This window comes from Helianthus annuus, chromosome 12, assembly GCF_002127325.2.
Source record: "Helianthus annuus cultivar XRQ/B chromosome 12, HanXRQr2.0-SUNRISE, whole genome shotgun sequence".
NCBI classification, from domain to species: domain Eukaryota; kingdom Viridiplantae; phylum Streptophyta; class Magnoliopsida; order Asterales; family Asteraceae; genus Helianthus; species Helianthus annuus.
The window spans coordinates 137,680,220-137,752,308 of NC_035444.2; the positions used below are offsets into that span (position 1 = coordinate 137,680,220).

At 36.8% G+C, this 72,089-nt stretch overlaps 4 protein-coding genes across 4 annotated transcripts; 1 reads left to right on the plus strand and 3 right to left on the minus strand.

Moving 5' to 3' along the window:
* Positions 1–21,180: 21,180 nt before the first annotated feature.
* Positions 21,181–22,246, minus strand: LOC110897036 (uncharacterized protein At2g34160). The gene is made up of 5 exons (XM_022143974.2): positions 22,142–22,246; positions 21,873–21,921; positions 21,691–21,753; positions 21,538–21,602; positions 21,181–21,430 (listed from the first exon to the last, which is right to left on the minus strand). The coding sequence occupies exons 1-5, from the start codon at positions 22,244–22,246 to the stop codon at positions 21,320–21,322; spliced, it is 393 nt and encodes a 130-aa protein (XP_021999666.1). The 3' UTR covers positions 21,181–21,319.
* Positions 22,247–28,563: 6,317 nt separating this feature from the next.
* LOC110895717 lies at positions 28,564–37,507 on the minus strand. The gene is made up of 13 exons (XM_022143040.2): positions 37,142–37,507; positions 36,973–37,050; positions 36,761–36,897; positions 36,018–36,093; positions 34,637–34,704; positions 33,904–34,138; positions 32,713–32,808; positions 32,499–32,605; positions 32,370–32,423; positions 32,024–32,107; positions 29,457–29,620; positions 29,231–29,371; positions 28,564–28,812 (listed from the first exon to the last, which is right to left on the minus strand). The coding sequence occupies exons 1-12, from the start codon at positions 37,449–37,451 to the stop codon at positions 29,233–29,235; spliced, it is 1,548 nt and encodes a 515-aa protein (XP_021998732.1). The 5' UTR covers positions 37,452–37,507; the 3' UTR covers positions 28,564–28,812; positions 29,231–29,232.
* Positions 37,508–58,396: 20,889 nt separating this feature from the next.
* Positions 58,397–62,695, plus strand: LOC110893364. The gene is made up of 4 exons (XM_035981371.1): positions 58,397–58,605; positions 58,710–59,022; positions 59,126–59,203; positions 62,660–62,695. The coding sequence occupies exons 1-4, from the start codon at positions 58,397–58,399 to the stop codon at positions 62,693–62,695; spliced, it is 636 nt and encodes a 211-aa protein (XP_035837264.1).
* Positions 62,696–62,797: 102 nt separating this feature from the next.
* On the minus strand, positions 62,798–65,135 carry LOC110895718 (iron-sulfur assembly protein IscA, chloroplastic). Its single transcript, XM_022143041.2, has 3 exons — positions 64,929–65,135; positions 63,778–63,987; positions 62,798–63,048 (listed from the first exon to the last, which is right to left on the minus strand). Exons 1-3 carry the CDS (start codon positions 65,071–65,073, stop codon positions 62,906–62,908), a joined length of 498 nt encoding a protein of 165 aa, XP_021998733.1. The 5' UTR covers positions 65,074–65,135; the 3' UTR covers positions 62,798–62,905.
* Positions 65,136–72,089: the final 6,954 nt, after the last annotated feature.

The window sequence follows — 72,089 nt, forward strand, 5'->3', positions numbered from 1 at the left end:
CATGACGAATGAGATTGTAAATAAAGTAAAAATAGAACCTATCTAAACCTTGGATTCCCGACACTCTAGGACAAGTTGAAAAACTTCTCTTCTACCTATTCCATTTGGGAGTGTAAGCCACATTAAAAGAGTTTTGCTTGAGGACAAGCAAAAGTTCAAGTGTGGGGGTATTTGATGTGTGTAAAATGCAACATATAAAACACATCATTTAAGGCATAAAACTAACCCTTTTTAAGTACTAATGTTGGAAAAAGAGTGTTTTTGTCTTCCTTTTGTATTTTCAGGATGAAATGAGCTCAAAATCACAAAAGAAGCAAAAAGACCACTAATTCTACCATAAATACAAGAAAAGGAACAAAAGTGAACTGCCCGGACCCTCAACGGCACCTCCCAAGACAAAGAGAAGAGAAACAGAGCCTGAACACGCCCCGTGTCCAGTGAACACGGGGGCGTGCCCAGGAAGCAGCAGAAAAGACAAACCAGTAGAAGCTTCCATTGCTCACCACGGGGCCGTGGCCAGCGGGCACGGGGGCGTGTTGAAAGTACAGCAGGCGCATTAATTGTAATTCGCAATTACAATTAATGAAGAGAGAGAATGTCAGACGGGCACGGGGCCGTGTTCAGCGAACACGGGGCCGTGTCCAGCGTTCTGTTCAGCCTATAAATAGAGGAGCTTGGCTTCATTCTCTCTCATCCCTTGGCACACCACCTCTCTCACACTTCATCCACCACCCACCACCACCATAACACCATCATCCACCACCATCATCCATTGTCCATCATAGAGTGTGTGAGTCGTCTCGGGATCCAAGATTGATCGTAAGAGTTCTTGACAATCAAGGCCATGTTTGCCTAAGTCTCTTACATCACTTGGTGAAGACAAGTGTTTAGTATAATACTTTTTATTTTTAATCTTTTGCACTTTTTATTTGGTTTTGTATTAATGACTTTAATAACTAGTTACTTATGTTGAAGGTGATCTTTCCTTATCGTTTGTCCGTGGTGTCTTGGCATTATTTTACTGTCTATATAAAATAAAAGATTTTCACCATTCATATCTCCACGGTCTATATGGAGGTATGTTGGCTACCTGGTCGGGGGTTAAGGGAACGGTTTGGTAAAGGTCTTGCCCTTGTTCAGCGTTTAGAGGTCCTGCTTGGGACCTGGGTCAAATTTAGTAGGATCTCCTTCAATACCCATAGGTATTGGATGGCGGGGATCCAAACTCTTTGACCCCCTCATAAGCTAACTACTATTAATACTATAACCCGGCTATTTAGGACTGTATCCCTGCTGACTCAGACTACTTAGCCGAGGGTAACGTCACCGCCAAAAGCGGGGCCTACCATAATTTGCATTAATAACTTAATTCATTATCTTTCAATAATCCAACCCTTTAGGATTGTATCCTTGCTGACTCAAACTACTGGGTTGAGGGTAACGTCACCTCCGAAAAAGGGGCCTACTACAATAACTAAGATAATCTCTTAAACAAGTGCAAAAGTGCGAAAATAATCAAAGGTTATACTAATACACTTGTCGGATCCAAGTGATTCATCTTGTCTATCTGTTTTTATTTTATTTTATTTTTCAGCATTTAGTTAGTTTTTATTTTTCTTAGTTTAAAACATTTTTCTAACTTTTTGATTTGATTAGACGTTGAGGATAAACCGGTATTAAAAGCTCTTGTGTCCTTGGACGACCTCGGTATCTTACCAACACTATACTACGTCCACGATGGGTGCACTTGCCCATATGTGTGTTTAGTGTTAGTAAATATCGTGTTTTATAAATTTAAAACTTGGCTAAAAGTGTAAAAAGGGCTTAAATATATATCTAAAATTATATTACACTACACGCACATCAATATCCATAGTTGGGATTGTTAAAATCCAATATTCCTTTAAAATTTGTATGCACTATTTATAAATTTTTCTTGTATGGTTACTTTTTTTATCACGGCGCTGTCAGTTGTAAATAATTTATAAAAACTTGAACTTTTTTAGAACTTGGTTTCTTAACTTAATACTATAGACAAGACAAAACAAAAAAAAATTAAAAGAAAGTTTTGAAAAAAGATTTGGGGTGTTTCAGTGGTTCCAAGTAGAGTTTTGTGTAAGGCTTGTGTTTAGGATAAACAATTTTCTAGTTATTAAGTCCCCCCCCCCCCACACTTAAATTACACATTACCCTCAATGTGTCCAAAATAGGTTAGATTGATTAAATGTGTAAAAGTATGTTATAAAAACAACAATTTTTTTTCATAAAACAGACATTGGGCACGAGGGCGTGTCTTTGAGGTACGGCCCCGTGTAAAAGTGCCAGTATCAGAAAACTTACAGAAGCTGGGCATGGAGGCGTATCAAAGGGACATGGCCCCGTGTAGCAAGTCCAGAAATAAAAAGTTACAGTGTCAGGGAGGCACGTGGGCATGTCAAAGGGACATGACCCCGTGTGAAGCTTCTGTTTCTTTTTGAAAACAGTTGTTAAGGTGTCTGGCCTCCTATTTTAGGTCTATGAAGTCGTATGCTTGGTGGATTCAAGCATCCCAAGGTACATGTATACTTATTCATACCACAACAACACAACACAACACAACATAACGATAAAACATAAAATCCTACATTACCAAAGTTTAACCATTATCATCCACCATCAACCACATAAAAAGAAAATAAAAAGTACGAGAAAGTAAATTGTTCAACGTGTCACAGCCCGCACACAACCATCATCATCATAGAAAAAGAGAAAAGGTTTAACCTTTTTCGCCACCACCACCTCCATTGCCGAAGCCTTCTTATCTGACTCCATATCCTCGCCCTCATCCTCCTCGTCATCCTAGTACATCATATGCTCTTGTATGTAAGAGATGTCGCCTCGCATGGTGTTTTGCTTCTTTCCATGCCTCCGATGCAGGTGCTGGAGCTTTGACCGAGACTGAAAGAGTTCTGGCTCACCTGAAGCGTTTCCTGCATAATGTTATACAAATTGTGCATGTTAGGGAAATCGATTCCTCCTTGTGCGGAGGATCCGGGGGCAAACCCATAAGAAGAACGTGAGGAAGGTTCGAGTCATCCTCAATAGCGAGGACTTGGTCTGGGTCGTTCGGGATCCAAATTTTGCCCTTGTTATCTTTGAAGCGTATCAGACCATTGTTGCAGTTGCCGATGAGGTTAAGGATTCGGCAGAGGCTGACACGGCCCGGGTCACACCAACACCCTTGTTGAAGTGGCGTGAGATGTGTGTGGTGTACTTCTCAATTGCCTTATCCAAAGGTGTGACCATGGTGGGGCATAGCAAACTCAACTCCTCATAACGGTCTGTATATGCACGATGCTCCCCACTATCTTGCTTAAGATCGTGGAATTCATTCTCAAGTGCCCTTTGTTCGTTGCGTGGGCAGAGTTCCTTCATCATGAAAGCTCTAAGCTCTTCCCACGTTTAAGCCAATGCCATGCACTTCTATCTCTCATAACTCTGTTCCACCACGTGGGTGCTCTCTTTTGCAAAACACTCGAAGCAAACTCTACTCTACGCTCGTTAGGACCCTGAACATGGCGGAAAGTTCTCTCAATGCTCTCAAACGATTTTAGGAGCTCAGTAGCCCCCTCAGACCCATTAAAGTTGAGTGGTTTAGCCGAATTGAATTGTTTAAAGTTACACAGAGTAGGTGCATTGTTGTTGTTGTTGTTGTTATTATTGTAGGCTTGATTCAGTTGGGTCACAAGGTTTAGGAGTATAGCAGCCATCTACTGAGCGATCATTGTCGCCATTTCGGCATCCTGAGTAGTGTTGTGACAAGGAGGCATTCTAAAAGAGAAGGAAAATATGAGAAAAATGTGTGAGGTTGATAAAGGATAGTCAAAAGAAATGTTTAAATATATCGACATAACATATGGATCATGATCATTTGTTCGTTACTTAAAATAAACAAACGACATAGTGACTAATCAAAGTAAATGGGTGTTTATAATTTATCGCGAAGACATGCTTTAGCCAATAAGTGGACACTCACCCCAAGAGTTCCCAGGTAAGAGTGACTGGTCTGATTAAGTGGATTTGTACAAACACTCTAGCCTTAGATAGAAAACTCAGGGTACAGTCATCCACCCTTCCAGATTACACGTGTTCACATTACTAAAACCCAAACTTTGATGAGGTTTTGATAACATCAAAGGCTTAAAGCCTTAAAACAAATCATCTAAGGATAGATGATTTCTTGTAAAAGTTTTGGATTGAATTTGTGACTTTTGTATTGTTTTGTAATCACCTAAGGATAAGTGATGATATTGTATTAAGAATCTAAACGCAAGAAAACTTGCGTTCGGGTCCTAGGAAGGTTATAATCTAGGTCAAAAGCATTACTAATAACCTAATTCCTTATAACCATAGCTCTAATACCAATCTCTACAACACCCCGACCGCGTAAAACAACAAATCGTGACGGAAACGTCGAGGAGACACGTTACAGAAATTGTTTCAAACACATGGTACATAAATGGTTTTATTTAATTAATAATTTACATTGTCTTGAAAGGTAAAACATAAACAAAGTACAACAATTATCTTTATGTTTTAAACTAACTAAGGCCTAAGTCCGTCCTATGTGTACCTTGCTTTAGCAAATTAAACATTAGCACCTGAAACATATGTGAAAATAAAGTCAGCATGGAAAGCCAGTGAGTACATAGGTTTTGAAGTAAAGACTCATAGCTTTGAGTGTTAAAAGAAAATGTTTAAATGTTTTCAAAAGTAGCCATGAATCTATGACAAAAAGTGTTTCTTTTATAAAATCATAAGAAAAATCATTTGATTTAAAAAAAGCAATACAAGGTTAACTTAATAACCAAATATGTCTTTGAAATAACCAAATAAAATGTCTTGTCTTGAAACCATGTATATTATGTATGTAAACCATGTATAATGTTTTGAAACCAAGTACTATGTATACTAGGTAATTAAACCATGTATAACGTTTTGAAAACATGAAACTAGTGATAAGCACATATGAATCACCCCAAAACATTTGAAAAACATAAAAGAGGGGACTATGTACTGACTTGAATTGCATATATGTCTTGTTCAAAGATTAAGCAAAGGTCAATGGTTCAAGAGTTTCCTAATATGTCAGATAACTATGTGTTAGTGTATAATGAGACTTTAATCGGAGGATTGGACAGAATGAAGTCTACAAACCAAACGAGAGTTGGGCCTCGTATAATAAGGTTTAATAAGCATTACATTCTGATTAGAAAGGATTCCTAAGTGCTTTGACCCGTTACGACTCGTTAAAGTGGTTTACGTTACTTTAACGAGTTATAAGCGTAATTATGGGTTCGGATGGTTAAATAAGTCCTATGACGAGTCTAATATGTCAAAACAAGTTTAGTTATGTTGCAACATCAGTTTAGATGACAAAACAATGGTCTTATATGCTTAAAATCATTTTATGTGCCTAAAGGGCATTTTCGGCAATTTAAAAGTACATATATACGACTCGTTATATAACCAACCAAACTATATGACCATAAGGTATAACCTCATAGGGTTATTCCTTATATTACTATGGTCATAAAAATGCGCTTGGTCGAATCTTAAGATTAACCAAAGGGGTCAGATTCGAAAGTCAAAGCAGTAGTCAAACCGCTCGACTTACGACTAAGAAATAAGCACTAAACTAGAAATGACAAGTTAGACATGTTAGGAAGATGTCTAATAATGTTATACTGATTTGGTGTCAAAACTTTAAGTTTTAATACCCGAAAACAGTTTCGTCGTAAAATGCACTTTTGTGCATTTTTGACTTTTAATTCGTAAAAATTTGACTCGTCATTTCGCCTACTAAACATGGTAATCAGAAGGTGCAATCGCAAGGGATTAATACCTTCGTGATTACAATCACGTTGCAAAGTTCAATTTGAACTTTAACTTGACCAAAATGGTCAGAACCGAAAGTTAAACAGAAAGTCAAACTGTTTGACTTTTGGCTCATAAATAGCCAAAATAATGAAAGAACTAGAGAGAGTACTTACTTGTGTTGAAGAACACTTTCAGAACTCTGTTAGGAAGCTTCCAATCAGCTGGAAACAAGCTCCAAGATAGAGAGAAAGAAATTTTGATAGATGCAAGTTGGAATGAGGAATGAACATGGCTATTTATAGTGAATTTGAGCTCACCAAATCAAGCCAAGTGTCTCTCTAGGTGTTATAGACTGATGAGTGTCACCCTAGGTGTCCAAAGGTGAAGAAGAGTGGCAAAAATCGTGACTTGGGGGCCAAGGAAGTGAGCAGGTTGCTACCATGTGGTTTCTGCTGTGCTGAGTGTCCCATACGGACCGTAAGGGATAAGGTCTTACGGTCCGAAAGACCCTTTGCTGGCAGAAGTTTTGTATTTTGGCAATTTCAGCCCCTAGACTTGTAGTATCGCGTTTTGTCATTTTTAACCCCTTTTAACCAAGTATTTAGGTTATATAAAGGTGTTAAGGCATGTGTGACTTGGATTTTTGTCCGGAAATGTTACAAACATCGTCTCGCTTGATCATTCGATTACGTATTTCATAAATAAAATATAACATTTTATTGAATACGAAAATGATCGGAATTGTACAATGATTGAAAATGTGCAAATGTCATACTGCACCTAAATACCTAGCACCAAAGACAATCCTAACTATTTATCTCCTTTCGATCTCAAGAATAGGTAGAACACTAAACTCCTCTAAATTATCAAACAAAGTTCCTATGGGATACGTGCACCATAAACCATAAACTAGTTACGAACATAAAGTAGGTAACCTAACATGTATTTATACATGAAAGACATTCACAAATACTCACGAGGAACAATTATAAGTTAATATATTAGAATAAAGTATGCACACACATCTAGTAAAAAATAATTAGGTCTCTTACGTTAATATTAATCCATTAATAAATAACCAAAACCGAGAAATTACCAATTAACACAAAAATCATCACAAACCCGGGTAGATAAACTAATTAGCCAAGAATCATAGTCAAGAACAATAATAAACAAGTCTGAAATAACAAATAATCATGTTCATACGTTTGAAAAACACAAAGTAATTAAAACTAAACAATAACTATTTGTGAACCCGACCTGATTCTCAATCCTTTCTTGACCGACCCCTGGAAGTTTCTTTCTGTGTCCGCACCTCCTATTGCGTATCCGTTGTTTTCAAATGGTATTGTATTTGCACTTAACACAATTTCCAAGTGATCTGGGCTTCCGTGGACATCATTGGGCCGGCCTTTATGGTCTTCTAATCAGCCCAGAAATCACAAAATAAATGGCGGACAATAAAAGATTGGTTGGTCAATGCTTTTAGTTTCAGTCAACTCTGCACCCAGAACAATATCCACTCCTAGATTTTTTAGTTTAAGACTATGGGGTATGGGGCGAGGTTGGGGCGTGGGTTGGGTACAAACGCTCAAGTCACCATCCCGGGTAGGCTTGGGTTTCAGCGTGGCCCGTTTGGTGTGGGATTCAGCCCGGGCGTTGGGCGGGGCTACCCACATGACATGGCGGAACCTTATTGGCCAAGAGCACTAGCCATGGCGGAACCTCATTATGATGTGGTTTGGCCATGCCACCCCAGCCACGTCCCACCATACCCCTTTGAAATTGGCTTTTGGTCTTGGGTGCCCATACTCCACGTGTCGTACCATGCCCCAAACCCACGCCCCACCATACCCCACGGTCTAAAATGATCAAAACCAATAATTATGATTTTTATTATAACTAGTTATAAAAACTGTCGCCGCGCTGCGGCGAACTTCTTTTGTTATTTAGTCTGTGTTTATATGTGTTTGAAATCACTATGAACGCGTTGCACACGGAACCGCTGACAAAAATAAAAAGAAAATACAGAAAAAAATACTAAAATAACCAAAAGAAAATCAACTAAAAAAATTGTATGGTAATGATGTTGTTCGGTAGAAACCCGTAGTCAGAGATGAGCAAATAGTAATGGGTACCGAATTTCCTGAACCGAAAGATCCTAAGTACCAGTTCGGTACTGACGTTTGGCGTTCCTGGTACCGGTTCGCTACCGGTTTTTACCTTCATATACCGATACCGTAACCGGGGTATCAATTGGCACCGAGCTCATCCCTACCCCTATCCCTACCCCTGAAACAAAAAAAAAAAAGTTGTAGGATACCGTTGTTGTTCGTACGGTACATGTGATCAGGGATGACCAAATGGTACTGGGTAGTAGTACCAAACTTCTCGAACTAAAAGACTATCATACTCAATCCAGTAACGACTTTTGGCGTTTTATGTACCAGGCTGGTGTTGGTTTTTACCTTCATGTACCGATCACGAACCGGTATTTTCGATACAAGTACCGGTTAACACCAAATTTAGCAAACTTAAAAAGTAAAGAAAATAATAATTTTATAATATCAAAATAATAAAACTATAAAAAAAACTATATCTAATAGTTTATTATATTAAATATTTTAAATACACTGTTCATTCCATCTTATTTTTAATATATAGAGAAATCAACCTATTCTAAAGTATTAATAATCATGAACTATTTAAATGAATTCATTTTAGATCTCAAGTTCAGTAAAAATACTTAATTTTAGCTCATTATCTCTTAAAACCTTTAAAATTTTGAAATGAACCAGAAACGAGTAGAATTTAATACAAATCAACTTTAAAACTACTCAAAAGTAAAGGAACATTTACATAAAAATATGTATAATTTAGACGACAACAAATATCCCCACCCTTAAACCTTTTTCGTCTCTAAAAAAGCTTTGCAATGGAATCATAACTAGGATACATGGTTTCAAAAAGTTTAGGTTAATTTTTTTTAAAAGATATAATACACGTATAACCACAATTACCAGTATTGTTATTCAACTAAACCCAACCGCCAACTCATCAAGCCCATTTCATGCTATTAAACTGTGAGTAATTGTGCTGTAATTGTATATTGTGTTAGCAAATGTACAAGAGGTCTCTATATATAGAGAGACACTAAAAACAGAAAGCTAAGACTAAGCCTAATATCAAGCCTAAGAATATTCTGGAGCAAATGACTAGCCTAGAAATAAGCCTTAACATAAGCTTGCCTAATTACAATAAAATCTGTTTAATATTCCCCCTCAAGCTAAGGCCGGGGATCTGAGTAGCAAAAACCATTGGGATGATAGAGGCTTGGTAAATACATCTGCAATTTGATCATCTGTTTTAATAAACTGAACAAGGAGCTTTCTTTGAGCGACTTTTTCTCTAACAAAATGAAAATCGATTTCCACATGTTTTGTGCGTGCATGAAACACCGGATTGGCAGAGAGATAGGTGGCTCCGAAATTGTCACACCATAAAATAGGAGCAGAAGTTGTGGTAACATGAAGTTCTTTTAGGAGTGCCTCAAGCCATGTTAACTCAGCAACGGTGTCAGCTATGGCTTTTTATTCGGCCTCGGTTGATGACCGAGAGACGGTTGGTTGTTTGCGAGCACGCCATGAAACAAGATTAGAGCCAAGGTAGATTGCATACCCCCCGGTCGATTGACGGTCATCAATAGAGCCAGCCCAATCGGCATCAGAAAAGGCTGTTAGTGACTGTTGTTGAGCGTCTGCATAGGCGTGAATGATTGCAGCTGACTTTTGTTGAATCAGTAAACCAAAATGAGAGGTCCTGTTAAGATACCGTAGAATTCGTTTAACTGCTGACCAATGATTTTCCGTTAGAGAGTGCATGAACTGACACACTTTATTGACTGCAAAAGTGATATCCGGTCTTGAAAGAGTTAAATATTGTAGAGCTCCAACGGTTTATCTAAATTTGACTGGATTATCAAATTGAGGATTATCGCCAAGAGACAAGATGGAGTTAGGAGCCATCGGGGAGTCAGCGGGTTTAGACTGAAAGAGACCAGCCTGCTCGATAATGTCATGCACATATTTTTGTTGAGAGAGGAGTAAATCGTTACCTTTGGGAATCACTTCAATTCCTAAAAAATATGACAACCGCCCCATGTCTTGGAGCGCAAAAGTGGTGCTTAATCGTTTAATGGTATTGTTAATGAGCTGTGGATTGTTGCCGGTTAGGATAATGTCGTCGACATAGACGAGCATGTACACTAATATACCATGGTGGGAGTAAATAAACAACGACGGATCCGTTTTGGATCCGTGAAACCCAAGTTGTAACAAAGCTCCCGAAAGACGATTAAACCATGCCCTTGGAGCCTGTTTGAGTCCATATAAGGACTTGTGAAGAAGGCATAAATGATTTGGCTTTTGTGGGTCAATGAAGCCTGGTGGTTGTCTTAAGTAAACTGTTTCCTTGAGATCACCGTGTAAGAATGCATTTTGCACATCGAGTTGGCGAAGCGGCCATTGGCGTGTGACGGCCAAGGACAGAACTACACAAACAGTTGTGGATTTTACCACCGGACTAAATGTTTCATGATAATCAATTCCCGGCTGTTGGCTAAACCCTTTTGCGACTAGACGCGCTTTGTAGCATTTTATATTTCCTTTTTCATCTTGTTTCAACCTGTACACCCACTTACAATCAACAACATTAGCATTAGGAACATGTGGTACTAAGGTCCAGGTGTCGTTTCTCATCAAGGCTTTGAATTCATCTGTCATTGCATTGCGCCATAGTGGACATTTGTTGGCAATAGCAAAAGAGGAGGGTTCGAGTGAGGAGAAATCTGTTGAGATGTGAAAGGCGGAGGCATTGTAGGGAGTTCGTTTTTTGGATTTTGTCGGAGGTTGGCTGGTCGGGTTCGGGATTGAGATTCGGCTGTGGTTGAAGATGTTGCGGGCTGATTGTTGGCTGCGGCTGATGAGTGGCAGCAGGTGAAGTTTGGGTGCGACGAGTGTAGGTGTATTGGAGAGGAGGCTGATTATTGGTAGTTGTTTCAGCGGGTTGGGCTGGTGGAGTGGACTGATGTGTGTCTTGGGCCGTAGGGGAGGTTTGGGCAGGTTGAACGTTTGTATTTGTGACTGGGGTAGGTGTTGGGTTTGTGACAGCCTCAGGTGGTGGAGAGGCTGCTGGGGTCGTGTTGTTTGGCTCTTGGTCTGCCGGATTTAGGCTGCCTTGTGAGGTAGGTTTATTTCGAACAGGGGATGGAAAGGAGAAGAAGTATGGGTCAGGAGATGGTGTGGGAGGTGTAGGTGAGGAAGGTTGTAGAAGAGGAAAGTGTGCTTCGTTAAACCGTAAGTGTCGGGCAATATAAATACGGTTAGTGACGGGATCGAGGCATTGATACCCGTGATGAGCGGAGCTATACCCTAAAAAATGCAGGGTAAAGAGCGGAGATCCATTTTGTGTGGATTATATGGTCGAAGATGAGGGAAGCATTGACACCCAAAAACACGTAGGAATGAGAAATCGGGTTTGCGGTTAAAGAGGTGTTCAAAAGGAGAGATGTTTGAGGAAGTGCGGGAGGGCATACGGTTTATGAGATATGTTGCGATCTCAAAGGCAAGGTTCCAAAAATGCTTTGGAACACCGGATTGGGCCAAGAGAGTGAGACCGGTTTCGACGACATGTCGGTTCCGTCTTTCAACAAAACCATTTTGTTCGCTTGTATGGGGACAAGAATGACGGTGCAAATTCCAAGAGTTGTGAAAAAAGAAGATAAACTTCTGAATTCTCCAACCCTATCGGTTTGAACGGACTTGATTTTTGATTGGAATTGTCTTTCAGCCATTGTATGGAATTGTTTAAAAATGTGTGAGACATCAGATTTGTGTTGAATGGGAAATAACCACATGTAACGAGTATAATGATCAACACACAATAAAAAGTAACGATGACCATAAAAGGAATTAATGGGTGCAGGACCCCAAACATCACAAAAGATTAAATCTAAAGCATGTGTACTTCTATGGGGTGAACTAGTTAAATGTGTTTTTGTAGATTTCCCCATTGGACAAGAATTACAATAAGAAAGAACTGAATTATTAATAACTGGAAGGTCATTGTTGGAGATCATAGACTTTAACAGTTGCGTGTGAGGGTGGCCAAGTCTTTGATGCCAAGTTGTGGGAGATGCACGAACGGTGGAAAAAGCAACATTTGAAACCGGTAGAAGCTTCGGCAGATTGAAGGAGTAGAGCCCGTTTTTACTTGGACCCATGAGGAGGATAGTACGGGTAAGCGTGTCCTTCACACAAAAAAAAGTTAGAATGAAATTCAAAGAATACGTTATTGTCCTGACAAAAACGTTGTACCGAAAGAAGATTACGTTTGATTTGTGGAACATGAAGAATATTTTTAAGAGAGAGGGTTTTATTTGGTGAATTAAATGTGGTTAAAGCAATATGAAAAATGGGTAAACTTTTACCGTTACCAACAATTAAAGTGTCCTTACCGTAGTAAGGTTCAGATTCATCAAAGCCATGGAGATCGGGCGCCACATGGCTACTTGCACCAGGGTCCGGCAGCCATGAAGAAGATGCTTGTGAGCGATGATCAGCAAAACTGGCTTGTGGAGGCTGTTTGTTTGAACGAGTTGTTGCGGGGTCACGGTTCGGGCATTGTGACGGGATGTGCCCAATACCACACCTATTGCAAGACCCATAAACCATATTTTGGTTTGATGCCTAAGGAAATCTGGGATTTGTAGGAGGCAGTTGGCGGTTGTTGTGACCATGGTTGATGTGACGTCCCCGACCAGTCGATGGTAGGAAGTATTATTGGGTGTGTTGCGGGTGGTGTTAAAAGCTTGATTCTGTGTGGGATGCTTTGGACAATGAGTCCCAATTGTGTTAGCAATTGTTGAAGAGATTGAAGAGTGTCGGGTGGGATTTGTAGGCTGTTTGGTTCACGATTGGTAGTGGCAGTGAAGGCTTGGGTGGAGGGTATGGTGGGGGCTGCTTTTTATCATATATTCATGATCAGAAATTAGACCTGAAAGTTCTAGGAAGGTAACAGCAGGTTCCCGAGAGACGAGAGTGGATTTGAGGGAATTGTATTCTTCCCGAAGGCCTGAAATAGTTAACATAACAATATCTTTATCTTTCATGGGCTCACCGATGTTGGCTAAGGCGTCCGAATATTCTTATGCTTGTGTAAGGTATTCAGCCGATGTCTCATCCGGCTTCATTTCGATTTTGAGTAATTGGGTTTTGAGAGTGTATTCTCGGGAGGATGTGTGAGGCGCATAGGCACGTTCCAAGGCAAGCCATAGGAGACGCGAGGTATCACCTTGCACATGTTTGAAGGAGGATTCAGAAATTGTAGAAAGAAGGAGCATTCGGATGTGAGCATCATTGGAAATCCATGCTCGATATTCGGGATTTTCAGCATCTGAAACGGTTTTAGCGGGACAAGAGAGGGAGCCATCGATGTAACTAAATAGATCATTTGTGATTAAGAAGGGTGTGATCATGGTTTTCCAGAATCCGTAATTGTTGGCGGTGAGTTTGAAACCAAATTTGTGAGAATTATGGTTTGTTTTAGTTTCAGTGGTAAAGGCGGTTATAGCCATGGTGGATAGGCAAGAAGAACAGTGGCCGGAGGACAGAAAAAAAAAAAGAATGGGTGGCGGAAATATGACTGTGAAGGTATTATGATCGAATAGGTTGTGATCCCATATTAAACTGTGAGTAATTGTGCTGAAATTGTATATTGTGTTAGCAAATGTACAAGAGGTCTCTATATATAGAGAGACACTAAAAACAGAAAGCTAAGACTAAGCCTAATATCAAGCCTAAGAATATTCTGGAGCAAATGACTAGCCTAGAAATAAGCCTTAACATAAGCTTGCCTAATTACAATAAAATCTGTTTAATACATGCCAACATTATGTTCAAGTTAACAATCTATCTAAGGGTCTCACACTCAAAATCCACAAATCTACCTTATCCTATATCAAGTTTATAAGGAAAAGATTAAAAAATCTACCACTTTATATAAATAAACCCTTACGTATTTAAAATTAAATTTTTGATGGAATAGTGGATGATGATTTTGAGCTTTATCATTATTTTCTTATGATCAACTCAGAGGGCATTATCACCAAGTCACTATCCCGACGGGAAACACCATGAGCCTCACATTTTTCTTTATTTTGCTCCATCAACAGATATATAGAATTTTCTCAGGCGCCACAAGATCCGGATTTATTCTCATAAAAAGGATAATGTGTGCCATTTAATTTAAAATTCTTATGGGTTATTTACTTATGGTTGTTCATTTTATACTATCAAAAGTTTTAGTGTTTCTATATCTCCTAAGATGAGAACCTACGGGACTTCATGATTTATGATAATGTATATTAATAGCAATTACAGGAACCCTCTAAGTTGGCTGGGCCTACCAGTACATCCTAGAAAATACGTCTTCTACCTACATTTATCTCATACATATAATATTTTGAAAACCAAAAATCCCTATTTTTTATCATTTTCCATTTATTGCAAAAAGTTTCAGGAACATTTTTTTATTTTTTCAGTTTTTTTGGATTTTTTAAATTTTATAATTTTTTTGTACTTTTCAATTTTTTGACTCAAAAGACTCACTATATAGACTAAACGACAGTTTCTCATCCCCACACTTAAACTCTACATTTGCCTCAATGTAAGAATAGAAACCGACTCAAAATAAAAAAAAAAAATCTGAATACAAAAATAAAAGGGCAAATTGGAAAGGACTTAGCTAGTTAAATAATGTGTAAGCTTCAAAATTTCTAGTCCAATCCAGCTCAATCATATAGCATTCCATTCGCGATCGACTCTGCCTCTGACGGGTAAACCGGGAATTGACTTGACATCCGCTGAACAGCTTCGAAATCACCTAAATGGAGATTGAGTATGCGTGGTACAATTCAAACCTACACAAACAAAGCAAAACAAAAACCCAGCATAATACCTACTCTAAAACAAAAACCAACTCAAACACTATAACTGTATACAAACTCTATGATACCTCCCCACACTTGAACTCAATCAGGATGCTTCTCCTTTATCCAACCCCTATCGAACCCGTTTAATTTTAATTGATCATAATTGTTTTTGTTAAAAAAAACAATGATGAAACTACAAAATATCTTCAGACATGCAAACGGGTTGGGCTACCAAAATTTAAATTTACCTGGTCCAAACCTGATACGTGAGATATAGTGAGGATGATGGTTGTCTCTGCACTTCAATGTTCCATTATGCTTCCTTTTGTACCATCTATGCACCCTCAGACTATGTTGATCCAAGCATCTCCGTGCCTTCTCCCGTGTTCTTGTTGGTGTGTGTGGCAATCCCACTGCTAACTTCTCTATGGGCCGGCTATCCAACTCTTCTACCACTTTCTCTTCTGCTACGTTTGGTAACTGTTTGATCTCCATGGTTGGCTTCTTTTCAAGTAATGTCTATAGATATGCTAGATCACCAACCGTTCCAAATTCTTCATCTACAAAAATTGGTAAACCAACCAACTAATTACCAAACTCATCCTCCCAAGATGGTATATGCATCTCTCTCTCATTTTCCATCTTGTCAAGTGGCTCATCCACGTCTTCCCTCATCATCATTCCAAGGGTCGTCATCAATGGGCGCTCAGGACAGTAATACCATGGCGTGGAATACCAATTAGGTTTCACGTCCTGTTGAACCGGAGATGGGACTGATACGTCCATTGTCGTCTCCAGTCCTATATTAGAAAACTCTAGATTATTGGGAAGCTCCTCTCCAAACTCGTTTATATCTACCTCTTCTTCTCCCCCATAGCTCTCAAAGCCATTATCACCATCATAGTAATCATCCCATGTAAATCATATTTTAATTTGATTTTTCTTCTGATTCACGTAAACCGGACAATCTTCAAACCAGTTCGATCCACCGAAGTCCTGACACCTTGGATATACGTGTTCATTCATGCCTTCCCTCAACATCTGACCTAATGTCTTGAACATTTGCTCAAGAATAGCAAGCATTTTGGGAAGCCTCGAATCTCCTTGGTCCTGTGCTGTTGTCATTATCTGAGCAAAGACTTGACGTGATTCCATGAACACCCGAACATAGGGAGGGTACTCACTATCATAACGTGCCACATAGAGAGTAGCAAAAACAACACAAAGTAGAGAAAGGAAAGAAAAAAAACTAACTAAAAAAATATTTACAAAAATAAAGACTTGACACACTACTACTAGACACAAACTCTTAGAATTAAACCCTAAGACTCAAATTACAAATAAGACCAAATAAACAAATAAGATCAGTCAAAGCTAATAACGCAATCGCCTATGTGACCCCGGCAACGGCGCCAAAAACTTGATGTGCTAAAAGTGGTCTATAAAAACTAACCTAACCTAGACATTCTAGTTTTAATCTTAATAAACTAAGACTCTCTAAATGCTAGACCACTAACAGGCATGTGTACCTATCGTACGTAGTAAAGCCTAATGAAGTCCGAGTATCAAATCCCCGAGACACTAGCAACGCTAAACTAGACTCTGACTCAACTAAATACTTAACTGGTTTATTTGGTTTTCATTTGGTTTTGGGGTTTCAACTAAATAAACTAAAGGAATTAACTAAGATAACTAAACTACGAATACGATGCTGAAGACTACTAGGGTGAAATCATGGATGAGGAAGTACTACCCAGGTTTGGAATCCTATTCGTGACTCTCGGTTTTCTCTTGGCAATGGTAAATATGATGGAACCAGGTTCTAAGGATGTGACACTCTAAGACTAAAGATAAGTTGAATCTCCTTCCGGTCTCATCAACTTCACATAAGAATCATAAAGATCAAGTAAAGCTCACTGGTATGGTTTGATCACCTCCCGGTCTCTCCAACAATACTAAAGTACCCAAAAACCAGATATCCTCTCGGTCTCACTAATCACAATACACCATAGAGTGTACGGGTTAACCTAAGTATACCTGACGAGACATAGGAAGACAACCAATACTAGGCAACTTAGATAGATCTCCTCTCGGTCTCACTGCACCTAAATACCTAGCACCAAAGACAATCCAAACTATTTATCTCCTTTCGGTCTCAAGAAAAGGTAGAACGCTAAACTCCTCCAAATTATCAAACAAAGTTCTTATGGGATATGTGCACCATAATCCATAAACTAGTTACAAACACAAAGTAAGTAACCTAACATGCATCTATACATGAAAGACATTCACAAAATCAAACGAGGATAAATTATAGGATAATAAATTAGAATAAAGTATGCACACACATCTAGCCGAAAATAATTAGGTTTCTTACTTTAATATTAATCCATTAATAAATCTCCAAAACCGAGAAATTACCAATTAACACGAATAATCATCACAAACCCGGGTAGATAAACTAATTAGCCAAGAATCATAGTCAAGAACAATAATAAACAAGTCTGAAATAACAAATAATCATGTTCATATGTTTGAAAAACATAAACTAATTAAAACTGAACACTAACTATTTGTGAACCCGACCCGATTTTTGATCCGTTTTTGATCTCGATCCAAACAGCTTCAATCCTTTCTTGACCAACCCCTGAAAGTTTCTCTGTGTCCACATCTCCTGTTGTGTCTCCTTTTTTTCAAATGGTATTGTACTTGCACTTAACACAATTTCCACGAGATCTGGACTTCCGTGGACATCATTGGGCCGACCTTTATGGTCTTCTAATCAGCCCAAAATCACAAAATAAATGGCGGTCAATAATTTGGTTGGGTAATGCTTTTTGTTTCGGTCAACTCCGCACCCAAAACAATATCCATTCCTAGATTATTTATATATTTATTTATATACTATTATTTTATAACATTTATATGCATCTTTGGTTGTCATTTGTGCTTAAGTAGTTGTACCTTAATCAAATAATATTTTCATTACCTTACTATGTATGTATATTTGGTTGTAATTTATGCTTAAGTAGTTGTACCTTAATCAAATAATAGTTTCATTACCTTACCAAATTTAATTTGTTTTGTATGCATGTATGGTTATAACCTAATCAAATAATGGTTTCATTATGTTACCATATTCAATCGGTTTGATCCGTTCAAAGTTGTGTTGTTTTATTTGTAAATTATTATTATTTATAATAATCTAATTAATTTAGCCAAAATCTTGTATAAATATAATTTGCAACATATTGATGCAATGGTTGTTGTAATGTATGCATTATGGTTTGTATAGTGGTAATGATATATATTTATATATAGATTACGATGAAGCTGTCAAACGGGAAAAAATAGACGCGGGTTCATCGTAACGCACGAGTCCTAGATTAACTTAGTTATTTTATTCTATGTTTTACATTTTGGTTTAATTTCTTCGCATTAACACGTCGCAACTTCAGTGCATCGGTAGTCGCTGGCGATAATATGGCATTAGTGCTCGCCCCCGCCGCAATGCGGGAGGTGCTTAATACTAGTTTAATTTAAAATGATCAAAACCAATAATTATGATTTTTATTATAATCAACCTATTCTAAAGTCTTAATAATCATGAACTATTTAAATGAATTCTTTTTAGGTCTCAAGTTCAGTAAAAAAATTTAATTTTAGCTCATTATCTCTTAAATACTTTAAACTTTTGAAATGAACCAGAGAAACGAGTAGAGTTTAATACAAATCAACTTTAAAACTACTCAAAAGTGATGGAATACTTATATAAAAATATGTATAATTTAGACCACCCTTTGCGCCTAGGGTTCTAATGTAACTCACCCTTTGCACCTTGAGCCTTTTAACTACATAGTGTTTTTTTTTTTCTTACTTTGGTTTGCATTGTGTACATAAAGGGTTTCTAATGTAACATTAAGATCTTGGTTGTGCTCTTAGTCATTATGTCCCTTGCAGGTACGAAGAGGCATTTTTCCAAAAAAGTAGACCGCCTAAATTTCCTGAAAACAGGTTTTGTTAACATTAAACTTGTCTATCGTGTAGGGAATGTGGTCATCAAGAAACATTTGGGTAGTGTTTGGTGTGAGGGAATGAGAGGTGGAATGGAATGGATGATTACGAGGGAATGAAGAAAATGATGTTTGGTTGGTCAATAGAATGGAATCACCAATTCCAAAAGGCATTCCATTCCCTCAAAATCATTCCTTCCACCCCCCATGTTTTTTTTCCATTCCATCCCCTCTTGCACCATTCATCAACAACACCACAACCCACCACCTTCGCCAAAACCCACCTCCACCACCACCCACCACCGAGGCCATCGCCGCCACCCGCCACCACCTCACCCCGACAGCCACCGCCGCCGCCGCCACCCACTCGCCACCGTTATCACCCACAACCGTGACCAACCGCCAACGCCACTCGCCGCCACCGCCCACCACCATCGTCGACGCCACCACCACCATGACCACCAACCGCCGCCGCCGCCACCCACCGCCACCTCTGCTGCTACCCACCACCAACAACCACCTTGCCGCCACCACCACTCGTCGTCACCGTCGCACCACCACTCACCGCCACCATCACCATCCATCGCCGCCGCACCACCGCCACCTATAACCACCCACAATTACTACCACTGACCACCACCACTCACCACTTATTTTATTACTTCGTTTTTCTTGCCTACCGTACAATACACAATAATAATTCATTGCATTCACACATGGTAACCAAACAAGACATGGAATGGTAATGGTCCATTGCATTCCATCGTTCATTCCATTACCTCGTCCATTCCATTCCGTCGTCCATTCCATTACCTCATACCAAACAGACCCTTGGAGACTCTTATCTTTGGAGACATTTGATTTTGTAAGTTCCTTTTTTCACTACATCATACAGGAAACCATTTAACTGAAATCCAGTTATCCACCCGTGTGATAAAAAAAATACACGGTGGATTGCGTTGACTTAAAATCGTTGGTCAAACACGTAGTATCAAAGCATCAGCCGAAGAACATAGGTCAAAAGAGAACTTATCAAATGGTAAATATATAATATAATCAACAATTCTCTATCAAAATCTGAGGTTTGAATGTGAAAAGAAAGTTTGACATTGATGATTACGAACTGTTAAGGACAGACTTAGTTGTGCATTCAGACTCGCGATCTCTAGCCAACCTCCTCATCTGAGACATTCAGGTGATGTGATTAAACTTTGTTATGTTGAAGGTGAATATGTTTATGGACAACCTTTAAACTAGAAAACTTGATGCCTAGGTCTCTTTGTTCTTTTAAATTTTGGCATGAAATACTCAAATTGATTCAAGTTATGACATAAAACACATTGTTTAACAAAATTGTAATAGCAAATGGGTCAAATGGCGAACCCATCACCAAGCCCGACTTATCTAGTTAAACTTATTCATGTGTCCAACCCAAAACTGAATTGAATCGATTTAAACCCAAATCACCTGTACATTTCGTGTTATGTTTTTGTGTTGTGTAAAACTACCTGCATATATATATGCAGAACTGGTATTCCTCTTATACTTGAATACTTTGATGCTAATTCACTTTTATTGCAGGTATATCTGGTGATTCAATGCACTATAGACGTGCTAGTCTTGGACTTGTTACATCAAACAGAACCCTCTGTATTTACATTTATTTTAGATGTGGCACGACACGAGAGAGGCTACGGATAACTATATAGATGTTTTGGTGAAGATGTTGATCCGAAATGTTTTATTGAGTTAGGTATTTTGTTAGTTTAGCTTTATATATAGATCATAGGAATTGTATGTAGTTAATTTATAGAATTTAATGTTGTTTGTTATGCATTTAGCCAAGAATTGTAATTTGGCTGGTTTATTTCCAAACTGAATGTGTATCATGGGTTGATTTGAAAATGTTCAATTGGTCTATATAAGCTTGAAAATGTTCGATTGACGTATATAAGCTAGATTTGTAAAGCAACTGCAATTTTTTCCAGCAACGTTTATAAGACGGGGTTTAAAATATTAATTTTAATAAATAGCTAAAAAGTTTATTCAATCAAAAGACGGTGTTTACCATGTTTAAGACGAGGTTTAGAATTAGATAGACGAGGTTTAGATTAAACCCCGTCTAATAACATTCCATTTTAAGACACGGTATTTTAAGATGGGGTTAGACACCCTGTCTTAAAACTCAAATCAGTGATAGACTTGAACATACATTAAGTGTTATGAGAGAAAGAAGACAATTGTCGGGCATAGATTTAGTTTTTTTACAAAGGTAAAATATACTGCTTCTATACTGCTCACTTAATGGCTTGATGTGGATTGAAAATACAAACACAAAGTTTTGACACTCGAATATTACAACCTCTAGTTGGAATTCTGGTGCATCTAGGGTAGGAAACACAAAACAGACTATATATATAGCTACCACATCTCTATTATGGAAGTAATATTGTCCATCTTATTGTTTCTTTTCTTCCTTGTTAGCGAGTGCTTCCTTCTCACGTGCTCGAGCACTGGGTGGGGTGGCCATTGACGCATACTTGTCGGTCTTTCCCAATACAATCTCGATCTACATCGCATGTTCCAAGAGAGAAACAACACACAAGCATGGAAAACCCACAACAGTTTAAAATTTCAGTATATGCAAAACGTGCATTTATGAGTTAGAAAACTAACCCTAGCCTTTTGAATTAGTCGGCCCCTCGTTTCATCCTTCATGCCAATGGTGGATGTCACAACCTCTATCCATAACATAACATATTTGTATCAGTCACGTTCTATGATTCCAAATATTAAATTAAAAATCTAGATGCATGTATGTATACTTACTTTTCTCAACAGCAAGTCCATTGTTCTTTAGTATTTCAGCTACTGTAACAACTGTAGTAATTGCTATAAAAAAATAAACAAATTGTAACTTAATGCGTCCTAGTTTAATATAATAACAATGTTGTGATGCTTATAAGAAATGGAATCTATATATACTAGAGAAAGAGAGGGAGAGATTATACCCATCCCCAAAGCAGAGAGCTCAACTTCATCATGTTCTTGAATGTACCTCTACAACTCATATAAAAAAAAAATCATTATAATATTTATCCAAAGCGATGCTAATAAGTCATTTCGAGCCAATGTTACATTTTCTTTTATTTGAGTTGTTCAATGCTTGAGGCAGCCATTTTGTGTTTTATGTGTAAATTAATTTTCATATTTTTGAATTGTTATGTTGGCATCTGGTCCAACTGAATTGCTTTATGTTGCTATTTTGAAACGGCTGTACCTTTGCAAGATTGACGTAAAAGAAAAGAGGTTTTTTGGTGTTGGAGACTTGAATTCGGTTCTTCTTGGGATGTTCAGCCGGAGCGATGGCAGTTTCAGCGGACATATCTCTCGCTTGGAACGATCTCAAAGAGACACTTAATTCGAATATATTTATTATATATAATTAAGTATGTATGTATCTATGTTTACTGCCTCTCGATCGATCTCTCTAATGAATTGTGAGCGGGAAAACGTAAGATTTGGACCAGTGCTCGTAGAACCAACCGTATCAAGTTTTACCAAACATACACCATCCAGACCTTAAGGCCATTTTTATGTCCCAATGGATGGTTTCACGAAAATATTGCTGACACATTTCTATTCATATTCGGAAAACCGACGGTTGAAACTACAAATTATTTAGTGTTTCACATTTGATTTATGAATGTTATTAAATGTTATAGTTTATGAATATGAATAACATTCAACCAGCGGCGGAACTAGCCTAAAAATTTAGGGGTATCCCAATTTTTTAATTTTTAGACGAGGGGTATCCTTTGTATAACGGAGACGAAGTTGAGGGGTATTTTTACACTACGAAAACGGAGTTAAGGGGTATTTTTACACTACGTAAACGGGGTTGAGGGGTAGCCTGTGCTACCCCTACTAACATTCTAAGTCCGCCCCTGCATTCAACAATATATTTACTAACTAGGTTATAAATCCGCGTATTACACGGGTTGAATAAAAAAAATTATCACGTAAGTAAAAAATGTGTATACGACATAAAAATTGCTTAAAGCAACCCATAATCAAGAAAATGTCAATTTCTTTCTTTGAAATTTAAAAGACAATATAACAATTTTGAAATAAATTTTAAATTTACGTAATTTATGAGGCCAATATATCATAGAGAATTATTGCTAATTATCAATAAATACATAAAGTTAAGACTTACCAGTTATACAACTTTAACTATAGATAATTTGAAATGAAAAGATACACATGGGAAATCTTCTATTGCTAAATTTTAAACATTACGTTCAAACTGTATAAACCAAACCGTTCAACCTGTATACATCTAGCTTGTTTGTGGTTTGGAACAGGAAAACCGGCTGTTTAAATCAGACTAACCGTGAATGTAACATTTGTGCTTGTAATCGTCATGAACAGTTCTATTATCAATAAAACAATGTTATTCGATCCCAATATTTGTTTGGTTGTGTTTTACATTTTCATGTTTTAACTTTTGTTCAATTTCAAACTCTACATCGCTTTCTGGAGCATTATACGCAAACTGGTGCGTAAACGTACTCAGTTTAATGCGACAAATACTCCGGAACATCAACATATACTCAACATACCTTAAATAACCTTTACATAACTTAGAAATAAGTTTTGAAGGCTTTGGTATAGCAAAAACAAGTTAATTTCGCTTACAGGGACTAAACTTGACAAACTGCGAAAGTATGCCAATTTGAACTGTAACGAACATTCCGGAACATGTCCATAAGTTAAACATACCATAAATATCCTTTACATAGCTTAGAAATAGGCTTTGAGGGGTTTGGTATGCTAAAACAAACTTTTGGATCATTCAGGGGCTAAAAGTGTCAAAAAGTGCACAAGTTTGCACTTTCACGCATAACTTACGTTCTGAATACATCCGGACATCCAAAAATTTATGTAAGCATCCTAATATTATGCCTTAGTGTTTGGCATAAGAAAAATCCATTCGTCGCGTCATTTGGATCATCTTTTGCGCTTATGCGCATTCCGTCGTAATTAAGCGAACATCGCGATCGTACGGCCAAACGAACCGACATCCGGAATATTTTTGAGCATATTTCAAGTCCCCTACACTTTAACTTCATCTTAGAGCCTTGAAATGAGGTTAACGGGGCTTAAACGTGCCAAAAATGGGCCAAATTACGTGTTTCTGAAGTGCAGGGACCAAAATTGAAAATTCTGATCTGTGAACCTCAGGCGGGGCGCGTAAGGATTGACCAAATCCTTACGCGGGGCGCGTGGGACTGTCAGACAGATTCAATGTATGCATTTAATGCAGTTGGCCTTTCGTTCGATCAAGGGGCGATGCCCTTTCACCCAATCAAGAGCCAAGGGGCATTTTCTGACTTACCACAACATTTCGACAAGTGTACGCACGAGATCATGGCACGATATTCGATAAACGATCCTAACGGTTCCACTTTTCCTATAAATACCCCCCCCTTTTGTGTAAAAAATCACAAGAATCAGATCTAAAAGCTCTAAGTTGAAGTATTGCTTCATACCTGAGTTTCTCTGATCTAGATTAGCATTCGGGGACCCTCCGTAAGTATTCTTTCGTTGTTTTATCGCTTTTCGAGTCCGAAAGTCAACGTTTTGTTGACTTTCTGCATTGACCAGCTTATGGTCGATGCGAAGTTCATGGAACTTCATAACGTGAGCGTGGTCACGATGGTTATAGTCCGTAGTGACTATACCTACTGATCACCACGTTATCTAGGCTCAGTGACGAGTCGTAGTTTCGGCCAAAATGTGCATTCTTGCATATTTTGTAACCAAACTACTCGTGGGCATCAAAGCCGTTTGTTTTGATGTCAAACATATTTTCTAAACTTAGTTAAGCATGTTCTAACATGCTTAGCTCGTCACTTTTAGTTTAGTGCTTATATAGGGTCGTAAGGTAAGCGATCTAAACCATCGCTTATACTTTCGAACCCGACCCATTTGGTCAATCATTAGGATCCGACCAAACATATTAGGTGACCATAGCTATAACCTTCCGAGGTTATACCTTGTAGTCACGATGTTAGGCGTTCCAGACGCGTTCTACGCGAATGACGCATAAGGTAGCATAGGCTACCTAAGCGGGTCGTGATGGGTCGCAAGCACCTAGGTTAAGTTTCATTTTAGTATGTAGGCTTTGTTAAACCATATTACACGAGTCCCCATACTCGTTTGGTTTACGAACCCGCATACTATCAGTTCCTCCGATTTTAGGTCCGGTATATTAACATAGCTACCTATTAGGTGTCGTTTGATATTCTGTGACCTAGCATTGTTTGGTTATTACACAAGAACTCCAAAGCAATCTCAGGTGAGTACATTGAACCCCATCTTTTACATGTTTTCGAGGAGTCAATGTGAGTACATTGAACCCCTCTTTTACTGTTTTCCAAACTGTTTTAGGGTGAAACACATGTGCCTATCTGTTACATTCATGTTTTCCATGTTTTCACATCATATGCCTGCTATGTTATTAGTACATTATAGTACACGATTTCATTACATTTCATGCTATGTATGCCCATTGTGTGCGTACTTAGTACATTGATTTACATTACATTTTTGTTGCATATGTTTACTCAGCATATGGACACATTGATTTACATGAACATTTCTGTTGCATATGTTTACTCAGCATATGGACACATTGATTTACATGAACATTTCTGCTGCATATGTTTACTCAGCATATGGGCACATTGATTTACATGAACATTTCTGCTTCGTATGTTTACTTAGCATACTTAGTACAATTGTTTACATCACATGCCTTCATTTTGTTATGACATTTGGTTTGTTTAGCATGGGACAATACATTCATTAACATTGATCACGCCGTTCGTTAGTAGGTAGTGGTACCATAGGAATTGACAACTCCCGTTTCTGAAATCCTGGGTTTGATAGGATTGGAAGGAATGACCGAATTCGATATACATAACTTAGATAAACCTTTAATTTGTTTGAGGGTTTATCGCCGCAGTCTCAAGGCTTGGATGTATGCATATTTTACAATACCGCATAAATGCCAATATCAATAGAGCATGCATTTTTCCACAGAACATAACGTTGATTTAAACCACGTGTTACTTCAACGACTTGTTTTGTGCATTTTACATATGGTTTAAGTTGATACATTTCGCTTACCATACATGATACATTTTGGGATACACATTACATGATTTACATTGAACATAAACACGTTGACAGTGATATACACATTTGGTGGTTTACATTGAACATAAACATTTGACATGGTTTACACAATAACACTTGACATTTGGTTTATACATGAACAATTTACATGGTGGATTGGTTTGGGTAAATGGTTTGAGTAACGTGGAGTATTTAATACGATGCAAACATGGTGGATACGCCGCTGGTACTTCCTATATATAAATGTTTGTATAATATTACATATCTTAGCGTTATCTAAATCATTTCAGTTTAGACGTATAACATTTTATACAAATAACATACTTTTCATAAAACATTGTCTTACAAAACAACTTATCTTATTCAACTCATTTTACTGGGTTATTCATTTAACCTTACTTTTATCTATACATATCATCTGATATTATCGTTTTTCAAACGGTTTACAAAGCGAGACAAATTACAAGGTTCATGACTGACTGTTATTAAACATTTCTTTAAACTCAAGTCATGAATCCCATTTTCACAAAAACTATGTATCTCATAGGCATTTTTATGCTGACGTACCTACTTTCACATGTGTTTTCAGGAGCTGTTCCATAGGATGTTGATCACGATACTAGGGCGGACCTGTGCCTTAGAGACTAAAACCGAAGATAGACTTAGTTAACTATGTTATAAACTCTTTGTTTTCCTGTTTAAGACAATGTACTACCCTTGTTTAATACATAAAATGTAACTCTAATTTCCATGGTTGTATAACAATTAATTCTGTCCACAACACTCCACGGCGTTTTCGCCGCGGTTGCATGTTATACGCGGCCGGGGTGTGACAGTGAATAAGAAAGAAAATACATTTTCTACATTATTTTCATGAAAGAATAAAATAACCTAGGAAAATTTAATCGCTTTATTTGAATAGATTTCGTGTAATTTGAAACCACAACGGTCATTTTTTTGGAACGATGACTTTCTTATATTAGGCTACCACACTCCCCAAATTAGAGAGCCCTGTTGCCCCACTCCGGCCAGACTATTTTGTCTTCCACGCTGGCTTTAGATTTGACTTGGGCGTTCCCCTGGGAAACCATATTATCGGCTGCCACTTGACAGTCGTTGTGCCGTCACAAGAGCAGAACTCTCTGGCGTAACAGAGAGTGGGACGAAAACAGTTACCAAGGAAAATTTGATCATTATATTCAAAAATATAATCCAACATTTATTTAATATTGTTTTGTAGTATAATACAAATTAATAATTCAAATTAGATTTATTACTAACATATGATGAATATATCTAAATTTATAAACAAACATATTTTTATATTAGATAACAGTTACATATTAATTTTTATATATTTATATTTATTTGTTATTATATGTTTAAAAATATTATATTAGATATATTAATAATTATTATTAAATTGATGGAGAAAATATCATGTGGCATTAGATGAACTCTTTTATTATAATTAGATGTCATGTGGCATTAGATGGACTCCTTTATTATAATTAGATTAGATATTAACATAATTTGTTCAAGCATTGGGGCCGTCTCATCCAATTTTACGATATGAGATTTTAGGTTTTTACTTTTACATTTATAGCTTTTAGATTTTAAAATATTTGTTTATATTATTGTTTCTTTTTATTTTGCATTGTACCCTTTTCTGTAATTGCGTCATTATGTCTTTTCCGACGCATTGTATTTTTTTTTCTCGAGATTGTGTCACATTTTTCGGGATTATGTTATATTTTACAATCCATTGTGTCTTTTGAAAGTCCTCGGGACCCCCTGGACCGATGACGAACAACATCCATTGCGCTCGAACAAGACGTGAAACATCGAAATATGAACAAGATAGAAAGATGTAGAAGACGAACAAGATAGAAAGTGAACAGAAACCCACTTTCTGACCATGGATGTGTTACTAAGGCTATAGGGTGTGGTCATGACTCTTATGATCACCATGACCCTCCATGTTAGTGCCATGTAACCCATCTCTAATCCACCATCCAAAGCCACTATCCTAAGGGTGTGGTCATTACCCAAACCACTAGCCCCTTATTTATTTTAATTTATCTTTGTCTAAAGAGAAAAGAGGAAATGATTTGTTGAAAATTGGAAAGGAGGACCATGGTTGCCATGGTTTAATCCATGCAAATCATGGTGGATCAATCAATGGGGTGGTGTAGCCTTCTATTCATGTTCCTAGGTGGCAAATCATGTCCCAACCATGACCCCCACACCACACCCTATAGGCCTATTGGATTGCATGGCATCATGGCACCTGGGTACGTATCATACAATTATAATTTCTTTTAAAAGGTGTTTGTAACCTCCTGATGCACAAAATAGGCATGTGTACAAGGTGCTTCCAAAGCGGCCTCACACCTTGGGCATGCTTTTCTAAACTAACCATGAAGTAAACTATTACAATCTCTAGCGATGCAAGAGCGTCCCATATATAAGCTTTTACGACTATGAAAAGGACTATTGTGAAAAAAAATAATGAATAATCTTAAAAATATTCAAGAAAACTGATCCAAATAAATGAGGCGGCAAGAAGACCACCCTGGGAAAATGTTTTTTACAGCTGTAATATGTATGAAGAAAGATTATCCTCGTGAAACCCGATAAAAGTAACTTTACACCTAATCCATAACGAGTCTTTCGGTATTTCCAGGTGAAGCTTAGCTGGACTTTATCTTGTCATGTGATCTTGCCAACTACTCGTTTATGTTACTGCACAAGTGCAAAATGTAAATGTATAAACATCACACGAATGGTAGACACCATTACAAATTTTGGTACAGGAGGTAACAGGTCAGAAAGGTTAATTTGTATGGGTCGAAAAACAAGGTTTGCTTCACCTGAAACACTTTTTAGCCAAAATTCAACTCGTGTTTGATCCATTTCCTTTTAAGCTAATTCCTTTCTTTACCACATCATAGGTAAAAAAAAAAAAAAAGAAAGTTGTCCCTCTTACAGTTTGCAAACTCAATAACCACTACTTGCAATCATAATTGACTTTTCATACAACTCCAGTTAGCAATATTATTATTATTTGTAATTGCAAACTAGAATTTTTATTCTTTTCAGAAATTTCTGCATTAACAACGGATTGTTTTTATTTGGTAAACAAAGAGTTGTAGATAATTACCATCAAGAACGGTCCCACAAGGGTTCTAGAGAAGCGGGCTTTTCAGTTCTACTATGAGTTGTGAACGGAGGTGCATGCACGGTTATTGGAAGAACCCATTCACACTTGTCTCTTCCCTCTATAAGAAGAGGATGCTCAAATCTGCCATAAAGGTGCTTAGAAAGCCACGAAGAATATACGGGGTATGACAATAAGTATGCTGTGACATACATACATACATACATACCTGGTCCAATCTACATTCTTTGGAGTGGTAAAAAACTCAAAGCGAAGCACCCACTGCACCGAGACATGCCTAGTGGAAAAAGACATAGGCCCATCCATTGGAACTGAAAATAGAAAACTGGTTTGCACCAAATCTGCTACAACTTCATGGTGATCACTCTGGATCTGCATTCACCCAAGGTTACTATAGTCAGCTAGCTATATAGGAGGATATCACTCCAACTTGTCCCTCACACATCGACTGTTGCATGCTCTTTATTTAAACGCTTTTTTTCTGTACATTTGCTGCTTTATGCACAAGACTCGATCTACTTACGCCTATTATTTGATTATTTATTATTATAAGTTAAGAAGACGGATCAAAGATTCCAATGAGGCTAAACAACTCTTATTTTTGTTTAAAAGGCATCTCTTTCATTCAAGATGCATGCTGGCAACTTCTCTCCAGCAAAAAATGGTGTGTAATTAAATAAAGCTTCTTTCATGATTTGAATGACTGTGTTAGCTTTGGTAGAAGCATAAGACTGAACATTATATTATCCTTTTAACTAATTTCTTATCATTGGGTTTATTTTTCTTTTTCTTCTGACATCAACTACATGGAAGGAAGGATACAAGCATAATAGTTTAAGGTACAAATATAACATATACAAATATGCATAAATCAACTCAACTGGAATCAAACACAAAGTTGCTTTCAACAAAAATCGATTTAGTTAATCGTTCGATCTTCCTCCTACCGGAACAGAAATCAGAACCAAATATCAGGGTCATAGTCACATAATTCGCTAGTTGAGCCACGATCTCCGATCCAGTTCGCACGATCCCAATCGCGGTACGTTCGCGATCCCGGATCGCGATTTCGAAGTTAAAATTGGCGTTCCCAAAACATCAATTCAATCGTATTACGTGCTATCAGGATCGCGATTTGCTTGAATTCGGAACCTGTATACAAATACGTTGGAACGGACCAAACCTGAAGATGGAAACCAGAAATAGCAGCGGCTGCGTTTTAAGCCTTCTAGGGTTTTAATATAATAAGTTTAGGTGTTTTAACTTTTAGCCCCTCTATCTTTCACTAGTTCACATTAATCACTAAAACTTGTAAAGTTTATATAAAAAGCGTAAAATTAGTTTGTGTATTTTAAAATTTAACCCTCTCTATCTTCACTACTTTACATTTTATACTTAAACTTATACAGTAATAGCACTTAGTTATGTAATCTATTTTGAAATTTGAAGTTTGAAGTTACTTATGAAATATGATCCAAAATAATAGCACTTAGTATAATTGGTACATCGTACCGCATGATATGGTACATCGTACCGAAACGATCCGAAATGAGCCTACCCCCCTTCGTACCGGATTTTAGGGACCTAGCGAATTGCGATCCCGTACCACGTTCCCGTACCGGAGCGTACCGTGAACCATGTGACTATGATCAGGGTCCAAAATCGACACTGAAAATGGGAAGGGTTATATGATGGCCTTTTTAAATTGTATCTTGTTAGCTGAATAGCTGATATCTTAATAAGACAGCCTCCTTAACTTGAATCCTAAGTTTGTTTTAAATGAAATGAGATTTACAGGGTTATAATACTTATTGGTAAATATAAATTCAAAGATCACAAAAGAACAAATAACTGAGTTACAATTGAGTGGGTGCTAACATTATCATTGGGGTTGACAAGAGTATAAGAAAGATTTATTATGCCTCTTTTACTATATATTAATTTAATTAATACTAAATGAAAAGAAAAACTAAGAATTACAATTTATGTACATCTAAATTCAAGAAAACAGATGTGGCAAACTTAATCTAATTATAATGGAAAACACTTTTCCTAATAGGAGATAACAAAAATATGACAATTGTCAGTAAAAAAGTTCAACTTAAAATTTGGTACATGCCCCTGGAGATTATAAGCTAACAACTAATGTTTTAAATATTACATGCCCATATAAATAGCTCGAGAAATTCATGAGCCCGAATACACATCATTCGGTTTGGTACAGTGACATTAAAGTGGTCAAAACAGGGGGTTGGTAATGGGTCAAGGGGGTAGTTTTGAACAAGTCAAAATGAGTTAGTTACTTAGCTTGGGTTGACCAGTTGATTGCAAGTACCGAGTACACCTAGACAAATTTTGCCTCATTAAAATACAACACTTAGGTTGAATAAAATACAACACTTAGGTTTTTATATAGACGGGTTGAATTTTAAACTGACTAGACTAGATTTCTTCTTGATCTTTCTTTTAAAAAACATGCATCAGTTAACATTATTTGTCCCTCTTACATGCAAAGCATTTCCCTCTAGCTTTTTTTTTATCTAACTGCACCAACTGTGTATATTAACTACCAATGTGCATTTCTGTGGTATCTTCTCATTTACTAATACATTTTCTTTCTTTGATATATATATGTAAGCAACAAGACACATCACAAAACAATCCTGCACAACTATGCCTACTTAATTAATACCCCTTCTTTCCCAAGAATCAAATATTATAGTTTAGCCAGATACCAGATCGAAATTTATCAGTGTTGAGAAGCGGATGATAAACCTTGGTGATTGTTGGGGAATGTCTTCGAGATGGATGTGCAGACCGACGACTTATAGTCTCTGACAACTCCAAGGTTACAGATAGCTGAAACAAAAGGTAAAAAATCCAAACATTGTTTACAAAGAGGTGGATTTTGATCATGGCTTTTCCATAAAGAGGTGAAACCAAAAGGACTAACTAACTTAAAAGAAAATCAGTTGAGGGCTAAGCGTATTTCTAATGCATCATCTTATTCAAAAAAAGAAGTTTGCAATCATTTTTTAGAAAATATTTATCAAACTTTGGACAGAAAGTGTTTCAGGTCAACAAATCCGACCCACATGAAACTTCATAAATATTGAAATACCTCAAGGCATCTCCTGCTACCTTCCTCATGGAAAAAAGTAAGAGTTCCACCTATCTGCAATCAGTACACGTGTGCATTACTATATCAATCAACGAAAGCATATATATACCAACCAACACAAATAATTACCATATCACCAAAGTAATAAGTTGACTCAGGTTTCGTGGGTGAGAATCTTAGTAGAACTTGGTCATCCAGCCTAATGTTGTACGATCTTCCTCGAATGAAACCTTCTGCTGCAGAGAACGTTAGTCACAACTTAACGTAAACTTTAAAACCCCATTTTTTGCATGCATTATATGATGGCGAAATATGTAAAAGAATAAGAAACAGTATTACTTACAAGCAACAGGTTCGACTGTTTTTGTGACATAATCATCTTCCATATTTGAGCTTCCTAGCGGCTCATTTTGAGAGACTCTTCGAGGTGACAAAATATCTGTTTGGGTTACTCATTAGAATTCAAGTTTTATTTAGGGTTAATGTTATAAAAGACCAACATTATTTTCTTAGTCTTCGCAAAAAAGTCCCTTAACTTGATATATTCAAGTCCCTCAACTCGTAATAAACACAGGAAAAACTCACTATACTATTTTTTGTGTTAAAGTCCCTAAAGTTATCTAAAATGCATGTATTTACGTTAATAATTTTTTTTTTTTTTTTTTTGATATAATAACTTGTTAACCTTATAATTAACCAAAATTTGATACAAGAAATTTAGCATAATTGCAAAAATAATTACACCATCTTATTTAACCAATTTTAGAGTTTATTTGTTTTTATTATTTTTTTTTTTCAAACGTACATGCATTTTAGACAAGTTAAAAGGACTTTAACATGCAACAATTAGTTTGGTGACTTATTCCATGTGTGTTTTTATGAGTTGAGGGATGTTGATATACCAAAATTAGATTAAGGGATTTTTTTTTTATAATTAAGAAAGCATAGTGGTTTTCTATGGTATTAATTAACCCTTTCATTTATCACAAATATTAAATAGAAATATCAAAAGCAGCCACTCAACTTTTAACAATGATATGGCAGACACCCACAACCACATTAATGAAAACTCATTTTAAATCCTCATCATATTGACTAACAAGATTCTGGTGTGCAAAAAAATAGTGACTTGGCAACTAAACTTAGATAATGATTTAACTGAAGATATAAATTGAGTATTGATATGAACTGAACCACATAAGATACAATACTAGCCTATTTCGTTTTTCTTATACGATTGATTTGTGACACCACATAGGACTTGGTTGTCCATGCCAGCAATTTCAAGCCAATTGTTTTGCATGATATAACTGCTTTATGTATGCAATTACTGTTTGAACAACTAACAAGATCATTAAAGTTGGATTACTATTTTATTTGTTTTGCAACTCTAAATCCTAAACAGTTAACAGATGTAATAACACTTCCCCATGACATTTTAGGTCCATATCTTCCAAATAACCTAAGCCAAATCCAAAAAATAGGGATCATATATAAGCTAAGCGTTGAAGTTTTGTTATCAGGAATAGCTTACCCTCAGTAGAACCATATAGTACTTCAGCTGTAGAGAGTGGCATATATGAAGATATGGTTGACTTTTGATCATGGTAAGGTACTTCCTTACTAGATCTTGATTGCAAAGACAAGGAACTGCCGAATGCTTTCTGTAAACTTCCCCTTGCTGGATTATAGGAAGACACAGATGACACGTCATCCCTTTGACTTTCATAATCATCCTCCACCCCATCCAAAGTCTCATTAGCTCTAGCCTGCACAAAATTACCATTGTGAGGAATAATAATAATAAGTAAACTAATAATCAGAACAAGTTATAATTCAAGTTACTGGTGGCTATAAAGTGTACAGTTAGTCTGCCTGCAGCAAAACCAACAAAAACAGGATTCTTTTATAGAATATAGTTTAAGTGGCTATTTCAAATCATTTACTTCTACAAGGGTCGATTACAGTAATTTACGTCAAAGAAAACTAGGCAACAAGTTATAAGGCTTCCAAAGTGCATTCCATATAAATCAATTTATTCAGATAATTCAGTTATTGATTAAAATTATATCTGTTTTGTACCACAACGGAAAACGCTAATTATTTTTATTTATAGAGATTTCAAAAATGTCTTCCGAGTCAACCTAATCCATAATTCAAAACCCATTTCAAACCGTTACCCAACATGCATTTTGCCAGCCCTAGTAGATTGCATGCACGATAAAGAACATGAGAATGGAAAGAAGTTCACAATAACAGGCGCTTACCCATTCAGATTCAGCATCCATATCTTTCCAATAAACATCCAAAAGAATAGGTGTAGCAGGAACAATCCCTGAAATGTGGAATACGTACATCTTTATCTTGCTTTAACAAAAATTATTGCGCTCGAAAGATGCAGATTTTAGAGTTTAGAGCAGGAAATAAACAAGCAACTTAGAAATTTGATTGTAAGAATATGATGTTTATTTCACAACAACGTATATATTAACAGATGATAAGTTAAGACAAATCAATCTGGTTGTATACAAAGAAGATTAAAAAAGGCCTAGGGGACGTTCAAAGAATTTTCTCACTCTCAGGCTACTTATACGTTAGCCATATCATTACCAAATGTGTAGGCTTTTGAGAAGAGGATGTCCCTTTCCATAACTGCTATCGGGCTGGACCACCTTAATGTTTCAATTAGGTTGCAAAGTGGTAGTACATAATTTTATTAGAAACAGGGTCAATCAACATCAGATTTATCCAAGATACAAAATTCTGTTACCTACAAAACCAACTAGCCTTCTCATACATATTAAGGGGAAGGTTCATTGGGGAACAATAAAAAAGTGGGGAACAATGGGGAACCGACTCAAACGAACTCCGATACATTCCAGCGGCGTTGGAACCGGCTTGTCGAACCCTAACTAGGATCTCTTAACCCTAAACCCTAAATCCTAAATCCTAAACTCTAAACCCTAAAGCTAAAAAATAAGGCTAAAACTTAAGCTAAACCGAAAAATCTAAACTATACACCCTAAAGCTAAGCCCTAAAGGCTAAACCTAAAGCTAGACCCTAAAGCTAAACCCTAAAGCTAAACCCTAAAGGTCAAACCCTAATATATTTAGGGTTTAGGGGTTATGATTTAGGGTTTAGGGTTAAAAGATCCTAGTTAGGGTTTGACGAGCCGGTTCCAACGCCGCTGGAATGAGTCCAATCGGAGTTCGTTTGAGCCGGTTCCCCACTGTTCCCCACTTTTTTAGTGTTCCCCAATGAACCTCACACTATAAGACAATAGCTTCCAAAAGTACAAGGTTTGTCATACCTTTCCTTAACAATTTAACATCTAAGAAGTTAATTAGTAGACATATATAATAATACCTACTAACATTCATCACCAACATTTGTCCAATAAAGTCTTAAAGAGGACCCTTACACAATTTACACAACACTCAAAAGCCATTGAAGAGCCTAGCTTGAAACTAAAATATTTCAAATAAAAGAAAACAAACATCAGCTCATGCTTATAGCTGTAATCGTACAGATTGTTTTGTAGAAGAAAATGCGCTAATCTGTTTGTCGACCTTAGACAAAGATAAAGCTCAAACATCAACTGTGGAGGTAGAATCAAACAAGTAAGATGTTAAAAATAAGATAAATACCATTACTTCCAGTTTCTTCATTTAACAACCCATTCGTCTTTTCGGTGACCCATATTTGCAATGGCAAGCGAGCTTCCTGCAGGATTAAAGAGTTGCATACATAAAGAAATTAAAAAGATAACAGACATAACTAAACAATGGAATCACCATATCCTAGAGAAGGAAGCAAAACCCCAACCTTTATTATCATTCTGGTAAAAGCATATACTTATATGTGAATGACACTTGTATCTAGTAATCTATCATGTCCATTACAAATAATCATTCTTAACAGATTGTAGCTTTCTTCATACCGAATCAAACGTTTTAATGATGGACATTGTTTTATCCAACCAATACGTAGAAACAAATCACATAACCCTCCTCTCTATGATTTTATGATTATATTAATGAGCACTACTGGGAGTGTCTTTTTTTTCTTTTTGCTATAACCTTCCATCCATTGTTGTCCTCTCGGCTCTCAAAAGTTTCACAAAATTACACATGAGTCTACAGTGTCGACAATTTCTTTTGGCCTAACTTTACTTGTACAAATTTTTGTATCTGCAACGAATGAAGCTTAAAAAGCTTTCACTAACATATTGACAAACAATGTGGCTACCATTCAGAAGCGGGAATGAAGTTGAATACAAATTAGACTTCATAACTTAGTGCACATATATATAGCTAACATAGTTAAAAAAAAAAATAATTAGAATAATAAGAGAGGAATAGTAAATAGAAGTTAAGGTGAAAAGACAAACTATGGCAGAAAATCCTCCTCCATCATCCATATTTAGGTATTTTCCAGACAAAACACTTTTAACGTGATAGAGGTACCGAACAGTAGATCCTCTGTATGAGGGAGGTATGATTGTGGGCAGATTCATCCTCAGTATATCTGTTGTATATAACATAATAAGCATTAATTAATTAATAGTCAAGGACAACAACTGAACTCGCCCATTATACTTACATGTTCTGGTAGTCCCGGATGAGAGAAGTTGATTTGAAACGAGAGATGGAACAGAAGAGTCCATGAAAACATATTCACCTGAAGGAAGGAAGGAAGGAAGGGTTATTTGAAGCAGCAAGTAGTAAATAAATGAGAGGAAGCATATTGTTATTTAAAGCAAGCAAGAAACCTCTCCTGTTCCTGTTGCTGTTCCTGTTGTGATTGTATGTGGTGGTGGTGGTAAACCACTGAGTATCCAATTTCTGAATGCCTGTGGCTTGAAAGCTTAAGGTCTCAACTAACAAGGAGCGCTGGGCAGGAGGAGGATTTCGGATCTCGACTGTGATGGTAACCGGATCACCTGGCCTGTATACTTTCTTATCCGCCTCTAACTTCAACAACGGCTGCACACCTACCATGTTCTCCTCCTTCTTCACAGCTTCTCCTTTTCCGATTCCGATTCCAAACAACGAGGATAGGCTTCTTTGGGGCGGCATCATCGCCTCAGATCCAGCCCTAGGGGGTGTTTGGCCTAGCTTTTTTAACAAAGGCTTATAGCTTTTTTTAGCTTTTTTTTACAAAATAAGCTTAATTTGATGTTTGGTTTAGCTTTTTAAGCTTATGCTTATTAGCTTATATAAGCTAATTTGAATAAGCTTATTTGATGATGGTTTTTTAGCTTATTTGAAGAAACCTTCTTTGTGTAAGGGCAAATGATATAAATAAGCTATAAGCTAATCCAAACACATTAAAAAGAGCTTATAAAATGATAGAAAATAAGCTATAAGCTTCATTAAAATATAAGCATAAGCCAAAAAATAAAAACTAGGCCAAACACCCCCTAAGCCAAAAAATAAAAACTAGGCCAAACACCCCCTAAACTTTTGTTTCACATTTGTGTTAAAAATCTTATGGTTTAATTGTGTTAAATGCTTGGTTGGTCCGTGTGGTTTACAAATATTGTAGACTTGCTTCTAGTGGTTTACTAATTACATACTTGGTTCCACTGTTTGTAATTTTTGCACACGTGTGGTCCTTAACATTAACTTAGGTTAGATTTCTCAGTTAAATATGTGTGAAATTACTAATTTACCCTTAAAGGTTAAAAAAGATAAATTAAAGAGATGGCCCACCGCCATCATCTTCCCCATCTCTCTCTCTCTCTCTCTCTTCCACCATTCTTCTACCGTAACAACCATCATCCATCTCCACCTAATCTTCCAAAACCTCTAAATTTAAAACAAAAACAATCTCTAAATTTAATTATCTAAAATTTCTATACATAAAACCAAAACTGCAACCTACAGTGACTACAAACTCTTCCTATTCTCCAACTAAAACCTAATCACCATCAAAATCCACTAATACACAAACAATTTCATAAACCTAAGTTTAAATCAGTAATAATATTATTGATGTCATCATTAATTAGCTTTGAGTGATCAAACAAAATGGATCTCCTTCTTTCGCGTGAGCTTCACCGGCGGCCATGGCAATGTCTCGCATCCCCAGTCGTTCTTCCTCTGGCGACTGCCCCGACGGAGTGACGTTAGCCATTATAATCTCTGTCATAGCTTCTTCTTCACTAGTTCAGTGTGTGTTACAAATTAAGAGGTATTGTTTGAAGTCAAAACTGAAAGCCAAAAGCTCTCTGCCATGTGTGATTCGATTTTTTTAACAAATTTGAAGAGTGTTGTTGATCAGTGGTGTGATGTGTTGGTGAAGAAGCATCCTTATGAATGCCCAAGTGATTCAGACGCGAAGACAGAGACCTGGGCTAGAGAAAATGCGGTGCTTGTAGTGGTGGTAGGGGGTGTTCGGTGGTGGATGTGTGGTGGTGGTGGGTGTTCAGTGGTGGTGGTGTTTGTTTGAGAAAAGAGAGGGGGATTGTAGTGATGGTGATTTGGGGAAGAAGTGGGGTGGGATCCATAGATGCAGAGGTTTCATATATATACTGATTTTAATTTTTTGATTCTTAGTTTTAGGTTTTTAATTGTTCAAAGGTAATATAGTCATTTTACATATAGTTAACTGAGAAATTTAACAGAGGTTAGGTCAGGGGACCAACCGAGTTCATTTTTGACAACTTTTGGGACCACGCATGTAATTAGTAAACCACTAGGCCCAAGTATGAAATTTTTGCAAACCACAGGGACCAGCCAAGCATTTAACTCTTAATCTAATAATCTATACTTTCACGATTAAATGCCGAAAACTGGCAAGAAAATATATCTAACTGTTGCGATTCCAGTGTTAACGAGATACCCGATCCTTTAAGACCTGCAAATCATATACATATAACAAGATTAAGAACCCGAATACACTAATGGGTGGCCGGTTCTACCTCTTAATAGGTTCCCACCCACGATCAACGTCACAGCTGGAACTGTTGCGTCCTTGCGAGATCGATCAGTGTCCAACTATCCATTTGTTTACCATGTTTTTATTGAGAAGTAATTCAGAAAATGTTTAGAAGATTTTACCCTACTAAAGATGCCGAATCTTGAAGCACTCGGAGTGGAGCTATGAAATGGTGCGATTGTTCCAATCACGAACCCTACAATCTTTAATAAGAAAACATTGTTATATCACACAACACAACATTTTTTTTACAAATGAAGATTTGGAATATTAGTATACCGCTCCGGTTGTTGATGGTGCGAACACCGCCTTCAAGTTATTCGTTTACCCGAACATATAATTGAAAAAATATAACTTTTTTTCTAGTAATACATCATTCTAGTAGTTTCATTATGTGTAAATGTAAATTTTTATATTTGGATATTTATTTCTTGATATTATTTATATTTTGTATGTTATGAAGTACGAACTTATCTTTAATGATTTATATTATCATGAAATTTACGTATTTTAGATATTTCAACATTTTATGGTGATGATGGTACATATGTAAATTATCATTTTTAATTTCTTGTAGTTCTAAAAACGTTAAATCTATCTATATTTTCTATAAAAGGAGAAATCTCAATGACATAAGAAAAATTGATGTGTCAGCAGGAGAGGCTGTCCAACAATGTTTTTCTTATGTCATTATTACATCATAAAGCCTAATATATAAATCACTTTAAAATTCGGTCTAAACCTCTGCCAGGGTAAACATCTGCTCATTTATATGTGACTTTACTTTAATACCTAGCAGCAGTTGTTGTTATCTTCCGTAATGCTTTTAGATCAGCAGATGTTTAAGGCTAATTACCGGGAAATTTAAATTAAAAAAATGCATGGGAATAAGTAATTAGCAATTAATGCATATCACTCAGAAACTCCTGTCAATCATCCTTCTTATATAATGCTTTTCTTCTCATTTCCCTCTTCATATTTCATCACGCTTTCATCCTTTCTGATTTTGAAATCTGAAATTTAATCACAATCCGAAATCCGAATTAGAAGCATGTCAATATCAGTTGACAGTAACAATCTTAGTTTTGTTAACGATTTGAATCCTAGGAAAGATATGTGGAACATGAAAGCGAGAATTATTCAAAAATGGAATCAGGGTTACAAGATGGATCTCATCTTCATTGATGAAAAGGTAATTTGTATATCTGTTTTTCCGTTTTATTAGAGAATATAGTGGTGTATGCTAAGAAGATACTTGTCACACCCCCAAAATCCACCATGCGGAGTATCACCGCTTGGAGGCGTGACATGACCAGGATCGAGCCACCAATCATATTGAACAACGTAATTAAGTAAATAAAACCAACCACAATACAATTGGTGACCAAAAGAAAGTAACCAACTTTAAGTTAACAGCAGAAGCATAAGACGTAAAACCAAAACATAAGTTCAATAAGTTCATAAAGTCCAAATGTTAAGCACGGAACATAACAGTCCACATCCCACAACGACCTCCTCCTCGTGCAAGCTCCATAAGCATCTAACGTCCTGTAAGGCATGTAACAACGAGTCAACAACAAAGTTGAGTGAGTTCATAGTTGGTTGTTTAGTTTTAAGTTGTTTCCGAAAACATGGTTTGTCTTTTGCTGGCTTACTTGCCGTGGGGGTTACCCCATAGTTGATAATATGTTTAACCAGTTCCTTCTTTATTGCCTAAACCATATCCATAATCAGTGAGGGCTTCCCCATGTGAACCACTAGACCGTTACCATATCGACTACTAACGAAAGTAAGTTGTGCCCTACGTCAATGTCTATCATCATTGACAGTTTGCCATAGTCCATTAGTACACGCCCGTCCGACTGGCACGGTGTGAGGTTTGTTAAACCTAATAGCGCTATTAACTAATGACCCGCTCGCCATTGGCCTCGGCGATTAAGTCGATATAAAATGAGGGACTTAATGATAGAGTTTTGTCTAGTAAGTTTTAAGGTTGTTGTCCTACCCAATGAGGACGAACGTACGTATTCTACCCAAGGAGAATACGCAGGATTAATATTGGCATCCTACCCATGGAGGATGGCGGTACATATCCTACCCAAGGAGGATATGTAGGTTCCGTTTTAATTCTTTAACCCATTCCCAACCACCGGGAATCCCATGCCTTAGAAAGTGTGTGAACTCACCTTGGTTTGCTCGGTTAGATTAGTTACTCTAATAATCAGAAATCAAGCACGTCCTAATAAGGTACATATAACAATCAATTTCTCATGCATAACACGTATCCTACGTACGGTTTAGCTACTCATTACTTCTATTACGTACCACACAATTCTAATGTCAAGGTACCTTGTTAAATTATATTATGTTACCCTAAAATAATATAATTATCTCACAAAATAAACAAGTATCCACACAAGTGTTTTAGTATAAAATATATATTCTAAATATATATATTTAACCATTTTACTTGTAAAAATCAACCTCCGATACTTTGTATTTTTGTAACAAAACTCATGGCGAAGTTTATTTTGAAAAACAAAGTTAAAACGTATTTGTGAACACTTGTTAGAAAAATAATTTCTAAGTGTTGGAATTTTTTAAAAATTTCGCCAGAGTTTCCTTTGTAAATGGAGGTGTCCATGCTAATAAGCATATTATTTTCTTTTCCAAAAATCATTCAACAATCAACAAGAATTTACCAAGAGCAAACTATTCTATTTACAAACCAACATGAACTTGATGTTTCATAAAAACGCGTAGTAACTTGGTAGGGCGTTTAGTGGGTTTAGTTACCCTCCAAAGTGTGTCTACTTTATTTAAGAACTCATTCTCGGGATTTTTAGATGTTCACAACTTGTGAACATATTTTACAAAAATATTTATTTTCAACATTTTCATGTGTCACTAGTATCCGTATACTTACTTTATTTCCAAAATAGTGTAAGGATCATGATCTTTCGAAAACCGTCTTTTAAACTTGGTTTATTTAGGAAAATCATTCACAAGTTTTAGATCTACAAGATTACTAGATCACTTTGTTTGTTATTTTACAAGAAATCATTTTGTCACCAAGTTCATGTCTAAATATGGAGGTGATTCTTTTATGTAAACCCCTAATCACCTCTTAACTTGTTAAATCATGTTTTTAATCATAAGCTAACAAGTTTCTTATAATGATCAACAACATATTTCTAGTAATCAACAAGCAAGCATCAACATATACCAAACAACATCATACTAGTATTATTTCGTCATGTTTCATCTTTATGTAAAGCTTTAAGTTCATGATTTATGTTTGTGTTCTTTTAGTGTTCATATGATTTCACCCTAATAAATCCTTTAACCACCATAAACATGAATTAAACAAAGATCAAAGAAGCTTACAACTAGCTTAAAGCTAGGGAAGATCAATGGGGAAAAATGAGTGGATAAAAGCTTGTGGTAGAGGTCCTTCACGATCCGTGAACACCAAGCTTCGTTAATCACCTTGTATCACCTTGTAGTGCACTTGGAACACTTGAATGGAAATCGAAAATGGTTGTGGTGTAAGGGGTGTTTTCGGCCGAGCTTATGGAGGAAGGAGAGAAGGGATATTGTGGTGTGTTATGTGTTGAAGAAGATAGATGTCCTTATATCCAACAAACCTTATTACCCTTTGGTTTCTATGTCTTGCAAAGTACAAACATATCTTAACAAATCTCAAGAATATGATATGGAAGATCATGGTAAGATTTATGAAAGATTTAGAAATCTTTGAGGTGGGTCCCTTAGGGGACGGTCATAACAAGGGGGGGTTAAATGAAAATTAGATGGTAAGTAGGTAGTTTAATGGAAGTTAAATGGTAAAATTCTAGTGTTATGAGTAACTTGCATTATGTAATAAGTTTAAGTGTTTGGGAGCCATAACTAGCTCAGAAAAATAAAAAAAAATACTTTTTTTGCAATATTTTAGTGTTCCGGGTAATGTCCGGTTGTTCGGTTAGATACTGTTCCGTTAAAGTGCTATGTTATTCCGTGTAGTGTCTTTTATGCAACTTTTTGTGACACTTTAATTCCCATCACTCGGGAAAGCATACAGAACTATTTAGTAAATTTTCTGCACAAGACTAGTACGTTAACAAGCACATGTAAGTATGTCACAGTAATCAGAAAGCAGTTAAGTAATTCAGCACAGTCATCAAGCACTTTAATTAACATTAATAAATCGTACGGATACATGAAATTTTGAGGGTTGTCACATTCTCCCCCTGTTAAGAAAATTTCGTCCCGAAATTTAGCACGTGTTTACTGAGGAAGCTAATTAAGTTGTGTGGTTTCCTGGTTTTCCTGGGGTGTCACATCATTCCCCCGTTGGTTTGGAATTTCGTCCCGAAATTCTGCAGTAGCTTCAGCCTCAGTAGTGGTTGCACTTTTCTTAAACAATTGGGGATACTTAAGTTTCATTTGGTCTTCTCGTTCCCAGGTATACTCTGAGCCACGACAGGAGTTCCAACGAACTCGAACAAGAGGTATTCTGGTATGCTTGAGAACCTTAACATCTCGATCGGTAATCTCTACTGGTTCCTCAACGAATCGCTGCTGATCGTCGATAGTGAGATCCTTGAGAGGAACTATGAGGGTCTCATCTGACAGACACTTCTTCAGATTCGACACATGGAATACGTTGTGAACTCTGCTGAGTTCTGCCGGTAGATTCAGCTTGTAAGCGACTTTACCAATTTTCTCAATGATTTTGAACGGTCCGACGTAACGCGGATTGAGTTTGCCTCGTTTGCCAAAATGAACTACACCTTTCCAAGGTGAGACTTTGAGTAGCACTCGATCCCCAACCTGGAACTCGAGTGGTTTCCTGCGCTTGTCAGCATAGCTTTTCTGACGGTCACGAGCTGCCGCCATTCATTGTCGTATCTGAGCAATCCTCTCGGTTGTATCTACTACAAGTTCTGGGCCTGTGATTTGACTGTCGCCAACCTCTGCCCAACAAAGAGGTGATCGGCACTTCTGTCCGTACCATGCCTCGAACGGAGCGGCCTGGATACTGGTGTGGTAACTGTTGTTATATGAAAACTCTACTAATGGGAGGTGTTTTTCCCAGCCATTGCCAAAGTCGATTACACATGCCCGAAGCATGTCTTCAAGGGTTTGGATGGTGTGTTCAGATTGCCCATCCGTCTGTGGATGATATGCCGTGCTCATGTCTAATCGAGAACCAAGGGACTTGTGCATTGCTTGCCACAATTCGGATGTAAAACGCGAGTCACGGTCAGAAATGATGGAGGTTGGCACTCCGTGCCTTGATACTACTTCCTTTAGGTAGACGTCTGCTAGAGTGGAAAACTTATCTGTTTCCTTGATAGCCAGAAAACGTGCAGACTTGGTCAGTCGATCCACGATCACCCAAATGGTATCATTTCCGCGTTGAGATCTAGGCAGACTAGTAACGAAATCCATGGAAATTTGCTCCCATTTCCATTTAGGTATCTCTGGTTGTTGTAGGGGGCCTGATGGTTTCTGGTATTCGACCATGACCCTAGCACAAGTCAAGCATTTACTGACGTAGGTTGCTATGTTGGTTTTCATACCAGACCACCAGTATGTAGTCTTTAGGTCGTGGTACATCTTATCCGAACCAGGATGTACTGAGTAACGAGACTTATGCGCTTCATCCATCACAAGTTCGCGTAAGTTTACCATGGAGTGGAACCCAGATGCGCCCGTTTACATAGTAGGCGTCGTCTTCCTTTTGTTCTAACCGTTTCCTTGATCCTCGTAGGGACTCCGCCTTGATGTTCTCTACTTTCAATGCTTCAACCTGAGCATCTCGTATCTGAGTAGGAAGACTAGATTGGATGGTAAGTTGTAATGCTCGCACGCGCTTAGGTGTAGTATCCTTTCGACTAAGGGCGTCGGCCACAACATTGGCTTTGCCCGAGTGGTATTTGACAGTGCATTCATAATCATTCAAGAGCTCGACCCATCAACGTTGTCGCATGTTTAACTCCTTTTGCTTGAAGATATGTTCGAGACTCCTGTGATCGGTGTAAATGGTGCACTTGGTACCGTACAGGTAATGTCTCCATATCTTAAGTGCGAAAACAACTGCTCCCAATTCCAAGTCGTGCGTAGTGTAGTTCCTTTCGTGAACTTTAAGTTGGCGCGATGCGTAGGTAATAACCTTGTCACATTGCATCAACACGCAACCAAGTCCTTGGATGGAAGCGTCGCAATAAACCACAAAATCATCTGTGCCTTCACGCAATGAGAGGATAGGCGCGCTACAAAGTCTGTCTTTTAAGTTCTGAAATGCGGACTCCTGTGCATCACCCCAACGATAGGTGACACCCTTCTGAGTCAGTGAAGTGAGAGGTTGCACAATCTTGGAGAAATCTTTAATGAATCGTCTGTAGTAGCCTGCCAAACCCAAGAATTGGCGGATCTCTTACGGGGTGCAGGCCAGTTCTTGATCGAGTCGACCTTGGATGGATCAACATGAATCCCATCCTTGTTTACCACGTGGCCTAGAAAGTGGACTTCGCGAAGCCAGAAGTCACATTTCGAAAATTTAGCATAGAAGTTCCAAAATAAGCCTCAGGTGTGACAACTGTGTTCTGTAATCATCATATAATGTAAAACAATGTTGATTATCAATAAAACAATGTTTTTTGATGTTATATTATGTGTAATTGTGTTTAATAATTTTACAATATTGATTCGATTCCGATTTCAAGCTTTAAATCACTTTCTGGAAGGTTATACGCAAACCGGTGCGTAAACGCAATCAGTTTAACGCGACGTACACTCCGGAACTGTGACATAAGCTAAACATACCATAAATATCCTCTACATAACTTAGAAATAAGTTTTGAAGGATTCAGTATGGCGAAAACATGTTTATTTGAACTAAAGAACTAATTACGACAAAACTGCGAAACGAACGTTAGTGACCGTCCGGATAATATTTTAAACCCGAAAATAGTCTGTTATGATTAAAATTTATTTTTAATCAGGTCCGTGTTGAAAAATAAATTAAAACGCTTAAAAACGTTATTTTTCAAGTTTAAGTGCGTACCCCGTGTTTCTGCGCAACACAGTGCTTATACTGCAAAACGCAGACAATGCAACAAATCTTGGAATATGCTATGAATATGCTAGGAATATGCCAGGAATATGCTAGGAATATGCTAGGAATATGCCAGGAATATGTTAGGAATATGCTATATGGAAGATCTTATATAATCTACCATTCATCACTTCACTCAACCCTCACTTTCTCTCCCTCCTACAACCGTCCCACCTCTCTCTCTCTCTACATTCATCACCTTCAAGTCTTGTTCTTGAGAATTCAAGCTCATTTCTAGCCCATTTTAAGTTAGTATGAAGATCTAAAGGTGTTCCCAAGATGTTGTCAAGTGAGTACAAGCTTCCTATCATCAAAATCTCATCCCACAACTCACTTGAATCTTGAAGGTATAACACTTAAATTTAAATCATACCTTTGGTTCATAGTTGTTCTTGATGATTTGAAGTTTCTCTTGAATCTTGGGATTTTCACTAAACTTGAAATCTAAAAATGAAATGGGTCTTGTTACAAAAAAAATGGTGATATATATATATATATATATATGTATAACCGTACATATATATGTGTGTGTATGAGTCTTGAAGTTCGATCTTTTTTTTATACTTGTTTATGTTGTTACATGTTCTTGAATGGTGGTAAAAATGCAAGTAGTTGGTGATTTATGTATGATATGTTAAATGCAAAGTACATCAGCAAATAAAGATACATGTTGATTTAAAGCTCAAGAAGTGATAAAAAAAAATGGTTTCAATTGAGATATATTCATGTTTAATTGAAAACGGTAAAATGAGATATATTCATGTTTATTTGCTGATGTTTGCATTTAACATATCATACAAAGTACATCAGCATTTAAATGCAAAGTACATCAGCAAATAAACATGAATACATGTTGAGGGATTGTGTTAACATATAAAAACGCACCCAAAGGTGAGTACATAGTCCCCTATTTTACCGTTTTCAATTGTTTTGGGGTGATTCATATGTATCAAAACGATTTCGATGTTTTAATGATGGTTTCAAAACAAGTAAGATGGTTTATACTAAACTAATAACGATTTCGATAATGTGAACGAATTTGTTGGTTGTAATTACATAACGAACGACATTCATTAGTTTTGGCCGAACCGACCAGTATTAGGTTATGGTACCATAGGATCCGACAAATCCCGTTATCTGACCGCACCCATGGTTATGTGTGGGTTAGGTGGGTAACGACTGAATCTGATGATTTGTTAACTTACCCTTTGGAGGTTTGTTAATGCGAGAACGAGTTGAACGATGAACTAGTCACAAAGGTTTGAATGTTATTAGCGAGACGACCAAAAGTAGTTTTCACAATTAAAAACGAGAACGATTCGTACGAGAACGATCTTGAACGAATGAACGATTTAAACAAATGAACGATGATTTATAACGAGAACGAGTTAAACAATGTCACAAAATGATGTTTACGAAACTATATAAACCATACGAGTTTTATTACGAGAACGATCTACGATTTGGTTTACGAAGACAAATGTTTTGGGTTAAGATTCATGGCATCGAGGTTTATAAATCACAACCAATCTGTTTTGATTTGGTTACTCATTTTACAATACAAACATTTTACAAAATAAGGTTTTCTAATGTCGATTAACAAAGTTGTACGAGTTATTTCGACATGTAAATGAGCCATGAATCTGACACCCTTGCAAAACCTATGTACTCGCCAGCATTTCTTTGCTGACTTTGTTTTTACATATGTTTTAGGTGATGTTGCTTAATGTTGATTGCGAATAGGATGCATGCTCACTTAGGACTGGACGAGGCCTTAGTGATTTAATAACGATGATAGACTATGTTTGACTTGCTTGTTTAACTTTAAGATAATGTTTAATATTTAATAAAATGAAACTCTTTGTATCCATGGTTTGAAACAATAATTCTGTTACAACACTCCCCGACGTTTCCGCCACGATTTGTTGTTTTACGTGGTCGGGGTGTGACATCAGGTGTTGCTCGTGTTCTTCCTGACTCTTCGAATAGATCAGGATGTCGTCGATGAAAACTATGACAGACTTATCCAGGTAAGGTTTGCACACTCGGTTCATGAGATCCATGAAGACCGCATGTGCATTCGTCAATCCAAAAGGCGTAACCAGGAACTCATAATGCCCATAACGAGTCCTGAATGTTGTTTTAGAGATATCCTCGTCTCGGGCTCTCAGTTGATGGTAACCTGACCTCAGGTCAATCTTGGAATAGGAACTTGACCCTTGCAACTAGTCGAATAGGTCATCAATACGTGGGAGAGGATAGCGATTCTTCACGATCACCTTGTTGAGTTCGCGATAGTCAATACACATTCTGAAGGTACCGTCTTTCTTCTTTCCAAATAACACTGGAGCTCCCCAAGGCGAAGAGCTAGGGCGAATAAAACCCTTGTCCAAGAGCTCTTGTAGTTGCGAGGACAGTTCTTCAAGTGGGTTCGGATGTCGTCAAAGAAAATAAGGGACATATCTATCGTGTCTGAGGATCCATATCGGCCGTATTAAGATCAAGGAAAAGTACCTGGGGTATCAACATGTTCATGGCCCAATGCTCACTGAGTAACGTTCATAGAGCGTAACTTGTCCAAGCGAGTGTCCGCGGGGAACACTTTTATGATCGTAGGGTTCAAAAGTATAACGTGTATGGGTGGAGAAACATGAGAAAGGGTAGCCGCAATCGTTGAATAAGCGTTTAATAATCCCTAGTAGGGGTTTACCTGATGTCGAAGGTACAGCTGGTTGTACGCAAGTTGGGTATAGTTAGGATAAAGTATGTCGTCGATCGAATATAGCTGTCACGGGGTTAAATCAATCAGAACAAGAATTCAACATAGCAGCATGATTGTCGTACAAATGTGTAGTGTTAAGATTCACTGAGACTTCCATCAAAAGTCGTCAGACTCGCCCACATGCGAAGGAGGAACAATTCACCTGAATCCATGAACTTAGGTGGGTTTGTGATTCATCAAGGAAGCAACCAAGTTAGGAGGAGTCCCTTGGGTTGTGCGAATGAATCCAAAATACGTCTGCGTAGTCGTGAGGTTCCAAAGGAAAGACGCGAAAATGTGTTCAAGAGAGTATGATCGTATCAACAATACATCACCACCCTCAAGGTTTCAAGGAGTGATCACTAATGATCGGAGATCGAGCCTTCCAAATTCTCTAAGCGAGTGCGTGTTCGTTTTGGTATCTCAACATGGAGTAGCGAGAACGAAATGTCACTGTGGTAAGGGAGTGATGGTTTGATCTAAGCCAATGGTAGAAATTTGGACGTATCATTAATCAATAATCGTGTGTCGGTGTAAGAGCTAGTGCAAAGATCCCGCATATTTAAGAAAAACTATCATGAAATTATAATACGTCTCTTGTAGTGTAAGGTGGGTCAGGTAACGTATAAATTATCGTGTTCACCGGTGGGTTGAGTGATCCATATCTCCGTCCCCAAATGTCCTGAAGACTATTTCACCAGTAATGGTATTCATTCGCTGAGTTGGGTATACGAGAGAGCTAATAAACCATCCAACAGGGTGATAAGGTAGTCCTGTGATCGGTGAAAAATCGTGGTAGGGTTGTTGGCATTTCATTAAATCAGTTGCCAATCAAAGAAACAGGGAATTAATGAGGTTCATGCAAGAATCGAGCGAAAACAGGGGTCCACCAATAACAGAAGAATTCAACCAAGTAATCTGTTGCTTAGAAGCAATTCTAGTAGTGAGGTGTGCGGCATGACACAGATAGGTAGGTTTGTTGCATCATGGTTACGGAAGTACATCACTTGTTCAAAACAGAATTTGGTTGGTAGGGTTGCGAGTTGCAAAACGACAAACGCGTGTAACCGTGGCTGCTTCGTTTCTGGTAACGACGACCGGTGGAGATGACGAGGTTTGTCAACAGGGATGTGTGGGTATAGTTCTCCTAACCCCGAGTTCATTTGTGCCAGGTCTGGTCTTCGTGAATGTTGACGTGCAAACCGAATGTGCGGAGGGTCAAATGGTGACGTCAGGTCGAGATAGCATATGAATAGATAGAACGTATATACGATTGTCGTAGCAGGGTGATGAGAAATCAGAAAGGGGTTTGACCACCACTTGTCAAATAATTAAACAATTGTATGTCATAGAGGACGCAGTAGGGCTAACAGGCAGCATGCTACTATTCTCATTAAACGTACTATAAACAACACATTTCACAAAAGTGATGTCACACCCCGACCGCGTCAAAACAACAAAAACCGCGGCGGAAACGCCGGGGAGTGATGCGACATAATTATTGTTTCAACAACCATGGCAATTAAAGTTATGTATTATTAAGATTAAAATTTACATTGTCTTTAAGTTCAAACTAAAATAACATAATAATTGTCTTTTAAGTCACTAAGGCCCGAGTCCTCCTAAGTGAAGCACAAACACCATCATGCATTAGCCCCTGAAAACACATGTAAAAATAGGTACGTCAGCATAAAAATGCCTGTGAGATACATAGGTTTTGTTTATGCAGATTCATGACTTGTATTTGAAAGAAGTGTTTAATAAAATGTAGTCATGAACCTTGTAAAATTTTTTCTTTTGTAAAACCATGTAAAAATCGATATGAAAATCAAATGATAATAAAAGGACAATGCATGGTTAAATGAATAACCAAGTGAAAGTGAATTTGGATAAAATGTGTACTTTGTAAAAAAAATGTCATGTTCTTGTATAAAATGTTTCATGTCTTGCCCAAGTGATTTATATAACGCAACAATGTATAATACAATAAAAGCACTTATATATAGGAAGTACCAGCGGCGTATCCACCATGCTTTTATCATATAACACATAGCCCCGTTACATAAGTCACTTATCAATAACCAACCAAAATGTCATGTTTAATGTCAAAATGTTTATGTATAAACCATGTATAATGTCATGTGTAATATGTATCATGTATAACCAATGAAATGCATAGCAAGTAGGAGATCATCTACTTAAACTATGTGAAGATGTCAATGTGTAACAAATGTCATGTATGGTGAATAACTAGAAGCTACTCAACCCCATAGAAAATGTACAAAACAATGTTTTTGAATAAACCTAAGTTTAAATCAAATGTTATGTTTTGCAGAAAAGCAATGCTTTATGATTACAAACATTTATGCAGTAATGTTAATCGCATACATTCAAGCCTTGCGATTGTGGCGACAAACCTTTAAACAAATTAAAGGTTCATCTAAAGTTATGTAGTTGGATTCTGTCATTCCCAACTTCCAAACAAACCTAGGGAGTCGGAAACGGGAGTTGTCAATTCCTATGGTACCATTACATAACTCCGAGCGGCGTGATCAATGTTAATGAATGTATTATTGTCCCGATTAAACACACCAAATGTCATAACCAATGTAGCATGTGAAAACCATGTACTAGGAATGCTAAGTAAACATGCCTAGTAGAAATGTTCATGTAAAACAATGTGCTAGCATGCTTGACATACATAGCAAAACACAATTGAAAGCATGTACTATAAGTGTACTAGGTGAAACTAGCATGTTTATGTCATAAAAGCATGAAATGCACGAAAGTAACACGTATGTACATGTGTATCACCCCAAAATATTTGAAAACGGTAAAAGAGAGGAACTATGTACTCACTTGGGATTGCTAATTAGTCTTGAGAATAAGACCAATTTAAGCTCCAAGTATCACGGAATCAACCGGTACCTAGTATAGGTAACTATGTTAACAAATCGGTTCCTAAATCGGGAGATATGATAGAATGAGGTTCTATAAATCAAATGAGTAATTGAACTCATATGGTATAATTTAATAGACCCTACATTCTGATTGGAAAGTCTACCTAAGTGCTTTTGACCCGTTTCGACACATTATGGTAACATAAGCTACTATAAGGCGTCGTTTGCGTAAAACTATGTCCGGATGGTAATCTATGTGCTATGTCAAGTCTTACATGCCCAATTATCCCTAAACATGTTACTAAATCAGATTACTTGTCAAAAATATGTTCACATAGGCAAAATACGGATTTTAGCTTCAAAAGGGCATTTTGGTCATTTCCTATGGGCATACAAGCTAACTAGCAAATGACTAATCAATCCTATGTGATCATAAGGTATAACCTCAATGGTTATTCCCTATGCAACTATGATCACTAACTAAGCTTGGTCGGATCGTAAAGATCGACCAACCGGGTCGGGTTCGGAAGTGTAAGCGGTTGTTTAGACCGCTTAACTTACGACCCTAAACAAGCACAAACTAATAGTGTTGAGTTAAACATGTCAAAACATGTTTAACCTACTGATTTGGTATCAAAACAAAATGTTTTGATACCCTAAAGTAGTTCCGTTGCAAAATGCGTGCTAAAACGCATTTTGACCGAAACTTTGACTCGACACTACACCTAGCTAACGTGGTAATCAGCGGTTATAATCACGAAGGATTATAACTATCGTGATTATAATCACGTTTCAAAGTTCAATTGAACTTTGACTTGACCAATTGATGGTCAAAACCGAAAGTCAAACTGTTGGCCAAACTGTTTGACTTTCTGCACTAACATAAAGAAAAGCAATAAAAGTAATGAAAGAAGCTCACTAAGGGTCCTTGCTATCTTTTCAACAAAGAAGACAAAGTCCCAATCAGCTTAGGAGAGCTCCAAAGCAGGTTGTAGAGAAGAGAAATGAGAAATGAGCAAGGAAATGAGGAAGTGAGCATGGCTATTTATACTTGTGGTGATGCACTAGGATCATTACAAGTGGTTTGTTTGGTCATTAAGCAATAAATCCCAGCCATACACTTGTTACAAGCAGGTTAGAAGCCTTGGGGAAGAGATAAACTTGCTCAACATTCCAAAAAATGCATAAACAGCCCCTGAAGTTACAACAGATTGCTGAAACTGAGTTTCTGGAACTGGGCACACTGACACGGCCCGCGTAAGATATGGGAGGGGGCTTACACGGCCCGCCTGGCCCTCCCAGATCAGCAGAAGTTTGCAAAAATGGCAGTTTAGGTCCCTGCATGTGTTTTGAGCTCATTTTAGGCCTTTTTGACCCCCGTTAAGCCATTTTCAAGGCTCTTCAAGGTCAATAAAGTTTAGAGGACTCAAAATATGCTCAGATAAGTCTTGGATGTCGGCTCGTTTGGTCGTACGGCGCGTTGTTCGTTAAATTACGACGAAACTCAAACGGACGTGTGTACGATCCAAAATGCGCAACGAATGGCGTTTTCGCGTCCGAATCACTAAAATAAAAATATTTTAGTGTGTACAAAAATTTTGGATGTCCAGATGTGGCCAGAACGTAAGATATGCGCGAAAATGCAAACTTACGCCGTTTTTGACACTTTTAGTCCCTGTAAGATCATATAAGCATGTTTTCGCACACCGATCCTATCAAAGCTTATTTCTAAGCCATGTTTAGGTTATTTATGGTATGTTTAACTTATGATTAAATTCTGGACTGTACGGTTCCATACGAAACGGCAGACTTTTGCAAGTTGACGCAAATAGTCCCTGAGAGCGAATAAACTTGTTTTTGCCATACCAAAGCCTTGAAAACTTATTTCTAAGTTATGTAAAGGTTATTTAAGGTATGTTAAGCTTATGATGATGTCCTGGAGTGTTTGTCGCGTTAAACTAATCGTGCTTACGCATCAGTTTGCGTATAACTCTCCAGAAAGTGATATAGAGTTCAAAATCGATCAAAAATCAACACGAGCATCAAATCAAACATAAATGACAAACATTGGGATCAAAACACATTGTTTTATTAATATTGTATTGTTCAGAGTTTGTATAATGATATCACAAGCACAGATGTCACAAGTGATCTAGCAAGTAGGCAATATAAACTTAAATCACATCACCTAAAGTGTTGAGCCTTGCACGTGGAGCGAAGCGTCGTTGTGTATCATTGAGCACTGTACAGGTTATAGTCTTGTTTTGTCAAAAAGCTTTTCCCTTTTTAAAACCAAGTTCACTATAACCAATGGCTCTGATACCAATCTGTCACACCCCCAAAATCCACCATGCGGAGTATCACCGCTTGGAGGCGTGACATGATCAGGATCGAGCCACCAATCATATTGAACAACGTAATTAAGTAAATAAAACCAACCACAATACAATTGGTGACCAAAAGAAAGTAACCAACTTTAAGTTAACAGCGGAAGCATAAGACGTAAAACCAAAACATAAGTTCAATAAGTTCATAAAGTTCAAATGTTAAGCACGGAACATAATAGTCCACATCCCACAACGACCTCCTCCTCGTGCAAGCGTCATAAGCATCTAACGTCCTGTAAGGTATGTAACAACGAGTCAACAAAAAAGTTGAGTGAGTTCATAGTTGGTTGTTTAGTTTTAAGTTGTTCCCGAAAACATGGTTTGTCTTTTGCTGGCTTACTTGCCGTGGGGGTTACCCCATAGTTGATAATATGTTTAACCAGTTCCTTCTTTATTACCCAAACCATATCCATAATCAGTGAGGGCTTCCCCATGTGAACCACTAGACTGTTACCATATCGACTACTAACGAAAGTAAGTTGTGCCCTACGTCAATGTCTATCATCATTGACAGTTTGCCATAGTCCATTAGTACACGCCCGTCCGACTGGCACGGTGTGAGGTTTGTTAAACCTAATAGCGCTATTAAGTAATGACCCGCTCGCCATTGGCCTCGGCCATTAAGTCGATATAAAATGAGGGACTTAATGATAGAGTTTTGTCTAGTAAGTTTTAAGGTTGTTGTCCTACCCAAGGAGGACGAACGTACGTATTCTACCCAAGGAGAATACGCAGGATTAATATTGGCATCATACCCATGGAGGATGGCGGTACATATCCTACCCAAGGAGGATATGTAGGTTCCGTTTTAATTCTTTAACCCATTCCCAACCACCGGGAATCCCATGCCTTAGAAAGTGTGTGAACTCACCTTGGTTTGCTCGGTTAGATTAGTTACTCTAATAATCAGAAATCAAGCACGTCCTAATAAGGTACAGATAACAGTCAGTTTCTCATGCATAACACGTATCCTACGTACGGTTTAGCTACCCATTACTTCTATTACGTACCACACAATTCTAATGTCAAGGTACCTTGTTAAATTATATTATTTTACCCTAAAATAATATAATTATCTCACAAAATAAACAAGTATCCACACAAGTGTTTTAGTATAAAATATATATTCTAAATATATATATTTAACCATTTTACTTGTAAAAATCAACCTCTGATACTTTGTATTTTTGTAACAGAACTCATGGCGAAGTTTATTTTGAAAAACAAAGTTAAAACGTATTTGTGAACACTTGTTAGAAAAATAATTTCTAAGTGTTGGAATTTTTAGAAAATTTCGCCAGAGTTTCCTTTGTAAATGGAGGTGTCCATGCTAATAAGCATATCATTTTCTTTTTCAAAAATCATTCAACAATCAACAATAATTTACCAAGAGCAAACTATTATATTTACAAACCAACATGAACTTGATGTTTCATAAAAACGCGTAGTAACTTGGTATGGCGTTTAGTGGGTTTAGTTACCCTCCAAAGTGTGTCTACTTTATTTAAGAACTCATTCTCGGGATTTTTAGATGTTCACAACTTGTGAACATATTTTACAAAAATATTTATTTTCAACATTTTCATGTGTCACTAGTATCCGTATACTTACTTTATTTCCAAAATAGTGTAAGGATCATGATCTTTACCGTCTTTTAAACTTGGTTTATTTAGGAAAATCATTCACAAGTTTTAGATCTACAAGATTACTAGATCACTTTGTTTGTTATTTTACAAGAAATCATTTTGTTACCAAGTTCATGTCTAAATATGGAGGTGATTCTTTTATGTAAACCCCTAATCACCTCCTAACTTGTTAAATCATGTTTTTAATCATAAGCTAACAAGTTTCATATGATGATCAACAACATATTTCTAGTAATCAACAAGCAAGCATCAACATATACCAAACAACATCATACTAGTATTATTTCGTCATGGTTCATCTTTATGTAAATCTTTGAGGTGGGTCCCTTAGGGGACGGTCATAACAAGGGGGGGGGGGGGGGTTAAATGAAAATTAGATGGTAAGTAGGTAGTTTAGTGGAAGTTAAATGGTAAAATTCTAGTGTTATGAGTAACTTGCATTATGTAATAAGTTTAAGTGTTCGGGAGCCATAACTAGCTCAGAAAAATAAAAAAAAATAATACTTTTTTTTTTTGCAATATTTTAGTGTTCCGGGTAATGTCCGGTTGTTCGGTTAGATACTGTTCCGTTAAAGTGCTATGTTATTTCGTGTAGTGTCTTTTATGCAACTTTTTGTGACACTTTAATTCCCATCACTCGGGAAAGCACACAGGACTATTTAGTAAATTTTCTGCACAAGACTAGTACGTTAACAAGCACATGTAAGTATGTCACAGTAATCAGAAAGCAGTTAAGTAATCAGCACATTCATCAAGCACTTTAATTAACATCAATAATTCGTACGGATACATGAAATTTTGAGGGTTGTCACAATACTTTCTTAAAATGTTCTTCAGGGTCCTAAGATTCAAGCAGGTATTAAAAGTTATCTGATACCTGTTTTTGATGGACAGCTTCAAGAAGATGCTGTTGTGATTCTGTCGAAATTTGGTGTTGGCGAGAATAAAGATTTATATAAAGTAGTAGTGCAACCTTATAAAATCAACTTTTATAGATGCACAACTGTTACTCCTGTGAGAGATTGGCAAGGTGTTGAGTATGGTTTCAACCTCAGAGCTTATGAAGATATTCTTCAAGGAGAGGCGTTAAATGCTTTGAGTGTTGGTAGTGTATATTTTTGTAATCATGTCTTGCTTGTATAATATTAGAGAGTTTTACTTATATTCTTGTATAATGTGATCATATAGATGTTGCTGGATCTGTGATTTGTTGTGGAGATCTTGAAATCTTTGATCGACCTCCAAATGAGACTAAGAAGATGAATTTCGATATTGAAGACTTGGAGTAAGTTGTTGTTTACATGTGCAGTCATGTACTGATCATTGTTTGTATTTAATGACGTTAATAAATAAAATGAAGAATGTTGGTATTTGATGTGGGATCATGGTAATGGTAATAAATGAGATCTATAGTGTTTGTATCTAATGCTGAATCATGGTAATAAATGAGGTCTACAGTTTATTCTTAGTGAATATGTTAGTTAATGATGGCTCATTTGCTACTTTAATAAATGTCATAATTTTCCTTTGATTTTCTGTTTTTATTCATTCAATGTGGTTTTTATATTAGAGATTTGTAAAGAAATGGTCATAAATTAGTTTTTAGTATATCGTCATATGAATATTCTTTTCATGTAGGGGTAAGGTTTTGCGGTGTACTGTGTGGAATGATTATGCTCTGCAGATTAAGGACTTCATTTTTAAAATCCCACCTCATGAGCATGTGATGGCTGTTATACAGCATGGAAAGTGTAAGGAATGGAAAGGTATTTTTGTTACTTTCTGCAAATCATATCTATACTATTTATTTCTGGCAATATAAAGACAGGTATACATTAAATATCTATATACATTTCCATGTAGGTGAATATACTGTTCAAAGTGATAAGTTTGCAACACGAATTTTTCTGAATAAAGAAATTGATGAAGTTAATGAGCTAAGGAGGAGGTAATTTCTCAATGTAATTTCTATTGTATATAGATGTTCAAGTCAAATACTTGGTTTCATGTCATTTGTATACTAATTCTAATCATTTGTGGTATTCAAAAGGCTTATACTGAAGTTTGGACAAGGGAGTGGTTCTACTTCTTAAACAATACTATCGTCTCAGAGTGTTTTTCCATTGCATAAAGAATTTGTAACTGAATGTGTGAAGAAACATGTTGATGAGAAGATAGAAAAGGTTTCACATCTTTGTATATAGTTTGGTTATTTGTTTGGTTTGTCACCTGCATGTTTGCAAGTTCATATATTGTTTTTACAAGAAATGTCTTGTGTTGTGGTTGCGACAATTAAGATTGTGCAAGAAGAGTATGGTTGGTTTTATGCTGCCTGTCGTAAGTGTTTCAAGAAGGTGATGGGTAAAAGTGAATACTTGCAGAATGTTGAAAATGTTTCAGATGATGTTGTTCGATTGCCTGCGACTTCTTTGGTTTGTCCCAAATGTCATAGTGAATGTACATCGATCACCACAAAGTAAGCAATGATGATTATTTAGCGTTATATTTATATAGTAACATTCTAAGACTGATATTTGAATATAGTTTTGCAGTTTACTTAGTTATTTGTGTATATTTCAGGTTCAAGGTGCAAGTCCGGGTGCAGGATGAGAGTGGTGGTGTTTCTTTTGTTATGTTTGATAGAGATGTTCAGAAGCTTCTTGGATTGGCGGCGAGTGACATAAGAGAGAGGCAGGTTAAGGCCAATGATACTGGATTCCCTCATGAGATATTTCGATTGGTTGATAAGAAAGCTGCTTTTAAGATTGTTGTTTCAGAGTTCAATCTTAAAAATGACTATCGTGATTATACTGTCCAAAAAACACGTGATGATCCAGTAATAATTGCTGAGTTGGTTGGTGCAGATGGTAATGGTGATGAAAATACTGATGAGGTAGCATATAAAATTACTCTTTCAATCTATTTATTTTTCTTTTGAGTTTTAAACACTGGATTCTGTACTTTTTTATATGATATCATATATTATGATCCTTTAGGTTACTCAAGAGGTAGCTGACGTTAAAGATGTTAACCTTTCAGAATCTTCCCAGGTGTCTGCTGAACGAACTTCAAGGGTGAGTATTTATTTTTAAAGTATGTTTAGTATGTTTAAAAAGAGTTCATTATTTTATTAAATGAGATCAATAGTTGTTTTGTGATCTGTTGCAAGGATGTTGTTTCTGTTACGGCCGACTCTTCAGCCATTGAAGTTGAAAAGGATTCTTGCGACTTCGTGCCTCGCAAGAGTAAGATGTGCATGTCCACGACATGTGTGGGTCGTGCCCATTGTTGCCGGGTCTCACCCATTCATCGCGTTATCGTTATTTTTAAAATGTATTTTCTATCATATATATTTATATTTTTACTCTCAAATAAATAAATATATATATTGAATTATACGATATGTGTTAAAAATAAATAATATATTTTAACTTATCTTTGTATACGCATTTCTTGTAATATTTTGTGTATTCTTGTCCTTGTATTTGTTTGACCAAGTCAAAGTTGATTTATACTTTTACTAAATAATATTTTCAATATAATTTTAGTATAAATATATCTGTAATTTTTATCAAATGTATATTTAGGCAAGTATATATGTATTTAGGTGTAGACACCTATGTATTTTGTATTTAATATCAAAAATCACTTCTTTTGATTTTATACTTTCCGGAATTTATATTCCTTAAAAATAATATATTTTTAAGGCTTATTTAATATATATATATATATATATATTATATCACACTTATTAAATATATATATATATTTTGCTTCTTCATATATATGTATTTGTCCATATGTCCATAGTCCAAGTGTCCAATATATTTGTTAAAGAGGTATATATAAATATTTTGTATTTTGTCCATAGACCATTTGGGCAAGTATAAGTATTTTTATACTTAGTTGTATTTCGTGGTATTTTTGGGTGTATTTTGTATTTGTATCTTTTGTGTGTATTTTGTAGTTTTTGAACCCTACTTCTATACTAGTACATAATACACATAATATACACATAAACACACAAACTTTGGGTGACCACTAAATATATATAACTTGCCCTAATTATATATATTTATATCCATTTTAATCTTTAAGAAAAACACTATTTTCTTAACTTATATTTTGTATAAAAATTTTGGGAAAAATTATAGCTAAACACTTTGAACACTTTTCTTGTAAAATGTCTTGTAAAAATATATCTTTCAAAGTGTTTAAATTCTATAAAAATTTTGCCATGGTTTCCTCTAAAATTAGAGGTTTTCCCATGTTTATAAACATGTGTTAGTTTTCTTTTAAAATGCAAAAAATCATCCACAACAATCTTGCAAGTAACAATATACAAAATAATCCATACTTTTCATGCTAACAAACTTGAAAGGTCATATGAACTTGTAGTACCTTAGATCTACACTTTTAACATGTGTATCTACTTGAAACAAGTCTTGTTTGCCAAACTTTGTAAACTTTGTAAGAAGTTATTTTTGAAAACTCGTTCATCCACTTTATTTGTGAGTTTATAAACATAAACATATCATTTTAACCATACTTACAAGTTCATATTTCAAGTTTTTCAAGTCTACTAGCATGTTCATCATGGATCTTTCAAGATCCATGTGTATACTTGTTAGATCTACACTTCTAACAAGCATGCATGTCATGGATCTCATCCATATCACAAAATAATCAACTACAACTTCTTAACAACTTCACATAACACCAAAAATCACTTATTTATGTTAGATTTTGTTATTTCTTCATATGTTCATACTTTAAAGTTTAATTTTCTTGATGGTTTAACTTGTACACATATAACCTACTACTAATAAGTATCAAAATGAAGGATTAGAGGACTCACGACTAGGAATATTGGCTAGGAAAGATGCAACAAGAACAAGATGAAGAGAGGATGAAAGTGGTGGTTAAAAGCTCCCTTGAGAGGTCCTTGAGCTTCCAAGACTTGAACCATCCTTAGATGATCTTCATACACCTTTAGGGACCCCTGAAATGGCTTGAAAGTGAACAAAAGATGAAGGTGATTATGGTGGTGGTTTGGCCGAAAGTTAGGGAGAGAGAAGAAGAGAATGGGTTTGAAATGTGGGTGTTTGAATGATGGAATGGTGATAAGATTTCTTGATATAATCCTATGCACACAACTTTACTTTAAGCACCTTATAAACCAACAAGTTTTAAACTAGTTTTAGGAGACAAATGGGAGGCTTATGGGACCCCATTGTAACTGTCCACTTTAGGGGGGGGGGGGGGAGGGGGTTAAGTGGCAAGTTTTGATAGTTTAGGGACTTGGATGTACATTGATGTTTAATTAGGGGTTAAATAGAATTAGGGGTTTTTAAGTGAAACAAAGTGTTTAATGATAATAACTAGCCTTATGATGTCAAAATATGTCTAACAAGTTCATACTTGGTGTTTTGATAGTGTTCGAATAATTGTTCGGTGCTTGTTTCGTTGTCGGTTCGCTAAAAGGTTAAGTTGCGTAACTTATAAGGTATGATATGTTCTTGTGTTTTAATGATATCCCCGATATTTTTTAAGTTGTTTTTTATGTTTATTATTATTTATGGACTCAGTATAATTTTCCGTATTCTGAATCCTGCGGAAAATTGCCATTTAAGGCCCAAAACGGACACTTTTAAAGCTAGTTAAATTTTCCGGAAGGTGTTAACAATAATACTTGTTTTTCCACTTGGGATTTGATATATTTTTTATGTCGGACCTACGTCTAAGTCCTAAATCTACCATTTAGCTGGGTACCGAGGTGGTGCTCACATAGCCTATCTAACCGGTGAGCTTACTAATTGTTTTGACGCATTGTTTAAATTGTTTCAAAATGTGACGAATAAAATGTATGATATGCATGATTTAGATGTATAACATGCAAACATGTAATGATGACATTTAAAACACATAATTGCAGAAAATAAATAATTATCTAATGGTACGAAAGTTACCGGATTGTGTCGTTTGTCACAACACTGGCACCCCCGCTACATACTAAGCTAACCATTATGCTGGCAATACTTTGATTATACAAGAAATACCCATGCGAAACAATTATATATATATATATATATATATATATATATATATATTTGTAATAAATTAACAAGGGATACCCTTTCTACAACTTTTGTTCGGAGACTACGTATTTAACCTTACTCTATTTTTATTATGTTTATACATTATGTTCTTATAAATTTTAAATTTTTAGGGCATTACATAAATAAAACAAACATAAATGGACATAAGAGAACATATCACCGAACATTCACAAAAGCAATAGAACGAAGCGACATTTGTTCGTGTTCATTCATTTAATAAATCAAACATAACTTTTTGTTCGTGTTCATTCTTTTATGAAGCGAACGAACGTAAACGAACTCCGCAAACAGTTTGTTAAAAGTTCGTTCTTCATTTAGTCTGGTGAGCTGGTATTTATCTAAATTTTAATTTTTAATCTGAATTTCTTTTTTTTTTCTTTTTTTTTTTGTCATTGAATTACTTTTTTTTAGCTGTTGCCTACTGCTTTGAAAAAAAGGAATTCTTAATAACTTGTACTAGATGAAGTGGTTGATGATTCCATAGGTCCGGGCAGACTATCTTTAGCTACAAGAAACCATTTCAAGCACATGTTTTGGGTCAAACAGAAGTAAAATAGGGAAGGCAAACGATATTGATTGAATAAAAGTGATTATTTTTTACATATGCAAATGGTTTTACATAGATAGATATGTCTAAAAGTGCAGTCTGTCTGTCTGTCACATCTCTGCAGCAAATGACTTGCCACAACCACATGTTTGTGTAGCATTTGGGTTTTTGAAAGAGAAACCTCCACCAATGAGTGCATCACTAAAGTCCAGTTGCATCCCAAAGATGAAAAGAAGGCTCTTTGGATCACAAACTGCACACAAGTGAACAAAATCAGCATCAAGAATCCAAACAAACAGATGATGGTTCAAAATAACATTATACGATGATGTTCGTTGAACAATCTGACCTCTACTTGTTGCGTCATTAAAACAACTCTTTTTCATCTTATATGAAAAAGAGATTATTTCGAGAGCCAAAAGAACTAAGTACAACTATTGAATACGGAACGTAGAAAATGGACTTCAACTCTGAGTTTCTAAAACATTTAACAAAGGCAAAAAGAGTGGAATCAAAACACTACAGTGGTGTAGGATTTAGGGTGTGCAGTAAAACAAATCATTACAATGGGAAAATAACAAACGTACCTAGTATGATTCCACTCAAAGCATACATAGCATTGCAATGGGAAATTAAATATATATATATTTTTGTAATACAATACTTACAAGAAAAGGCAGAATGTTATAACTTAGAATGGACAAGGAGCACTAAGATCAAATTAAGTATCTAAGGTGAGGCAGCTTGGGTAACAGATCTAAACCACAAAAATAACTTCTTAGTTTCATTTAATAATTATTAGTTTACTTTATATATAATATAATAACCAATGCCTTAAGTTGCCAGTTTGAGGCTATTTGACTGACTGATTTCCCCTTTTAGCTATAATTGTTTGATCTGTCTTTCAGTCAGTGAGAGATATAACATAATCCGTTCAGTGGCATTGCCACCTCTATTTATCAACAATGGTAAAGAAAAATACCAATGAGAAAACCATCATATTCCATAACTGTGTCATCGGGTCTGGTGTTTTCCTTGGTCTCAAATTCCATGCTGTAAGACATGCCGGAGCATCCACCCTGTTTAACACCAATTCTCAAGCATAAATCTTCATTCTTTTCAGATCTCATTTTGTTTAAATGCTTCAAAGCAGTATCAGTTAATGCAATGGCAGGTGCAATTCCTCCAGATGCTACAATACATACATACATACAGGTGGTTTTATTACCAAACAAAAGAGCAATCAAGATATGCAATTAGAAAGAAGAAAGCAACATCCATCCATCCATCCATCCATCATAATTATTATTTGACAGGACCCATTCCAAATATTTGGGTGGGGGTCTACTCTACTCTACACTTAAGAAACCCAACAAGTGTATGTATTTGAATGGAAAAACAGAATTGAAATAGTAATACATCAAGTAACAGAGATAAAAGAAAGTATGGTTGAAATGAAAAAGGCACAACTTCATTCTTACCATACACTCCACCCAAAAACAATACAATCCTGAATTCTGGAAGCCTAAATTTCTAAGCAGCAAGTGTTGTTGTTACAGGATCTAAGACTACCCGGTATGGTGAGCCTCATAATCATCCCCAAGGAATGGGCCGCCACATCACCGCCACGTAAGCGGGGGCCTAAAGGGGATGGACCTCGGGGTGGAGGATGAACCCTTTATATATATATATGTATGTATATAGGTGTGTGTGTGGGAGTGACGGACGTCGAAACCGGCTGTGAGCGGACGGAGAAACGGGCATGGAGACGGCCCCCATACCCACTAGTCTAAGAGGGTAGTTAGCAATCTAGCGGCTTAAAAAGTGCCTCCTCCACTAGGTCAGATCTAAAAAAACCAGTTGATGTACAAAAATATGAGTCTGATCCTTGTGGGCTAACAAGGCATAGGGTGATTGATGTCAGTCACTCAGTCAAAGGGACTGAAAAATCATAGCAGGAAGGCCGGCCGGCCGGCCAAATCCACATTTTTACACCTAACTCATCTGCCCTCCTATTGCTGCTATAAAACCGTCAATTTCTTTCTTTATTTCTTTCTTTCGTTCTTTCACCTTACCAAACTAATTCTATATACACGAAAATCAAACCCCAATATCAAAGTTAGAAACAAATACCTTGTGTTGAAATTGCACCAACTGATAGACTATTTTTACTGCCAAGATTTAGATTAACGCGAGAGGGAAACGAGGCCGATGGTAAACAAGAGCTCGGTGGACGGCAAAGAGAGATGAAAGACGCCGTGGTGAAAGAAAACGCCATTGAAACCCAACAAGTAAAAGTCTGGGTGTCCAGGCAAACTTATATACACCACAATCATATTAAATTATAATCTTGTACAAAATGTGGTCATTTAAAAAAAAAGGAGGTCATGTGCCAAAACGAGCGGATAGAATTCGAGTCAATTATGTAAGGCTTCATTGATCGTTTTACTAAACATACAAATACAAAACAAAGTTGAATCTTAGGTATCAAATGGGGCTATCATGCATCTCTGATCACACACTCTAACTAGGATTTGCTTTATTAGCTTTTAAGTCAATTAAGAATTAGGTTCATTTGTGAATAACATATTTATACTGAACTGTGGAAACTGATCTGGGATTATTAGATATTTTAGTGTAAACGGGATTGACTTGTTGATCAAAGCGAATAATAATACACATCAAGCAAGTTAGGAGGTACGGAGAGTGCACGCATGCTTGTTTGAGTTATTAAAATTCGAAGTGTACGGGCGGAGCCCGTACTCTACGGGGGTTGCCCCTTGGCGGAGGTCCGGCAGCAGCGCCCCTGGGAGTGGGGTCCAAGGGGCGGCAACCCCTGGCTGGGGTCGAAAAACTCTATTTTAATTTAATTCCCTTAATAAAAGTGCGTCAGAAAATTTTATTTTCTAGAAAATACCATAATTTCGAAACATACCCTGGTTCTATTTCTCGAAAATCACACATACCCTGGTTCTATTTCTCGAAAATCAGAGTTGTATCCGATTAAATTATTCGGTGAACCGCCTAAATAATTTGATCTGACAGTGACTATATACGCCTCTCTGATCATCCGGTAATCTGAAAATTCCCCAACAAAGATCAAATTATTTTCTGTGAAGATGGCAAGCAGATCGATGAAGTATATGACAAGCAAGTTTGACAAACTAGAGAAGTTCGAAGAGCAGGACTTCCGAAGATGGCAGAAGAAAATTCACTTTGTTCTCACAACGTTGAAGGTGGTGTACGTGTTGACTATTCCAATCCTGGAGATACGGGAGGGCGATCTGGAGCAAATCAGGAAGAGGTCAAAGTGGGAGAACGACAATTACATATGTCTTGGCCACATTCTGAATGGTATGTGTGATCCCTTATTTGATGTTTATCAAAATGTTGAAACTGCAAAGTTACTGTGAGACACTTTGAAAGCCAAATACATGGCAGAAGATTCTTCTAGTAAGAAGTTTCTTGTCAGTAATTTTAACAATTACAAAATGGTTGATTCAAGATCTGTCATGGAACAATACAATGAATTGTTGCGAATTCTAGGGCAGTATGCCCAACATGACATGAAGATGGATGAATCCATATCGGTTTCAAGTATTATTGACAAGTTACCTCCTTCCTGGAAAGATTTTAAACATAATCTGAAACATCAGAAAGGAGAGTTAACTTTGGTGGAACTTGGAAGCCACTTCAGAATTGAAGAAGGCTTGAGAGCACACGAAAAATTGTTGGTTAATAATGAAAAGAAACAGGCTGGAACGTCGTCTGTGAACATGGTTGAGACGGGTGAATCATCCAAAGGAAACAATAAGTTCAAAGGGAAACGAAAGTTTCAAGAGAATAACAATTCGGGTCAAAACAAAAAGCCGAATTACCCTTGCTGGAAGTGTGGCAAGGTTGGTCACTGTGAGTTCAGGATCACTATTATCATGCCTCCATTTATCCTCTGCTGGAGCTTGATAAGCTGATTTCGCAATAGCAGCAAACTTCTTTCTCAACTTAAGTTTTTTACCCTTTTCAACCCCTCTATATACATCCAACCTATTCAAGGTTTCATTATCCATATGCTCTAACACCAACTCATCATCATCTGCTTTTGGTAAGTTTGGAATTTGATCATTTAATAGCATCTGTACAAACCTTGGATATTGTAGAAATCTTTCACCTTTAATGTTATCCAACATATGATTGAATATCATTTGAGATATGTTATATGGCATGTTCAGGATCAATCACGTAATAATGTTGATGGAGAGTGCAAACCACGAGCGTTATGTGACAACTTTCAAATTTGCATGCATCCGTACATTTAATTAATATTGATTTATGCTTAATGACTGTGCTTAATTACAACTGTTGATTATACTGCTTTCTGATTTCTGTTACATACATACCCATGCATCACATTTTATACTGTCACTCTATTTATTACACACAAACATTAGTGACAAACTTGATGCACAAAAGCACAGTTAGCACAGTGAGCGGATAACCATAAAAACATGCTGACAATGCCAGCACCTAGACAGACAATATTTTTGAGGCCAGTATGAGCCAGGAATAGAATACTACACTAGTAGGGAGTGTAGGGAGGTGAGGACCATAAAACTGCGTCACTAGGTGATAGTTATAGTGCCCGGAAGTGCCTAAAACATACTTTAAGTGCAGAATTCTGCACTAAATACCAAAATTCAGCATTTAACAATGCTAGTAAAGTGCAAAAACTTGGCAAAATAGTCCTAGACACTTTCCAAAGTGTTGGGAATTTAATGTGTCACTAAAAATAATATAAAGGACACTTTAAAGACTAATTTAGCACTTTAACGGATCAACATCCAACCGAACAACCGGACTTTACCCGGAACATAAAAATATTGCCAAACACATTGTTTTTACTTCTCTGAGCTAGTTAGGGTCCCCGAACACCCTGACACACCTTATATTACATAACACACAACAACACACTAATTATATCATTGGATCTTAACTAAATAAGTAACTATACAATTACAACCCAACCCCTACCCCCCCACTCAACGGTCACCATAGGGTGACCCACCCTTGCTTTCTTTTGATTATTTTATTTGTTAATGTTGTTGGTTAATAGAACATATTACATGTTGGATCATGGTGAACTTGGTTTATATAAATAACCTCTAGATCCTAAGCTTCTCTCATCACGACCCACTTCAACAAACTCCAAACTCTTCCTCCTTCCCCACTTTCGGCCGCCACCTATCACCACCATATCACCACCATCAACTTTCCATTCAAGCAATTTCCATACATACAAAGGTGCAAGAGGTCCAACAAGTAAGCTTGGTGCACTCGGAAGCTCAAGGACCGCTCTTGTTTTCTTTTATCCACCACTTTTACGCTTTGAAACTCCCCTAGCCTTGTGCTAGTAGTAAGTGCTTCAAATCTTCATCTTGTTCTTGTTTTTAGTGGTTAATAGTTGAATGAATGATAAAATGTTAAGAAACACCAAAGAACTTAAACTAGTCTTGAACATAAAGGATGAAGAATGGATAAAGAGATGAAGTAGTGTTAAATGATGTTGAAATCATGTTGATCTTGTGTTGTTATGCTTAATGCATGTTGTTTGTTAGTAGAAGTAAGATGGTTCATCACCTAAACTTGCTAGATCATGTTTAAGAAAGATGTGCGTTAGGTGTAATATGTTTTAGGTATGTATTTTAAGCCCTTTACACTTTTTAGCCAAGTTTTAAATTTATAAAACACGATATTTACTAACACTAAACACACATATGGGCAAGTGCACCCATCGTGGACGTAGTATAGTGTTGGTAAGATACCGAGGTCGTCCAAGGACACAAAGGCTTTTAGTACCGGTTTATCCTCAACGTCTAATCAAATCAAAATGTTAGAAAAAGGTTTTTAAACTAAGAAAATAAGACTAACTAAAATGCTGAAAATAAAATAAAAATAAAAACAGATAGACAAGATGAATCACTTGGATCCGACTCGTGTGTTAGTGTAACCTTTGATTATTTTCGCACTTTTGCACTTATTTAAGAGATTATCTTAGTTTTTGTAGTAGGCCCCTCTTTTGAAGGTGACGTTACCCTCAACCCAGTAGTTTGAGTCAGCAAGGATACAATCCTAAAGGGTCGGGTTATTGAAAGATAATTAATTAAGTTATTAATGCATAATGTGGTAGGCCCCTCTTTTGAAGGTGACGTTACCCTCGGATAAGTAGTCTGAGTCAGCAGGGATACAGTCCTAAGTAGCCGAGTTAAAGTTTTAATAGTAGTTTAACTTATGAGGGGATCAAAGAGTTTGGACCCCTGTCATCCAATACCTTTGGGTATTGAAGGAGGTCCTACTAAATTTGACCCAGGTCCTTTGCAGGATCTATACACTGAACAATGGCAAGACTCTTACCAAACCGTTCCCTTAACCCCCGACCAGGTAGCCAACATACCTCCATATAGACCGTGGAGATATGAATGGTGAAAATCTTTTATTTTATATAGACAGTAAAATAATGCCAAGACACCACGGACAAACGATAAGGAAGAATCACCTTCAACATAAGAAACTAGTAATTAAAGTCATCAATACAAAACCAATTAAAAAGTGCAAAAGATTAAAAATAAAAAGTATTACACTAAACACTTGTCTTCACCAAGTGATGTAAGAGACTTAGGCAAACATGGTCTTTGATTGTCAAGAACTCTTACGATCAATCTTGGATCCCGAGATGACTCACACACTCTATGATGGACAATGGATGATGGTGGTGGATGATGGTGTTATGGTGGTGGTGGGTGGTGGGTGAAGTGTGAGAGAGGTGGTGTGCCAAGGGATGAATTGAAATGGCTCCAAGCACTCCTATTTATAGGCTGAACAGAAGCCTGGGCACGGCCCCGTGCCCGCTGGGCACGGCCCCGTGTCCGCCTGACACTCTCTCTCTTCATTAATTGTAATTCGCAATTACAATAAATACGCCTGCAGCATTCTGACCACGCTCCCGTGTCCGTTGGGCACGGCCCCGTGGTGGGCGGTAGAAGTTTCTATAGGTTTGTCTTTTCTGCTGCTTCTTGGGCACGGCCCCGTGCTCGCTGAGCACGGGGCGTGTTTAGTCTTCTGATTTCTTTGTTTTGCTTGGGAATATGCTGTCGGGAGGGTCGGCGTATCACTTTTGTCCCTTTTCTTATAATTATGTTAGATTTTGCTGTCTTTTTGCCTCTTTTGTTATTTTGAGCTCATTTAATCCTGAAAATACAAAAGGAAGACAAAAGCACACTTTTTCCAACATTAGTACTAAAAAAGGGTTAGTTTTAAGCCATTATTGATGTAATTTATATGTTGCATTTTGTGCACATCAAATATCCCCACACTTGAATCTTTGCTTGTCCTCAAGCAAAACTCTTTATAATGTAGCTTTATTCACTCCCAAATGGAATGGTAGAAGAGAAGGTTTTTGGACTTGTCATAGAGTGTCAGGATTTTCCAAGATCGTCTAGGTTTTATTTTCATTTATTTACAATCCTATTCGTCATGATTTATTAAAAACCTTTCATAAGATAAATTATTTATTAAGGCATAACATACTTCTTTAAAATTCCATTTATATACAAGTTCACATACCTCACGAGGGAAATCACTCACACTCGGCCGAAGGTGTATTTTTAGTGAATCACTCGAGAGCGGCATGGAACTTATTCCTACCATAAGCTTGCCAAGCAATCAATCCTCCTCCTTTTTAACTTTATACCTTTGTAAATATCAAGAGGACTTTTTGGGTGAAGGGTTAGGCTTTGGTTAAAGGTGGTTGGTTGGGTTAGTGGTTAGTAGAAAAGGGCGAAAGGCGTAAAAAGCGTCGGTTTTCGTAAAACATTTTGTTTTTTTGTGACTTTTTTTATGAAGTATTTATTCAAACAAGCCTTTGTTTGAGGAGCTCTGTTTGTTTATTTCCAACTTCATCATCAAATATATATATATATATATATATATATATATATATATATATATATATATATATATATAATGTAAGTATCTATAGAAAACCCACTTTAATTTAGAAAACTCGGGAAACTCAAAGCTCCCGATGTTTTTTTTTTCTTGAAAAAATTTACACATGTTATATACATGTTTTTAAGGGTTTTGGGTAAGAAAAATCAAAAAAGCGCTGAGTAGATATTTTTAAAAAAAGATAAACAAGTTTTGGTGTAATACATGTTACAAATATGTTAGATGAATGTAACATGTGTTACACCAAAACTTGTTTATTTTTTTTTAAAAATATCTACTCGGCGCTTTTTTGATTTTTTTTTGCCCAAAACCCTTAAAAACATGTATATAACATGTGTAAATTTTTTCAAGAAAAAAAAAACATCGGGAGCTTTGAGTTTCCCGGGTTTTCTAAATTAAAGTGGATTTTCTATACATCCTTCCCCTATATATATATATATATATATATATATATAGGGAGCCGCTAGAATGAGAACCACCTCGAGTTGTAAGAACCGCGAGAACTACACCCCACGGAGCGCCGTTCGCCGCAATTTTTTTTTTACAAGTAGATGTGTGCATTATAAACACGGCCGTAAAAAATCACGGCGAACGGCGCTCCATGGGGTGTACTTTTTTACACATCAAGTTTGGTGAAAAAAAAAGAAAAAAGAAAAAAAATTAAAAAACACCAAACTTGAGGTGTAAAAAAGTACACCCCACGGAGCGCCGTTCGCCGTGATTTTTTACGGCCGTGTTTATAATGCACACATCTACTTGTAAAAAAAAATCGCGGCGAACGGCGCTCCGTGGGGTGTAGTTCTCGCGGTTCTTACAACTCGGGGTGGTTCTCATTCTAGCAGCCCCCTATATATATATATATATATATATATATATATATATATATTTAGGGAAGTCACGCGAAAACCGAGCTTTGTTACTAAAACAAAGGGTTGAACATGAAAAAGGGGTTTTGGTGGGTAAAAGGGTTTTGGGTTAAGAAATGAAAAGGTTTAGGCTCAAAGGGATTAACTAGGGGGAATTTTTGGGTAGGCGAAAAAAATGAAAATAATGGTGTTGAAAGAAAAATGGTTAGTCCTAATGCCTCCATCATTTACTTACTTGGGTTTAAGTTGGTAAGGAACGGGAATGAATTGTCGTGGCAAGTTCTAGAGTCGTAAGAACCAAGCGGCTATTCACACAAGAAACGAAAAGTGAGCATTTAGTGTAAAGATGTATATTTGTGTGCTCAATAAAGGCTCAAAACTCACTTTTGTGGGAATGGGTTTTTATGTGATCAAGTATATATAATCA

Excerpts from the sequence above, each read along its gene's own strand:
- LOC110897036 (XM_022143974.2), bottom strand. The coding sequence starts at position 22,246 with ATGTCCGCTGAAACTGCCATCGCTCCGGCTGAACATCCCAAGAAGAAC. Across the intron at positions 21,754-21,872 it reads GCTCTCTGCTTTGGGGATGG|CAATTACTACAGTTGTTACA; the intron begins GTATAATCTCTC and ends ATTTTTTTATAG. Across the intron at positions 21,603-21,690 it reads TGGACTTGCTGTTGAGAAAA|AGGTTGTGACATCCACCATT; the intron begins GTAAGTATACAT and ends TGTTATGGATAG.
- LOC110895717 (XM_022143040.2), bottom strand. The coding sequence starts at position 37,451 with ATGATGCCGCCCCAAAGAAGCCTATCCTCGTTGTTTGGAATCGGAATC. Across the intron at positions 36,898-36,972 it reads ATCCGGGACTACCAGAACAT|ATATACTGAGGATGAATCTG; the intron begins GTAAGTATAATG and ends TATATACAACAG. Across the intron at positions 34,705-36,017 it reads TGAAGAAACTGGAAGTAATG|GGATTGTTCCTGCTACACCT; the intron begins GTATTTATCTTA and ends TCCACATTTCAG.
- LOC110893364 (XM_035981371.1), top strand. The coding sequence starts at position 58,397 with ATGTCTTGTGTTGTGGTTGCGACAATTAAGATTGTGCAAGAAGAGTAT. Across the intron at positions 59,023-59,125 it reads GTGATGAAAATACTGATGAG|GTTACTCAAGAGGTAGCTGA; the intron begins GTAGCATATAAA and ends ATGATCCTTTAG. Across the intron at positions 59,204-62,659 it reads CTGCTGAACGAACTTCAAGG|CTGTTGCCTACTGCTTTGAA; the intron begins GTGAGTATTTAT and ends ACTTTTTTTTAG.
- LOC110895718 (XM_022143041.2), bottom strand. The coding sequence starts at position 65,073 with ATGGCGTTTTCTTTCACCACGGCGTCTTTCATCTCTCTTTGCCGTCCA. Across the intron at positions 63,988-64,928 it reads TGGTGCAATTTCAACACAAG|CATCTGGAGGAATTGCACCT; the intron begins GTATTTGTTTCT and ends TATGTATTGTAG. Across the intron at positions 63,049-63,777 it reads ATATGATGGTTTTCTCATTG|TTTGTGATCCAAAGAGCCTT; the intron begins GTATTTTTCTTT and ends ACTTGTGTGCAG.